We start from the raw sequence: 71,747 nt of genomic DNA, 5'->3' as shown, positions 1-71,747 counted from the left end.
GAGGTTGGCTGGTCTCCGTTGGCTTCGAGTGGTTCAAGTCGGTCCCGCAGTCCGCATCACATGTACACGGCACGTACCCGCCGGTGCCAGCAGGCTGTGGCACCCGTCACGGCTCACGCGCAGACATCGACGACAGGGCCAGCGCCGAGTTCAGACTTCAGATGCCTGGAAAACTGACGGAAGGTACGCGCTTCCACACCGTCGCCAGCCCAAAGATGGCGCAGCACAGGTGGCGGGGCCGGCACGGGGTCAAGGGGGACCTCCCCCACCCCATCCACCCCACAGCAGAAGGTGGCACGTTCACCCAACCACCGTAAGGCCGCACGCGCTACGCCAGCCTGCAGCCGCTCCCCTAGCATCATAGCATTAGTTTGCACTAGAACATACAGGGTGTAACGAAATTATCCGGACATCTATTTTTTTCGCCATATCTGCTCGCACAGTTTCTTGTTTAATGTGGAAGCTGGAAAATTGGATGAATGCATATTATCACAGACGGTGTCTCGGTCCAAACTGTATTCGAGCCGGCCAGGTAGCCCCCGGGTCACAGAGGCAGCGCCACCACGGTTCACATACCAGTGTCATGAGCGCATGTCACGAGCGCAAGTACGCGTGCACCGGCGCGGCGGCCGCCAGCTCAGCTCCATGACACTCCTCCACCCCGAATACTTGCACAGCATGGACAAGCAAATAAATACGCACCTCACAGAACAAATAACAACTGAAACAAAACGCCTACTCATAGCTCGCCACGTATCGGTCTGGGGGCCGCAGGGTGGACCGGTCTCTCAGCCGGTACCGCGGCGCGCTGGGAGAGGGTGCGGACGGCGGGGCGGTGGTCACACCCGGCGCGGGCACCGCTCCGGTCAGCCCTGGCGGCGCCGGAACAGGCGGCCGGCCAGGAGCAGGCGCTCGATCAGGAGCCGGCAGCCGGTCGGGAGTGGAGGCCAGTTGTCCGGGAACGGGAGCATGCCGTGCAGATGCAGCGGCGCTCTCCGTGACCGGATCAGGAGCAGGTATCGGTGTCACTCTGGAACGGAGAGGATCGTTAGCGACATGCGGAACAGCTGAATATCGCTCACGAACCTGGTCGGCGTGCCGCACAATCACCCTCCCGTCATTTAGCTCCACAGTGACCTTAACTCCCTCTACGAACACTACACGACCGGGCGCCCACCGACAACGCTCCAATCCCTGCAATCTATCGACAGCAGGCACATACACAGGGTCACCCGGGTTCAGACATCGTTCACGGGCATTTCGATCACGGTACGTCTTTTGAGCCTCCTGCTGTCTCCGTATACGCTCCTGCCTATCTGGTAGCACACCATCTAAATGAGTGCGTGGCACACGACCCAGAAATAATTCGGCGGGCGTACATGAGGTCGTAGTATGCGGTGTTGTGCGGTACCTAAACAGAAATCGAGAGACCTTGGTCTCAATGGACCCCGAGATCTGTTTGTACAGCCCGTTTTTGAAGCTTTGCACGCTTCTTTCGGCTAAGCCGTTTGATTTGGGTGATAGGCTGGGTGTCGTTAAGTGCCTGATCCCATTTACACTGCAAAACGTTTTGAATTGCTGTGATACAAAACACTGGGCGTAGTCTGTCACTAGCACTGTTGGCACTCCCCAGCACGCAAACGACGCTCGTAATTTTTCAATCGTGATCAGTGAGTCGGAGGAACGAGTTGGGTAGACGTCCATCCATTTGGAGTGGGTGTCGACTATCACCAGAAACATCTATCCGTTAGCCGAGCAATAGTCTACATGGACTCGCTGCCAGGTCGAGTCGGCCACTGCCAAGGATGCAGTGGAGCGTCAGGGGCCCTGCCCTTCAGTTCCTGACACTTCCCACAACACTTCACGATATCACGAATGTCGTCATCGATTTTTGGCCACCAAACATACATTTTAGCCAACATTTTGGTTCTACACTCGCCAGCATGACCTTCATGTAATAACTTTAACATGGCACCCCGTCCCTGCGGCGGGACCACCACTCGTGACCCCCACAAAACGCAGCCATCCTGCACACTCAGTTCACCTATACGGGACCTGTACGGCTGAAAATCAGGGCTGAGGGAAACACTATTGACATCCGGCCAGCCATCTCTGACATATCGATGTACCGCTGACAACACGGGATCCAGAGCGGTCTACCGCTGTATCTGGGACACATTCACTGGGGAATGGGGATGAGTCGATGAACTCAAGTAAATGGACAGTCTCAGCCGGAATTGGAACGCTCGAACAAGCCTCCTCGCACGAAGGCAGCCTGCTAAGCGCGTCACAGTGGCCTTGCTTAGATCCTTGCCGGTACTCAGTAGGCCCCAAGCATCAGAGCCCAGCGGACCATCCTAGGTGACGCCATCACGGGCAAAGGTTTCTGCTCTCCTATGAGGCCTATGAGAGGCTTATGATCTGACTGTATAGTGAAAGTTCGCCCCGCTAGGTAATAGTGAAATTTCTTAACGCCGGTCACTACAGCTAATGCCTCTTTATCAGTCTGTGAGTATCTAGTTTCGGTGTCATTCAACGTGCGCGAATAGTAGGCCACAGGTCGCTCGCCCTGTGACGTCCGCTGACTCAACACACAGCCAATGCCGACGGTCCCGCGTCACAGGCGAGAACCACCGGAAGGGCGGGATCAAAATGGGCTAGTACAGGAGGGCTAACTAGCATCTCTTTGGCTTTCCGAAAAGCAGACTTCTCTGCCTCAGCCCACTGCCAGGGCTGATCTGCCTCTAGAAGACGATAGAGCGGAGCCAAGACACTCGCCAGTTTCTCAAGGAATTTCCCATAGTAGTTGATTACTAGCCACTTACGCAGTTCCTTAGCATCCCGCGGTTCCGGGGCACGGACAATCGTGGCCGTTTTTTCGTCGGTGGTCTCCACACCACGGCTGCTTATCTTAAGCCCCAGATAGGTCACGCTGCTGACGCCGAAGCTACACTTGGCCTTGTTGACCCTAAAACCCGCTTCCTCCAGCCGTCTAAGAACCTGCCGGAGGGCCTCGTCATGCGCAGCGGCATCGACACCCGCGACTACAATGTCGTCCAAGAAGACCCGAACGCCAGAGATACCAGCCAGGACAGTTTCCAGCGTCCGCTGGAAGTTGGAACAGCGACACTGCACTCGAATAGGCGAAGGTCAACCGAAGGGGTCGAAGAAGACCCCTCGGGGTGTCTACCGTGAGATACTCGCGGGCCTTTTCATCTAGCGGAAGCTGATTATACGCGTTTTTCAAGTCGATCTTTGAAAATATGGTACATCCCGACAGTTTTGAGTACAGTTCCTCCACACGCGGCAAGGGATACTGCTCTGCCTTAGCAGCCCTGTTGACGGTCAAGCGGTAGTCCCCACACACCCGTATTGACTGACCCCCAGCCTTGGGGACAACCACCAAGGGAGCCACCCATTTGCTGTGCCGTACCTGTTCCCAGAGTCCGCCACGGATCTGGTCCTCCAGCTCGGCGTCCGCAGCTTCCCTGAAGGCCAGCGGTACGGTGCGAGGCTTGAAGAAACGAGGCTGGACGTCCGGGTCTACGTCGATGCCGACTTCCCCGCCTCGATAGCAGCCCAGCTCCTCCTTGAAGACGTCAGCGAACTCGTCCAGGATGGGCTGCACACGGGTCTCCGCAGTCACTCAACAGATGGAGGGCCAGTCGAGCCTGATGTGTCCCAGCCAGTTCCTGCCGAACAGCCAGGGCCCGCCACCTTCGACTACGATGAGAGGTAGTCGCTGAGCCTGTCCGCCGTATACTGAACGTTCACTGCAGCCTGCCCCATGACTGGCAGCTGCTCACCGCTGTAGGTCTTCAGCTTCACCGAACACGGTTCCAGCTTCGGCCCTCCACAGGGCCAGAGCTGCCGAAACCCGGCGTCAGAGCAGACCGACAGAGTCGCCCCGGTGTCCAGCTCCATCTCGACCTTCTGACCGTCGAGCGCTACCGGCACCATCAGCGGCGGTCGCCTGACACCGAGGCCGGTCCGGACGGTGAAAATGCTGTACACCTCCTCACCGGTCCCGGGACTAGAACTCCTCGGTTGCGTAGTGCCGTCCTCTCTGCTACCCTCCTGCGCGTCCGACCCTTGTAACGCGTCGCCATCAGCCGAGACATGGCGGAGGTGCTGCTGGTTCTTCCTGCAGGCAGCTCGGACGTGACCCCTGAGGCCACAGCTGTATCACACCTTATCGATGAACGGGCACGTGTCCGGCTGATGATACCTCAGGCACCTGAAACAGCTCGCCGCCGTGCTGGCCCGGGCGTCGTCCTGTCATGCTGAGAGCGCAGCCGACCACCAGCTCTGGAGTCCGCTGCGCCGCCACCGCCGTCCCTGTAGCCGGCAGGAGCGCGGGCAGCACCGGCACCCCTAGAACTGCTACGCAGCCGCAGCGGACCCCGGGCACCAGTCAGCCGATGAACGAAGGCTCTATCTGCTCGCTGCTCAGCACCGCCGCTGAGCTCAGCCGCACTCGCTGCCGCCGACTCGTGTGCCTGGGCCAGCTGCTCTGCCGACTGGAGCGTCAGCCCCGGCTCACTGAGAAGCAAGGTTGCAGCAACTCGTTCCGTATGCCACAGACCAAACGGTCACGCAGCATTTCATTAAGGACATTAGGTGCGAACGAACAGTCTTTAGCCAGCTTACGAAGCCGCGCTAGAAAATTAGCAACTGTCTCACCGTCATTCCTGAAGCACGAATGAAACCGGAATCTGGCCACTATTTCAGATTTATCCGGCTCAGATTTATCCGAATGCGGACTTTGCAAAACGCTGACCAGCTGATCGTATGTTTTCTCACTTACAGTGGCTGGAGCGATAAGATCTTCCAGCAGACCGAACGTTTTTGCGCCGATCGCACAAAGCAGCACGGCCCGCTTCTTTGCTTCTTGATCACTCCCGATATCTTGCGCCACAAAGTACTGATTTAACCGCCGCGTATAAGCACCGAAGCACTCAACGACCGCATCGAACTCGGGCGCCCTGCCCGCCATCGCCGCGTATTCGAGCCGGCCAGGTAGCCCCCGGGTCACAGAGGCAACGCCACCACGGTTCACATACGAGTGCCCCCAGCACGGATGTCACGAGCGCAAGTACGAGTGCACCGGCGCGGCGGCCGCCAGCTCAGCTCCATGAGACATATCTCTGGTATCTGCTCTCAACTCAGCAGTGACCTGACCTTGCGAAATGACTCTTGCTCTGAGTAAGAGTCGAGTCGCCAACGGTTTCATTTGATAGTTCTCGTTCAAGGAAGTGGAGAGAAGGGAGTACAGTCTCTCGTTTCGTAGTAAGGCTAAGTGTTGGTGGCATGGTGGCATGAGCCAGGAGCTGGTCTGTCAGCAGCTGGACATCAGCAGCAGCCAGCAGCACATCTGCCTGAGGCGTAACAGACTGGGACTTGGTGGCAGACTCAGTCCGGCCTCGATCGCAAAAGGCGCCCTTTGCCAAGTGGTGAGAAGAGTTGTCAAGATAGCGACAGGGAAACGCAAACAGACTCAAATTCTTACCAATTGGTAAGAATTTGAGTCTGTTTGCGTTTCCTTATTATCTGCCTTAAGGCAGATAATAAGAGGTCCCACATCATGATTCACCATTACCCGCCCTTTAGCTTGGTTTTGCTGCCCTTCAAACTGAAAAAGACAATGAAATTGACGGGAAAACAACCAGTCCACCACCTTTGGACTTAGGCCAGGGCGTGTCCACTAGTCGAAGGAAGAGATGAATGAGGTGGCCTGGTCGGATGTGAAGCCGTTCGAGCTGCGATATCCGTTGAGCCGTCAAATTGACCATGTGTGGGCTGCCAGCAGCTCGAACGGCGTCGCCCGGCGTCAAACATCCGGCCAAAATCTAGACCTGAAGCATGTTCAGCTGCTGTGTAATATTCAAGCTGTTCATGACGCCACAGAAAACCACTATCAGTGATAAGTATTACCGGCGCAACATCCTGGCTAGCGATTGGTTAGAGCCACTCAACCAGGCTGCACAGGTGGGCTCAGTTTCTGAACGTGTACTGATGCCTGATTCAAGCCGCGCAGTTTTCATGCGGGGCGGCGCACCACCATGAAGTCCCTAGAAGAATGATAAGTGATGCCGAGAGGACCTATTTTTCTTTTCAGCTTCACTGGGGGGCCAGCGGCATCACTGCGGGGGCCACGCCCCCCCCCCCCCTAGCATCTCAGAGGAAGCCCTGGGGGCCAACCATGTGTTTTGCCCCCCCCCCCCCACACCCACTTTTTACTCGAGGCCCTCTCGTCTAGGACGTGGTCACCTTCCAGAATAAACAAACTCGGTAAAAATAAGTTCCACGAATCCCCACGCACAGAGTCCAAGGGACCCTTGTTGATCCAAGGAGGCCCTCTATCCATACTCGTCAGCGGAGGCCCCTGGAACTGATGCCCTGAGAGGCGCTAGTGGATCTGAGGAGGCCCCAATATCCACACTAGTCTGGGGAGGCCCCTGACACTGGCGGTCTGAGAGGCCCGTCTGGCGTCTATCCACACTAGTCAGAGGATGTCCCTGAGACTGGTGGTCTGGGAGGCCCCTCCATCCACACTGGTCAGAATTGGCCCCTGACATTGGTGGTCTGGGATCCCCCTACCCTCACTAGTCAGAAGAGGCCCCTCTATCCTCAATAGTCAGAAGAGGCCTCTGAGACTGATGGTCAGAGAGACCCTTTTATTTATACTAGCCACAGCTGCACAGGAGCCCCCTGAGATAAATGGTCTGAGAGACTCTTCTATTTATACTAACCTAAGGCGCCCCTGGGATTGATGGTCTAACAGGCCCTTATATTTATACTGGCCGGAAGAAGGCCAATGAGACTGATGGTCTGAGAGACCCTTCTATTCACACTGGCCAGAGGAGGCAATTGAGACTGGTGGTTTGAGAGGACCTACTATTCATAAAAGGCAGAGGAGGCCCATGAACTTAAGGGTCTGAGAGCCCCTCCTATTCATACTAACCAAGAGACGACCCTGAAATTAATAATCTGCGAGGCCCTTCTATTCATACCAGCCAGAGAAAGCCCCTGGGATTGATGATCTAAGAGGCCCTTCTATCTATAGTTGCCAAAGGAGGCCCTGAGACTGACGGTGGCCAGAAATGGCCTTTGAGACTGATGGTCTGAGAGGCCCTTCTATTCAAACTAGGCATGGGAGGCCCCTGAGAATAATAGTCCGAAGTCTCAGATACTATACCTCCTCTGACTAGTGTGGACTGTGGATAATAGACGGGCCTCTCAGACCCTCAGAGGCCGGTATCCCTCAGAGGCCGGTATGGGATATTAGAGCTCAGTGAGAGCTTGTGTGGTGCCTTCAGCGGCCTTGTGGAGCCGTTAGTGTTCTCTGGCGCCGGTGTGTCCTCACTCCTCGTCACCGGTGTGGGGCATTTAGAGCTCAGAGATACTGGTGTGGGGCCCTCAGAGGTGTCGGTGTGGGTCCTTCAGATGCACCTATAGAGCCTTGAGAGTTGAGATGCACACGTGTGTGGGCCCCAGAGGCGCCGGTGTGGGCCCTCAGAGCCACCGATATAGGGCCTTGAAGGAAATTGTTCATTTTCCTGAAATTTGTATTTTACTACAGATTAATGATTTTCATGACCATAATTATCAGAAAATAAAATAAAACCTTTTTGTATGAAGGATTATTTTCCATATTTTAATCTAGGAAGAACTATATTCTATATAAAATTATGTTTATCGCGGAACCTTACAACGCGTTGACCAATCATATTGTGTAGTTCAAACCTACCCATGCTGATTGGCTGACGATGAGGTGACTGCATTCCTCTGCAAAGCGCGCATTCCTCTGAAAGGCACTCTTTTTGGAATGAGAAATGGAATATCTTCGTCTAGGGTGATTGTTGAGCCGTAAAAGCCACAAAGAGCCAATCATCTTTGTGCTAGTCTCAGCTCAAGCTACAAAGTACGAAACTGCTATTCCATTAAAAAAAAAAAACATGTGAAAAGCGAACTATTTCCTTTAAGAGACACTGGTAGGTATGACCTTCAAAGGCGCCGGTGTGTGGCGCTCATAAACACTGGTGTGGAGCCATTACAGGCGGGTGGAGCCGTTAGAGGCCGGAAGGGGCCCTTAGGTGCCTACAAGGAGCCTTCAGAAGCTGGTGTGGCACCCTTATCCCGCGACCTGGTGGGGGGGGGCTATTTTTTGCCCCCCCTCCAGACTTTTCGATATATCTCCAGAACCACTGCGCCGATCGTCACCAAACTTTCAGTACCCTCCCGGACATCAATTTTACACATTGTGACCAAAATTTTTTCCAAAGGCTATGATAGGTTGGCCGGAAATGACGTCAGAGTGACGTCATGTTCTGCCGTTTTCGACCCAAAAAAGGGTTTCGCGGGAAGAGCTGTCAGGCCTATAGCTTTGCAAATACAGAAAAATGATACAAACATAAAAGCTGTAGAATGGACAGGGCTACAAAACTGCTATCTCGGATTTTTGAAATTTTTGGATTTTGACCCCCAAAAATCAAAAAATAGATTTTTTGAATATAATAGCCAAAAAATCCAAAAAGTTTTTTGAATTTCGAAAAAACCGGAATATATGTGATAGTCCTTACCGCCTTCTATCTACATACCAAATTTGAGATCGATACCTCTTTTTTTGGCCAAGTTATAGCGAAAAAACTGTTCAAAATTGATGACGTCAAATTTTCAAACTCAATTTTTAGCAATTCTAGACCTTGTAGCGCAAAACAAAGACCACCATTAGACTCCCCGTGACGAGCTGCATCGAATCAATACCCATTTTATGCAAAAATATCAACTTTGAAATTTGACCTTTTTTGACCTGACCTTGACCTGACCTCCACCAGAAAGTGACCTAAATCGTACCTGATGGTCTTATAACCAACACCATTGAGTTGGAAATGAAAAACTGGCCATAAAACATGCATCGCATAACCTTAGTAAAGTTGGGTTCATGTGGTGACCCTTGGTGACCTTTGGTGACCTGACCTGTGACCTGACCTGGTATGACCAGTGACCTCTAACAGCAACATATCTACTAGGCAACTGACGCCCTATCGCTGATTCCCGACAAAATGCGTTTTCCTCGGTGTTATAGCGCATTCCCTAGAAGACCCGTGAACGGTGAAACATTTCATCTTTGACCTGACCTGTGACGTCATCGGTGACCCCGAGGTCAATAAAATTTGGTTTACCCCGACAAATTTGACAGGCCTTTCGAACGCCGTTTGAATTTTTCGGATCCGTCCAGTAGTTTCGGAGATACGAGGGGGGGCAAAAAATAGCCCCCCCCCACCAGGTCGCGTTATAAACAGACCCCACCAGGGCGCGGGTTATGGAGATAAGCGTGTCTACTTAGCAACCCTCGAGGTGCTCTCACGAGCTCTGTGGGGCCCTGCCGAGCCGAAATATGGCCAGATTTTTTTTTTTTTAACGGCCAGTGCCGCCGCAGGGCTCTTAGGACTTTTATTCTCAGGGACCTCCTCTGCATAGTTTGAATAGAAGGTCCTCTCAGACCATCAGTCTCGAAGGCCTCTTCTGGCCACCATCAGTCTCAGGGGCCTCCTTTGGCAAGTACAGATAGAAGGGCCTCTCAGATCATTAACCCTCGTCCGCACATGGGGGGGGGGGGTGGTTGCCACCCCAGGTAGTTTTTTCTGCTCTGCACTCAACATTTTTAGAGCTAGATGCCTGATTTTTCGTATAGCTGCTCCTCTATCCTTTCTCGATGTCCACTTAAAATGTCAAGTCTCTGTGGTTTTGGGTTTCGGAGATATGACCTTGTTCATCAGGTCATGTCATGACCCAAATGACAAATACCCAATATCTTGCGTTGGCCATGGGTCTTGTGAGCTTTTGACACATTGATTTCGGCCTTTTTTCCCAGTCTTACCTCCCCCTATCAGTGAACATGTTGTTCGACGATATACAGATGTCAAGGTTAGGGTCAAGGTCAACCTAGGTCATCTGGAAACATTGCGTTTTAGGCAAGCGGAATTTACTTTTTGTGAAGTTTCTTTGACTGTATTTTTAGTAAAAGTTTCTCATTTCATGATCTCATGTAATATGGACACATAAACAATCGGTGCACACATCAGTATACACACAGACACACACAGACATACAAACACATATCACTGACCTTGACCTAACTTGACCTGAGATGACCTCACCAGCAAAAACCTGGTCGGATAGTGTGACATAGAGGTTCTAGCTGGCTTGGCACCACAATACGGCATCGTCATCGGTATATGATGAGCAGCGCACTCGATATCCAACGGTGACCCAAAACCAGGGTTGTGCTTGACTCATGAGTCGAGTCAGAAATTTGACTCAACTCTGACTCAAATGAGTCAGATTTGAGTCGAGTCGGATAAAATGTTGAGCTACTGAGTTGAGTCAGAGTTGAGTCGGACAAAAATATTAAGGCGTTGAGTTGAGTCAGAGTTGAATCAGTAAATTAACTTTTGACATTGAGTTGAGTCAAATATTTAGGACCATGAGTCAGCTGACTCAACTTCGTAGAAACAATATATATAAAATTGTCTTCCCCCCGCTCACCAACTTTTTTATTTGAGTCAATTTTGAGTCAAGTCACTTGACTCAACAAAAAATTTGAGTCAAGTTTGAGTCGACTCATATTTTCATTGAGCCGCTTGAGTCATGAGTCGAGTCAAGGGAAAAATCAGCTCCTTGTTTGAGTCAGAGTTGAGTCAGGGCTTTCTGAAGTTGAATGATGAGTCGAGTCGGCAAATTTTTTTTAGTCGAGCACAACCCTGCCCAAAACAGTAACATTTTTTAGTTTGACCTGACCTGGAAGGTCAATGCCTGACCTGAGAAGGTAAAACTGGGCATCATTGGATTTGTCTTTTCCCAAAGAATCTTTTTAGTCTTTACCGCAAAGCTCTATCTCCAACAGGAACGAAATGGCGCGGAGGGGGGGTGGCACCCCCCCACATGTGCGTTCTAGGATGGGAAAATGGCATGTGCGGGTGAGGGTTAATCCCAGGGGCTTTCTCTGGCTAGTATGAATAGATCAGCCTCTCAGATAATTAATTTCAGGGGGTCTTCTCTTGGCTAGTATGCATAGGAAGGGCTCTGGCCTCTGATACCCTGAATTTCAGGGGCCTCCTCTACCTATTACGAATAGTAGGACCTCTCCAACCACCAGTCTCAGGTGCCTCCTCTGGCTAGTATAAATAGAAGGGCCTGTTAGACTATCAATCCCAGGGGCCTCCTCTGGTGAGTATAAACAGGAGAGCCTCTGAGACCAAAAATCTTAGGGGGCTCCTGTGGTCAGTATAAATAAAAGGGCCCCTCAGACCATCAGTCTCGGGGGCCTCCCTAGAACAATGTGGAGAGGGGCCTCCCCAGATTCACTAGGACCTCTCTGACCATCAGTCTCAGAGGTCTCTTCTGACTATTGAGGATAGAGAGAGGGACCTTCTCTGACTAGTGAGGGTAAAGGGCCTCCCAGACCGCCAGTGTCAGGGGCCTATTCTAACTAATGTAAATTGAGAGGCCTCCCAGACCACCAGTCTCAGGGACATCCTCTGACTAGTGTGGATAGACGGGCCTCTCAGACCGCCAGTGTCAGGGGCCTTCCCAGACCAGTTTGGATATTGGGGCCTCCGGCCTCCTCAGATTCACTAGCGCCTCTCAGGCCATCAGTCTCAGGGGCCTCCGCTGACGAGTATGGATAGAGGGCCTCCTTGGATCAACAAGGGTCCCTTGGAGTCCGTGCGTGGAGATACGTGAAACTTATTTTTACTAAGTTTGTTTATTCTGGAAGGTTACAACGTCATCTCAACTCGAGACGAGAGGGTCCCGAGTAAAAAGTGTATGGGGGGGGGGGCGGCAAAACATATGGTTGGCCCCCAGGGCCCCCTCTAGCATGTTAACTTGGGGGCCGTGGCCCCTGCAAGTGATGCCGCTGGCCCCCAGTGGAGCTAAAATCGCGTCACTGGGGGGGGGGGGGGGGGGGCAGGCAGTTAACACTTTTAGTGGCAGGGGAGTTGTTGTTTTCATCCATCCCTCAGGTTTTTCGAGAATATCTTCGAAACGGCTAAAGATAGGATGCTGAAATTTTGTGACTTTTCTTAGAACTAAACTAGGCACATCATTTGAAATTTTCAAGTTGATACCCTGATCAGGGGCGATTCCAGGGCATCGGAAGGTCCATTGGGAGGTCCTATTCACGAAGTGAGTCATTTGGGTGAAGATCACTATGCTGGTGCACTATAACTGTAGGTATTCATTCTGTGGGTGGATCAACATTATTTTCGGGTATTAGAGGTTCACAAGTGATCACAAGAGATGGATCATAGGCGGTTCCAGGAAAGCAGAAAGGGAAGTCGATTTCACCTCCCAACTTCGGTGCTCTGACGCCGCCTATGAATTGCCAATCTACTATTAGTCATTCTATCACATATTTTGTAACATCAAAAGACCATTGCAAATCCGTTTTGGTAATGGTATTAGGCCCGGTGGCCGCGCCGGGCCTGCGGGCTCGACCTTGACATCTCTAAACAGGACCTCGGGAAAGGGCAGGACATAGAGTCTGAGCCTTAAGGACAGGGCAGGCACTGGCCATGAGGCTAAGATAAGACACATTAGGCACGTGAGGACTGGGTAGGTTGCAGGGTCCGAGGGCAAGGCAAGGCGCGGGTCTGAGGCTGTCATTACACGGGCTGGAAAGTAGTGCAAGATCCAGGGCCTTAGAACACCTGATGAACACCACACCTGATGGCAGGGCAACACACAGGATCTTAGAGCAGGGCAAGAAACAGTACCTAAGGGCAGAGCAAGATATAAGGACACAGGTAGGGCACAAGGCCTGAATGTATGACAAGACAGGGTATAGGGCCTGAGGGCAAGACAAGGCTCAGGGCATGAGGGCAGAACAAAGCACAGGTTGTGAGGACAGGTAAGGGCATGAGGACGGGAAACGGCACGGGACCTGAGGACGGGGGACACCACAAGGCCTGATAGCAGGGCAGGGCACAGCGCCTGAGAGCAGTGGGACACGAGACCTTAGGGAAATGCAGTGTGCAAGGCTTGAGGGCAGAGTAGGACACAGGGCTGATGGCATGGGACAGCACAAGGCCTGATGACAGGGCAGAGCACAGCAGCTTAGTGCGAGGGCGGGGTCTGAGGGCAAGACAATGCACAAGGCTTAATGGCAGAATACGACAGGGTCTGAGGGCAGGGCATGCACATGGGGCCTGAGGCAGGGCAAGGCATCAGGCTTGAGGAAGGACGCTGGGCCGGGGCACGAGAGCATGGGAAGGCACAAGACCTGATGGCAGGACAGGGCACAGCACCTGAGGGCAAGGCAGGGCACGGGGTCTGATGGCAGGACAAGTGTACGAGGCTTGAGGGCAGAGAAGGGCACAGGGCCTCAAACTAGGAGAGGACAGGGCACGGGCGTAAAGATGGGAAGACAGCGCGTACAACTTCAAGGCAGAGTATATAAGGTATCGGATTTGAGGGCAGGACAGGGCGGGGCACAGGGCCTGAAGGAAGGGCAGGGCAAGGTACAAGACGTAAGGACAGGACACTGGGCAGGGCACATACCCTAGGGGTATAGTAGGGGAGGATATAACAAGGTGTACGACTTCAGGATAGAGCAAGGCACAAGGAATGGAGAGGGTATGTTTGTGCTTAGGTACATAGTAAATCAGGGCACAAAGCAATCGAAAAGCAACATCTGTTACACAGTAAAAGACCGAGGCATGTTACTTATTTTTGCTAGCACTTTTCCGCTGACACCCTGTCATTTCAGTGTGGGACGCAGTGGTTCAAATTTCGCGAGGGCTACGTCCCAAAGGCGGGGGGCTGCGTCCCCAAATGGGACGCAGTCAGTTTGTTAAAATATACCCTGAGTGTTTGAGATAAATTGAACGTCGCGCTTATTGGGAGGTCGGATAGACCCACCCATGACCCTCAGTTAAAAAAAAAAACTCGTAAAAGGTGGCCGATCGCGGCGAAACTTTTCGCATTCACGAGCTAATCAAAATTACACACATCATGACAATTATATGACCCCGAACCCCATGACCCTTGACCTATGGCGTGTTTCTAGAGACCATGGCATGGCAGAATCGCGATTCTGCGTGTTAGCGCACATTATCGACGCGTTTTCAGACTATTTGCGTCTTAACCCGCGCCGGGCCGGGGGGGGGGTGTTTGAACACCCCCCCCTGCGGTTTTTCGCAGATATCTCAAAAACGGCGGCGCGGAGCACCGCCGTTTTTGGCACACCTGTTCGTGCATCTTTTCCGCACATGTTGTGAAAATTTCAGACCCAGGTCACCTTAGGTCAGGTCACCAGGTCACGCCAAGTGACCTCACCTCAGAAAAAATAAGAATGCTCGTCATAGCTACACCGATTGATCGATTGCCTTGAAACTTTTAGCGATTGATTAGAGCAACATTATCTATAAAATGTATATCTCGGAATTTTGATATCGGTGACCTAAGGTCAGGTCAATTTTGCGACCTCTCCATTATAAGTCAATGGGAGAAAATTGAAAAGCGTCTGTTTTGCACGAACGTTATTCTAGACACTCTCAAACATCGAGATGTAGGTAAAATGGACTCACTGAACCGGAAAATGGCAACTGTGACCCCTCGTTATGCCCCCGAGGTCATCTCAGGTCACGAACAGAATCTAACAGTTTTTCGCTAATAACTTCTGATAGAGACGTGCTAGAGCGCTGAAAACGCCATAGATGTGTTCGGCTCGACGTTGCGGATCGACTGATATGCAACATGACCTTTTCCGGTCAGGTCATGACCTTGACCTGAGGTCAAATTTTCAAGTTGACCTTTCAAGGTCAAATTATAGTTCATTCGACGCGTCTCGACGAGAGAAACACGATGGTGGCAAAAGTAATGTCATGACTCTTTTGAGTTAAAAGTTATTGCCGAAAAAATGTTTTTCGTAAAAACGGCTATTTTTGGAGTTTTTGCCCCCTGGAGGCTAAACCGTTGACCTGAGGTCAAATCTGAGAACATTACTCAGAAAGGTCTGTAAAAGGGCTATCGAATGCGCTTTTCCGCGGCGCTGTAGCTCTATCGGTTCCCGAGATAGCCGTTGGAAGTTTCCAAAATGTTGAAATAGTGGACATTTGACCTTTGGTGACCTTTGGTGACCTGACCTTTGACCTGACCCAAAAAATGACCGAAGTGTTTTCGTCCTTATTTTGGACGTTCTTTCGATTGCCGCTTACCGCGTGTCGCTACGTGGCCCAGGAGCCGAGTTAGAAGGGGGGGGGGTGTTCAGACACCCCCCCCCCCGGCCCGGCGCGGAATCTCAGAGCACCGGCCCGGCGCGGGTTAAAAAAACGCGCAAACTTGTGGAATGATTGTAATACCATGCCTTATGGTAGGTGTCAGGGTCGCATTAGGGTCAGGTGGTCAAGGTTACTGAGCTTAGATGACCTTGCTTCACCTTTTCAAGTTTCAACATGTATTAGTGTCCTTTTTGCAGATGTCGAATTTAGGATCCATTTTCAAGAGAGGTTTTGGTGCCAAAAAATATGTTACGAAGCTTCCCATGTTACGAAGCTCCCTTTCAGTGGTGATTGACACCTACTTTGGCTACCTGGCATGACACCTAGGCTAGCTACTGGACACTGGTTGACCTGAGCTTACCTGACCAGACCTACCCCCAGGCCCCAAATGCTGACAGGGGATTCAGGTTCAGCGCAAAATTTTGAGCAAGATAGCATTAAAATTGGGAGGTTCGTATTTCCTTTGTATTTCATTTTTGTAACCACCTGGTCGGGCAATGTGAAAGGGTTACAAATAAATATCAAACCATGGATAAGATAGGCTACTATTTTTATTTTTCTTAGTTAAGAAAAGATAATCGTGTCAGGGCTATGACTAAAAATAAGTGGCCTAAATCCGATGAGAAAACAGGATTTGAGGGAACCCTAGGTTTGGCTCCTTGAGCCTCTGCCCCCCCCCCCCTCCAGCGAAAATCCCTTACAGGAGGCCCTGAAGCCCCCGGCCCCCCACCTCAAAAAGTAGCTGGCCCCTCCTGTTCCTACGCCTATGCAATTTTGTTAATAGCCAAACTATCAAAAATAAAACACAAACTAATGTTTGTGGAATCAATAGTTTGATTCTGACACCAGATTGCCTCCATAAAAAAATCAATTTCCTGATTGTCTTTTAGCATGCTTTGCATAAAAAACAGTCATTATTTTGGCTGTATTTTTTGTGTGTGGTTAGCTTCATCATTTTTCTTTGCCACCTGCTAGCAGCACTGCCAATCAGTGTTTCACAAGAAGCATGCCAATTGGGGAAACTATGAGGCAGAAATAAAAACATTGATCGATCAATAAATGGATCTTGTACCTATAACCATATATGGGCATAAATGCAGTCCCCGCTATGACGGGGTGCATTCAGTGTAACGGGACAATACTTGCGGTATTGAGTACACCCACTGAAGAGAAAAAGCTTCCATTACCAAAGGAATGATAGTTAACGAGTAATACTTGACGAAAGTACACACATTCACCCGAAAATGACCATGTTTTTTGCAGGTTCTGGGCGTCCACTTTGGCAGACAATCAGCTGGCCAGTGGCCATTCCATAAATGGATCGGCACTATGAAAAAAGTTAAGAAATTTATTTTTAAAGCAATAAATACAAAATAGTAACTATTGAATAATAATTAATTTTGCTATAATTAACAATATTGTAAACAAATTAATACAAATAATAACTATTTACCATCTCTTAATTACTCACTTTTTCTGGCACGTTTCTGTCGATCAGCAATTGCCGTCAAACGTCAGTTGGCCTTGAGTCACAACTTACTTCATTAGGACCGCCAGCTAATTGTGCGCTGAGTGAGTACAGGCCTTGTGTGAATTACAACTTGCTAATGTCTTATTTTTTCATTTGAAAGCTAGGATGCACAAAATCACATCCACTTTTTCGTTACATGGTCATGGCCCTGCCCACTCCAACCTTTCATTGGTTGATCAATATTTGGATTTGAGCCTCGTCCTTTACTCAACTGATGCACAACCTAGCAGAACAGCTTCCAACAAAGTATGGTTAGTTTTACAATTGTAAGGATGCCCTGCTCCTTCATTTCAAAATGAAAATTGAAAAGTGATGTAACCATTAACAACACATGAGCCAAGTATCCGCCATCTTCACACAACTATATAGCCGCCAAGATAAATCAAAAAGGGATACCGGTATGGACTCTAGTCATGTCATGGCAGGCACAAGCTAGCTACAGGCAGTTTTTGCAAGAAGGTAGGTGGAAAAACAAAACAAAACAAGGAGACAAGTGACAACAATATGGGTGGGTGGAGTTCTTCTGGCTGTTTACTTAACCGATCTATCATATATCAATATTAGGGAGAACAATATTTAGCTCACCTGTTGTAGACACACAACGACCACCATCCTTGAAACGTGCTTGAAACTGCACGTGCAACAACAACAATAACGCTCAAAGATATTCCGGCGTGCAAACAGCTGCGCCGAAATTGTAGCTCAGTCGTGCTTCCAAATCGACGTGGCACATCGCTGCCAGATCTTTTACTGGACGAGGAAGGCCTTTGAGTATGAAGCAAACTCTGGTGGATAAAATATGAACTAACAGAATCGTTTAATTGGCCGGGTTAGGGTAAATCTGGTTTAGGCTAACGTGCTCCAAAGTTAGTATAAACTCGGATCTGGGCTGTTCCTATCAAAATACACTAGTTTTAATTTATGCTATCCAAAAAGTTAGGGTAAATTAAAATAAATTGAAAATCGGGTTTAGGCTAACGAAAAGTTAGCCTAAACCCGTTTCACAAAAGCATAGAAAGATATAGGATTCCTCATGGCTCACTCGTGGAAGATCGGATATCTTTTCCTCGCGTGTTACAGAAAAACCTCGCTCCTTCGTCGCTCGGTTTTTCAGTAACCCGCTTGGAAAAGATATCCTTATCTTCCACTCGGAGCCATGAAGAATCCTCTATATCCGCACCGACAGCGCCCCCGCTCATTCGTCCTGAGCTGCGATTTAAGAATCAACATGATGTGGACATTAAAGGCGGCCGCACACTAGGCCATTCGGCGGGCGACATTCCGCAAAAACGCAATTCCGTGGCGACATTACGCTTTCGTGGACGCCGAATCAGCTGCCGAAACGACAAAATGATCAGCCGACCGCTGCCAGCTAGCTGTCCGCGGGTAGAGTGCGCATGCGCGCGAACAGCCGCGGAGTTGCGGAAAAAGCTGGACCGGCTCAGCTTTTTCCGCGGCGACGCCGCGGACACCCGAAATTGTGGAACTTGAAACTCACCAACTATTGATGGAGCAGCCGAGAAATAGACTTCACTTGATAAAAAATCGTAGCGGCACTTCTTTCCCCATATTAAATGGTTTTTATGCACTTCCTTGGTTATTCAAATAATGGGTTACTATGTGCCTCTCCACAATTGTCTTTAGGTTTCTTGCATTTGTCGACAAACACGGTTGTTTACATTAATCACGAGCTTTATTTTTTTGCAACTTCCTCCAGAAATTATGTCAAATTAATAGATATTCAAAACTTTATTGTACAGAAATATAGCATAATCGCATTAAATAAGCAAATATTGTATTTGCTTAAATGTATTTGTTTGCATTCGTTTATATTTATCATAAAATGTTTCACATAAAGTTCCTGAAAATACTAAGTAGAAAATCGCACCGCCGAATGGTCCTGTAAACTGCTGAAAACAAGCGGAAAGCCGCTGTAGGAATGTCGCCCGCGACATTCCGCTTTTGCGGAATCTCGCCCGCCGAATGGCTCAGTGTGCGGCCGCCTTAAATCCTACCGCATCTAAGAAATTCACCTTACCGGGTATTAACTGACTCTTGATTGTTACAGGAGATGAAGAATCCACAGTATGGCCGGTGATTAAAGGCCCAGAAATGACGTCATTGATGAGGTGGAGCAGTGATTTACGGGACAAGGCGAAGGTCCTACAATGACCGCCTGAGGCATCTCAAGAAACGATGTTTGTTTCAAGAAACGAAGTTTGCGGTCGTGTGTGGTGACTTGTAAGGGAGTAATGAACATCATGTAAAAAAATCAAATTTCTATCACATCTAATTCATGGTGATGATCAGAACTTTTCGATACCCCCTCGTATATTTCAGCAACCGCCGGACCGATTGGCCTGCGGTCTTTTTTGCTGGGTAGCCCCATCCCTTCTACCCCGTAATTGACTACTTTTGATACATCTCAGTGACCGTCGTGGCACGTGCCACGTGAAAAGTCAAGGGTGTGCAAGCTGTTTTGCAAAAGTAGTGATTTTGAGAGGCTCATATCTCAGCAGCCGCTTTGGCGATTGACTTGCGGTAATTTTTGTAGGGTAGCAGCATCCCTTCTACCAAAAATAGGATACTCTCGATGCATGTAGGTCACCCCCAGTGCACGTGCAAAATACAACAATAAGAGGTGTCAAATTTGTTCCCATTTTAATAACTCGGTAATTACTGGGGCGATTTCGCTGAAACTTGGCATACAGGTAGGCACCCACCAGGCAATGCATTCCCATGTGTTGCGGTTAAGGTGCTACTGCACGTGCGCACGTGCAGGGGGCGCTTCCAGATCTCGAGAACGGCTGGGCCGATTGCGCTCAAATTTGGTACACGGTTGGGGACCAGTTAGTAGGGTGCCGTGCAAGTCAGTTTGGACCCCGTTTGCACGTGCGCACGTGCAGATTGCCGCTTCCAGATCTCAGGAACGGCTGGGCCGATTGCGTTCAAATTTGGTACACCGCTAGCGACCGGTTAGAAGGGTGCTTTGCGCAAGCCCGTTGGAAGTACCCTCTCGCCCCTCCGCACGTGCAGCCTGCAGGGCTCACTATCTCGCTCGCTCGTTCTTCGCCCAAAAGGCGTTTTACTGGTGTTAGAACTATTGACAACAAACCGTCGGTTATCCCAGCGTGCCAACGTTAGCTGGCCGCCACACTCCCCAGAGACCTATCGCCTCTTGACTTTTTTATCTGTAGGGGCTCCTCAAGAGTGGTATACGCAAATAATCCTCAAACTCTGGACCAGCTGAGGAACTCGATCCGGATATGCATCCGGAAAATCCCGATTGAAACATGTGCCCGCGTAGCCCAAGAGTCCTAAAGACGCTCCACCATGTGTGCCGAGCGAAAGGGAGGGCACTTTGAGCGTTAGCACGGCTGAACCTTTAACTGGGATGTGATGCGATGTGTATTTTTGTTAAATTAGCAATGCATGAATGAAACCTAGTTTCAATATTTCTAATGATTTTAGTGTTATGTTCTGAGTTGCTGAAAATATCGGCAAATTAATTGAAAGCTTCTTCCCAGAAACGACCGTGGAAATAGTTGAAGAGCGAAATTGCAATGGTTTTGCTCATCCGTTATCACTCGGCTGTCACTTTAAGTACCTACAGTAAAATAGTTTATACCAAACAAACAAAATGCTATGGAATAAGCTTTCATATGGTACCAAATTTAGGATCATTGTATGCTCAGACACTGAGATATCTTAATTTCAAATGAGGTATATTTTTTGGGACACCCTGATGTTTTATACGTAAGTTAGTTGGTACCAACGAATACTTTATACCAGTGACCGCGGATTCCAATTTTCGAAGGGTGTGCAAACTGTTTTCATGGGGATGGGCCCCCCTCCGCTCCCGGCTGGGCCCCTCACCAGTCAGCGCCCCCCCCCCCCCCCACACACACACACGCACACGCCACACACCGAACCAGAAAAGATCAGTGAAACATGATGGGTGTCTCAGGGCTTTGCATCAACTGCAGAGAAAAAGTGAACTGGTGCAGTCAAGGTGCAGTGCTCGGATTATACTTGGATGGATAGTGAATTAACCCGCGCCCTTCTGTTTGACCCCCCCCCCTCCGGTTTTTCGCATCGACACACCTTATCATACATCATTTTCGCACATGCTGTGAAAATTTCAGCCCAAGGTCGGGTCGCCAGATCACGTCAAGTGACCTCACCTCCTAAAAAGTTCCAATGCCTGTTATAGCTATACCGAGTGACCGATCGTTTTAAAAATTTTAGCAATTGACAAATGCAACAATATGTAAAAAATCTATGCCTTGGAATTTCGATATCGATGACCTAAGGTGAGGTCAGTTTTTCAGTTTTTCGACCTCTCCATTATAGGCAAGTCAACGAGAGAAAATTGAAAATTGTCTATTTTAGACAAACGCTATTCTAAACACTTTCAAACACCAAACTGCGAGTAAAGATGTCAAGCTGAAACAGAAAATGGCACCCGTGACCCCTCGTTATGTCCCCAAGGTCATCTCAGGTCACGAAGTGTATCTAACGGTTTTTCGCTTATAACTTCTGATAGAGACATGTTGGAGCGATGAAAATGCCTTGGATGTGTTTCAGGGGCCGAGTTAGAGGGGGAATGTTCAAACACCCCCCCCCCCAGCAGGGCGTGGAAATCCAGCCCCCCCCCCAGCAGTGCGTGGATTTAACACATTTTTACGTCTTTTACGATTTGTTCAGCGAATTATAATCCGAGACATTAAAAAAAAAGATTCAGATGCGTCCGATTGTATTCATCCGGTTCTTGGGATGCTAGCGAACAAAGTCACGCAGAATCATATCGAGATCGAGACGCTTCGCCCTTTTGATGTGTACTGCCAGAGCTATCATAACCAGACAGCCTGGCCCGGCCCATCGTGCTTCGCAAGCATGTCTTCACTCTAGTGAGGACACTGAATGTGCGCAGGACTGGTTCAGCTGATTTTATCTAAGCGTTTTCAGCTGAGTCGGAGAAAATGAAAATAGATTGGAGCTTTAAAAGATTTTGAGATTGATGTTTCTTGCCCGATACAAAATTAACCCTCGCCCGTCTTGGTGTTTTGCCAGCTACGAACGCAGTTACGTATAAGGGGGGTCCCTTGGCCCCCTTGCCGTTTGACCCCTGATTGAGCTAGGGCTTCGCGGAAAGGAGCCGTTAAGGCACTCAAGAGCCAGTAAGGTGCCCCAGCGGCCAGCAAGCAGCCTGCATGGGCCCTCTGACTTCAAAGGCCGGTGAAAGATCCTAGATAGGGCCGGTGAAGGCACGTAGAGGCCTGCATGTGTACCTATACTGCATAGGGTCCGACCCAGAGATAGGCCTTGGCTAGAAGAAGTTCGACGAGGCCCTTAAAAAAGACATGGGGCCCTGCTATCACTGTGTGGGCCCTCAGGTACCGCGGTGTGCTGCCCTTGGGTATTGGCCTGGGGCCCTCGGGCATTGGCCTGGGGTCCTCAAGAGCCAGCTAGGGCCCTCAGAAACTGGTGTGAAACTCTTAGATATCTGTGTGGGCCCTCAGTTACCGACATGGGGCCCTCGAGCACCGGCCTTGGATCCTCGGGCATCGGCCTGGGGCCCATAGGAGCCGGTGAGGGCCCTTGGAAACTGGTGTGCAGCCCTGAGATAACTGTGTGGGCCCTCAGTTACCTACCTGGGGCCCTCGGGCATCCGCCTGGGCCCTCGGGCATCGGTGCGAGGCCCACAAGAGCCGGTTAGGGCCCTTAGAAACTGGCGTGGAACCAGGAAATGACCGTGTGGGCCCTTGGGCATCGGCCTGGGGACCTCGTGAGCCGGTGAGGGCACTCAGAAACTGGCGTGGGGCTCCAGGCATCGGCTTGGGGTCCTAGGACGTCTTCCTGGGCTATCGGACATCGGTCTGGCCCTAAGAAGCTGGCATGGGGCCCTAAGATAATTGTGTGGGCCCTCTGGTACCGGCGAGGGGCCTTCAGGCATCGGCATGGGCCCTTAGAGCCGGTTAGGGCCCTCAGGAACTGGTTTGGAGCCCTGAGATAGCTCTAACTATGGGGCTTTAGGTAACGGAGTAGGCCCTAAGGCATCGGCTTGAGGCCCTCAAGCACGTTCTGGGGCTCCTAGGGCCTTCTCCCATCGGCCAGGACCCTCCGCCATCGGCCCGGGGCCCACAAGAGCTGGTGATGGTCCTCAGAAACTGGCATGGGGTCCTGAGGAGATAGCTGTGTGGGCATTTAGGCGCCCGGGGTTCTCAGACAAACTGGGGCCCACGAGCATCGGCCCGGGATGGTTAAGAGTCTGTGATCGCCCTCAGCAGCCTGCATGGGCCCCCGTAACGAAATAAGGGTGTGCAAAAATAGGTGTTTGCACACCCTCAGGATTTCCAGGGTGTGCAGTTGCACACCCTGCCCCCCGGAATCCGCGGTCCCTGCTTTATACTTTGTAAGTGTATTTACTCTTCAGTTGTATTTTCTGTTAATTCGTTATGAAAAGTTCACCAAGATCATTATTTGTCTTGCATCCGACGTTTTTTTTTCTTGACGTGAATGAGTGTGAATGAGCTAGTATGTGTGAGGGAGAGGTGCCATGAACTAAGCTGAATATCTTGTTTTCTCTGTGGTTATGTCATGCTGATGAAGATTTAATAATCGAAACGCGTCCATGCACTATTTGTTCCGTGTCTTTCTAAGCTGAATAGCTTTTGCAGCGATCCCAGACTGTAATGTATAATGCCTAAATATGTGAATATATTCAATAAAATCGAGCAAGCAACAAAAAAAAATCAAGCAGTTTAGGAGATATTGCAGAAAACCGGGAGGGGGGCTCTGTAGTGCATGCGCGGGTAAATATGACAAAGTGTTCATTCTAACCTATGTCCAGCCTGCCTCTTTCCCTCTGCCGACCGCATACCGCCTGCGAAAAAAAAATCTCCCTGGTCAGAGTTATTGGTGGGGAAAGACACATTAAAAATGGCCAGAAGGCTCTCGCGATAGCCACGCAGCACATGAAAAAGGACGTTTAATCCTCGCACTAATTGACGGAAAGAGGGGGGTCGAACGGAACACCTCCCTCGGTTTTCGCGAAAAATTCGCGCAAAAAGCGGCATCCTCTTTTCACGATAAAGGCGTTTCCTCTTTGCCCAGCGTGTCCGCTTTGCGCTGATCTCCTCTACAAAACATGAATTTCCTCCAATTAGATTATAGGGCGTGGTACGAATTTAAATACATTTGGTTTAGCTCGAGCGTAGTAATATATTTCCAACATCCAGTATACAATGACGGAAAGCAATGATCGCCCCCATGTCTTTAAAACAACACGGGAAAGAAGAAATGATGCTACATATGAGCACCGGACACAGGATAGGATCAAACCCCACTCCCAACCCTCACCAATGCAGCCAGCCGAGCAGCGCCCCTCTGCTGCTGGCAGCCACGCGCCCACACGAGCGCAGCCCTCTTCAGGTAGAGACCTGCCACCGCACGCCGTTCACCGCTTGCCTTTGTTCTTTTTGCCGGCGGTGGCCGCCGGGGCGGCGGCGGCGGCGGCGGCGGCGCCCGCCTCGGCCGGCCGGTTCTGGCGGCTCTTTAGCTTCGGAATGTTTTCAGCCAGGTACAGCAGCAGCGAGTCACCTGAAAACGTCGCAACACAGCCGTCTCAGCCCAGCAATGCGACACGTACAGTCCACAGCAGAAGTAATGTGGGGTTTCAGTCATGGGTATGTTCTGCTTCTGAAGCTTAGGAACGATTAGCCAGACTACAACGAAACTTTGAATGTAGCTTATATGTATCGTCACCCTTGCAGCTGCAACTTTAGCTATTGACATCTTCTTTTCCATCACTCCGCATTAAACAATCGCCAGTCAAAGCCAATCGTTGAGATTGGTAAAACCCTACATTACTTTAGCGGTGGGCTGTACATACGATGTTTGTGGTACAAACAAATGAATGATGACTTCCACCATTAGAGGTAAAAATAAGATCATTAAATTCAAGGTAAAAGTTACGCGAGGTCGAGGAGAATCACTTGGTGACATCCCCAGCGCTCTAGTTTTGCAGCGTAGATTTTAAGCTGCTGTGCAGATTTGCATCAATACTCGGAAAGCACGTTACCCGCGCCCTGCTGGGGGGGGGGGTTGAACACCTCCCCTCCCTGTGGTTTTTCGCGAATATCTCAAAAACGGCGGCCGCCCACCTTATCATACATCAATTCTACACATGTGAAAATTTCGGACCAAGGGGTCGTTCAAGGTCAGGTCACCAGGTCACTTAAAGCGACCTGCCCTCTGGCCTGCAAAATATGACACAACTAACAGCATAAATCCCGTAGCTCAGTTGGTAGAGCGTTGGACTCCGCGTGGTGAGAGCACGCGTTCCCGGTTATAACAGTCCGGGTTCGAAGCGCGACGGGCGCTTGACATTTATGGGCCTCCTGACAGGTATGGTTGCGGTTGGTGGCAGGCCGTAGCCAGGCGAAGTCAGTGAGGGGACCGGCCGTGCGCTGCTATGTGCGCACGTTAAACTTTAGGCTCTAAATTCTGCCATAGAACCGGAATTGCGCGATCGGAGGGTAGAGGGCAGGGTCACCGCAACAAGCTTCGCTTAGCGGTGGCCCTGTCCTTGTGAATCCTTCCTATCAAAAGGTTCGGACTAAATTTATAAAAAAAAAAATTAAAAAATAATACTAAAAAATAAATCGCTGCGAAACAATATCATAGCATTTTCAAATAAACAGTGAGGTTCAGCGCAAATTGTGGCCTTAACACGCACCGTGCTGTTGGCCTGTGTTTTCCGTGTCGTGCTGGAGGGGGGGGGGAACAGGTCTCGCCCCCTCTAACTCGGCTCCTGGGCCACGTAGCGACACGCGGTAAGCATAGATCGAAAGAGTGTCAAAAATAATGACGATACACTCCGGCAGGGGCCCGGGAACGATTTTCAAGTTGAGGGGGGGGGGGGGCCGCGAGCCTAAAATACCTGACATGATGCATATGAAACAGTGGCGTAGCTAGGGGTCTAAGGGGACACGTACCCCCCCCCATCGGGTCCAAAGGGACGCTCGGGTCCCAGGGGCCCTGCGGCGCCATTTGACCGCTGAGGGCTAACGATGGCCATATTTCGACTCAGAGGGGCCCCATGGGGCTTGTTGGAGCACCTCTTGGACCCTAAATAGCCACACTAAGATCTCCATTAGGGCCCCACGCTGACTTCTGAGGGCCTCTTGCGGCTTTTAAGGGCCCCTCGGTGGTCTCCAAAGGCCCGGGACTGGTCTCTGAGAGTTCTTACCGGCCTATAAGGGGCCAGTTCTAAGGCTATTTCCCGCCTGTGATTGTCCCACACTTATTTTTCTGAGGACCCCATAACGGCAACTGTGGGGGCCCTCATCGGCGCCTTTGAGGGCTCACACCGGTCTCTCTGAGGGTTTTACACCCCCAACTCTGAGTGCCTACACCAGTGCCTATTAAAGCCCTATATCGGCGGCTCTGAGGACCCAGGCCCCAACACCTACGCACTAAAGGCCACCCACTGGTGACTTTTGAGGACCCACACCGGCGTCTGACAGTACCTTGCCGGTCTCTAAGGACACCCAACAGGACTTCTTCTGCCGGCCTAAGGGCCCCTTAACCCGTGCCTCTAAAGGCCTCTTACCGGCGGCTCTGAGGGCCCTACGCCGGTGATTCTGAGGGTGCTACTGATAAGTGATAACCGAAGGCACCACACAAGCCCTTAGTGTCGCTGAGCTTTAATCCCATACCGGCCTTCCGAGGGCGCCACGTCAGTGCACTCATTGCCCTACACCCCTCCCTCACACCCGTAGCGGGTAAACTGTGTTATACCTATAGCAACGATTTTACCACCGTTTTACGTTATGTATTTCTCAGAGTGACTTAAAATAGTCCAGGATAAGATCTGGCCTGCCAAACTTATGGCCAAGGTCAGGCCCAAACAAAAGCGGGATGACAAAAGCAGATGTTGTCAAATCGATACTGTATCAGCAGAAACCATTCAGATGGGAAGGAAAATGTCGTGTGTTGATGTTTAGATGTATAAAGGAAACAACTAACAAGAAGGAAAGAAGTCCGGAAAAGGGGGAAAGATCCTTTCTGGCTGCTTCAATGTTGAGGGGCGCCGCCCCCTCGGCTCTCAAGCTGGGGGGGGGGCAAGCGCCCCCGCTGCCCCCCCCCCTGATCCCGGGTCTACGCACTTCGGTCATGTTTTAGGTCAGGTCACCAGCGGTCATCTAAGGTCAAATTTAGTCCATCAATTTCAATCATTTTGGAAACTGCCAACGGCTAACTCGGGAACCAATAGAGCTACAGCGCCGCGGAAAAGCGCATTCGATAGCTCTTTTACATACCTTTCTGACTGTTATTCTCATATTTGACCTCAGGTCAACGGTTTAGCCTCCAGAGGGCAAAAAAATGTAAAAATAGCCGTTTTCACGAAAAATCTTTTTCGGCAATAACATTTGACTCAAGAGAGCCACAACATTATTTTTGGCAGCATCGTGTTCCACTCATCGAGACGCGTCGATTGAACTATTTGTTGACATTGAAAGGTCATTTTGAAAATTTGACCTCAGGTCAAGGTCGTGACCTGACCGGAAAGGGTCATGTTGCACATCAGTCGATCCGTATCGTCGAGCTGAACACATTTGACGTGTTTTTTTTTTCACCGCTCTAGCACGTCTTTATGAAAAGTTATTGCCAAATAAACTACAGGTGACCGTTCATGACCTGAGATGACCTCAGGGGTACACAGAGGGGTCACAGGTGTATTTTACCGATTCAGTGTATCATGTTTACCTATGAACCGTTGTTTTAAAGTGTTTTGAACGACCTTCGTTCAAAAGAGGCGCATTTCAATTTTCTTCCATTGACTTATAATGGAGAGGGCGTAAAATTGACCTGACTTAAGGTCACAGATATAAACAAATCGAGATTAACACTTTATACGAGGGGCGTTCAAAAAGTTCCCGGCCCAACCATGAAGGAGTTGGAATTTCGGCCTGCAACGCGGTGTGTTCAATGATGTGTTATTGGGATGTCCACTTACGTAGCCATTAACCAATCTGCCCTGTGATTGATTCAGGCTGCTAATTAATCGTAACATAGTTTGCCATTCCTGGTCAGAATGGGCGACACCCAGAAGAGAACAGTGATTTGGTTCATGTGTTGCAGAAAAATGCACCAAACGTTATTCACGAAAAGCTAGTGCCAACACATGTTGAGGTTTGTCTTTCTTACAGTAGCGTCAAAAAGTGGTTATCTCTGTTCAATTTTGGTCACCAGATCATTAATGGTCACCCCTACACTGGGCAGCCATCAACAGCATTGACTCAAGAAAATATGAAAAATAAGCACTTCTTTGTGCAAAATGACAAATGTTCTGGTCTGGAACAACGCAGCAGAAGCGGAGGTGTCTATCAGGTTCCTCAAAGCCATTCTTCGATAGCGTATTAATATGTTTAAGATCTCTGCAAGATGCATCCCCCGTTTGCTGACTCCAGAGGAAAGGCAAACTCGAAAGGAGGCGTAACGCGAAAATTTTGGCTCCTATATCGAAGATCCAAAAGAGTTCATTGAACTACTTGTTACCGTGGAGGGATTGTGGGTGTCACACGTTGACCCTAAGGGCGTGACCGAGTTGCACAAGTGGAAGCACACTGAGTAAAGGCCACCAAATGTGTGCGACGTGTCTAAGTCAGACGGCAAGGTGACAGTGGTTGCATTTTGGGATGCTGGCGGGGCTCTGCTCGTCAACTTTCCAAAACAGGGGCGCACAATTAATGATGAATACTACACCTCCCTTCGATAACAGTAGCGAGCAGCATATATCAAGGAGAGACTAGGGAAGCTGACCAAAAGTGTGCGCCTGATCCAGGACCACGCACCAGCACACATGAGCAGGGTGACGATCAGAGAAGCAGTGAGCTGTGGCCTCGAGTTGTTGTCACAGCCACTTTTTTATCCGTACCTTGCACCCTCAGGTTGTCACCTCTTCCCCAACACAAGGAAATTTCTTAGCAGTGGCAACTTCGCTGACAGCAAGGAGACAAAAGCAGCCGTCTTGGACGTGCCAGATGCGTTCAAAACCCACTTGGCTGTGGAGACCCAGGGGCCTCTCGCGAAGCGCTGCGCGAAATGTTTTTGTCTTAACGCTGGTTGTTTGACTAAATGAACATTTTTGGTCCAATAAGTCGACGTCGTATCTCTACTCCTTCATGGTCGGGCCGAGAACTTTTTGAACGCCCCTCGTACATACTAATACTCATATCAATCGCTGAAAGTTTCGAAGTGATCGTTCAGTCGGTGTAGCTATAGCGAGCCTTTGAACTTTTTCTGAGGTAAGGTCACTTGACGTGACCTGGTGACCTCACCTTGAACGATCCGGGTCCGAAATTTTCACATGTGCGAAAATGATGTATGAATAGGTGTACCAAAAACGGCGCCGCGCCGCCGTTTTTGAGATATTTGCAAAAAAACTGAGGGGAGGGGCGTAAAAACATTCTGGCATTCTGGGCATTCTGCCCTATGAGGCATTCTGCCCTATGAACTACCAAAAACATACTATGTGGACATTGGATGGCGATAACGCCTTACAGCGGAAACCGCCAAACACCCGTCGAAATTCAACATTTTGGGCTTTATCAGCCACTGTGCTCTCGTTCAGCCTCACCTGAAGCCCTGAACACAACCGTTCGTGCAGAGTACACCTACAGGTATGATTCTAGCAAAACAAGAACTGGATGCCCTGAGCCGAATGATCAGGAAAAGGTACGTTTTGATAACCAATCGCGCCAAGCTCAGGCATAGAGGTACTCCACTTAAGACGCCAAAAGCAACGCAACAATGGTGCAGGCAACTTTTGTTGATTGTTGGAAGAATACTGTATGGCTTGGCAACGGTTTGGTTTCAACTCTAATAGAAAATCTTTATGGGATCATCCAGCAAGAGGTCAGAAAAGGAAGGCTTACGGTCGACAGACCCGTGAAACAGCTGAAGCGAACATGGGCCAGGATTTATCTGCTAGTGTTGGCTACTCTTGTGACCACCGTGTCGATTGCATGCGTCATCACATAGGGGAAGTTGGGGCAATGCCGGAGTTGGGGCAAAGCCGAAATTCGAGATATTTCGAAAACCGTAAGACATGGATGCCACCTGTCAGTGATGCTCTGAAGCTGAAGTGACTACAATTATCGCATGTTTGTTACGAGTCGTCATTCGGAATACTTCGACTGTAAGGGCGCCAAGAGCGTTTTCAAGGTACGTTTCCCTTGTACTACATGCGCCTTTGAAGCTGCATTTCTTACTCATTATGCTACCGTTTGTCTGGCCAATTCGGTCAAGTAATCTTTAGCATGTCTTTGCATAAGTGTGCTGCCTATTTGAAATTTATACAGGACGTTGAAAAGTTATGGGCCTGCAAATGAAAGTATGGCAGGCTGGGGTAATGCCGAAAACGTGCGATTACGAACGTGTTAAAAGCACGCTACGTGGACTTTACTGCTGTAGAATAGCAACGCGTGTTTTTAATCACACAAATTACACTTTCAACCGACACAACGGCCTGTTACCTATAAGGAATGATTTACCTGGCATTTTCTTATTATATCACACAATTATAACTTCCAGTGTGCACCGCGTCCTCAAGCTCTGAAAACGCGTGTCAGCTTTGATAAATTCTGGATAAAGTTTGAGATAAAATGGCAAAACATCAATGTCGGCATTCCCCGTAGATCATTTCTCCCATTTTCGGCTTTCCCCGCAGTCCGGGGCAACGCCGAAAAAGTCACTTCTTTGATATTTTTAGTTTGTGCGCTTAACGGTATGCGAATTCATCAAATGCGCCTGGTATGTTTGAAAGGCAAAAGACTGGCCTCTCGAATGACGCCAACAAGAATAGCTTACGTTGTCTACCTTGCGTGCTAAGGGCGTCAGAAAAAAGTCTTCGGCATTCCCCCAACTTCCCCTAGATGCTCTAGTTGACTACATGATCAGACAATAAAAAGTAGACACTGAAGAAATTTTCCCATAGGGGAGACCAGGGAGGTATGGACCATCGCAGTTTTGAAGAAGTTTTGCGTATTTTTTTCACATTTGACCGCGTGAATTGGTAGCAGCTATTCCGTTATACAACCCACGTGAATTCCAAAAGCTTCCTCAGTATCATTTGGAAATGAGCGATGTTAAAGTTTTTGCCCTCTACGAATAAAATACGGTGCATACAGAAAATTTGTGATTAATATGAACAAGGCACATTTTACTGCATTTTTGCGTTGTTCGATGGTCAATCAGCAAAACCCATTCGTCCGATCTGCACATAGGTGGCGCCAGTGAGAGGTATTCTGGAAAAACCTTCAGCATAAGGGCAAAACGGAATGCTGATCCCACTCCACAGATCGTCAGTCGGTAAAACATTCGCTATTCGCCATAACTGATTGAATTCCCGCAAAACCTTTGACGATTTGGATAAATGCTTCGTCATTCGTCTACATATATCCCTTCGTCGTTCACCAAAACACCTACAATTTCGGCATTCCTCTTCGTCAAAACTAAAAACAGATCGCCCCTTTACAGAGAAGTATAAATGTGACCGCGTTTATGCAGTGCAGTGCGAGGCATATGTGGCGAAACTCGTAGGTCATTTATCCACACAAAAATCGGTAGCTGTTCATGAGCGCCATAGGCCCATAGCCCATAGGTACAGTCCACAGCAGAAGTAATGTGTGGTTTCAGTCATGGGTATGTTCTGCTTCTGAAGCCTAGGAACGATTAGCCAGACTGCAACGAGACTTTAAATATAGCTTACATGTATCTTCACCCTTGCAGCTACAACTTTATCTATTGACGTCTTCTTTTCAATCAGTCGGCATTTAAAAATCGTCGGTCAAAGCCATCCGTTGAGATTGGTAAAACCACACATTACTTTAGCGGTGGGCTGTACATTGTACAACATGGAAGCAGCTGACATATTATCGGCTGATTGAACAGTGAACAGGCAACAGAGCGTTTGATAAGTCAACCCCGCCACAAACACCAAGGTGTTGGGCGGTGGGCCGGCCGGGCCCGGCTCGCCATCTGTCAGCCGTTCCCCCGCGAGTTCGACCGCCGCCCGAGGCGTTGTCCCGTGACAGCGCTCGGACAGTGACGCGAAGATGACGGCCGGCTTTGTAGTTTGCACCGAAACGCTTGGGAGTGTGACGCTCGACCCTCTAGATCCTACTCGATATTGTGCCGGTAGTCTCCTCGCAGCTATCGTATAGGTACTGCCTTTTTCGGAATCCATTGATTGATTGGTTAATTGGTCAGGGGCCAATAAATGCAAATTGCGCTGGAACATGTCGCAAGCAAGCCTCATCCATGAATGTGTGATAAAAGTTAACATTTAATATGGCTAGATAAGCACTACATCATTGACATTTTAATCGTTGACGAAAGTTTTAAATCAACGGTCATGTTTACGCACAGTGCCGATAAATTTTGCACATCGACGAGTAACCATTTTGTGAAATGTCGAAGCATTATCACAATCTGACAAAAGTGTTTTCCAATGACGAACGTCCTAAATGACAAAGAATTATGCAGAATGCTGAAATGGAGTCCAGCCTGTTTTGCCGACCGTCAAACAGTGATGCACATCGCCGATGGGTTATGCTGAATGACGCTTGTTCAAACTGATGCCGAAATCGTTTTGACGATTGGCCATTGAACAACGCAAAAAGGTGTATTATGTCACACAATAGCTAACATAAGAGTTTAAGGCATGCAAATTACGACTGGGTAGACAATTTGAAGCTTTCTTGCAAGATTATGGACTGAGATGCTACGCGCATTCTGGCGTCCTAATCGGGAGGTTCTGGCCACCCACCCCTGGTGATCCTAAATCAATAAAATTATGCTTTCATTCAATATCCTCTTCAATAAGTTTTCTTTTTGTCGCGCGTGGTCGAAAATTTAAGTACCAATGGCATTCAAACAGAAAAAAATATTTGTCTTATGTTATGGAGCCTGATTGAGTTGATCCAGATAAACATGTGGCCAAGTGACCTCCATGAAGTGGGTTGTTGGCCGCTTATGCGGTACCTGGGCTCTAAGAGAGCTCAAGGTAGATCCCAGCTACGTGTATTGTGCTCAATGTCGAGAATCTATATTATGAATTATAAGATGTCCGTGCGTGCCTGCGACTGTCATGCCTTATGTGTCTTAATGCGCCTGAAAGGCGCCGCGTATCGGCGTGAAATTTTGTGGGCACAATCTGTGGGTTGATGTGACCTTTGTTTAAAAATTTGGGAGTCATCGGACCAGGGAGGCGCCGTCAGCACGCGCTCGCGTGCGCCATAGGGTTAACACAGGAAACGGTCAAACCGAACATCGGACGAAATCGGGCCGACACTGCTTGCTCCCCGCGCTAATAACTCTGCAACATGGGGCCGCAGCGAGATGAGGTGGCCACCACTGGATAGAGGAGAGATGGAACTAGCGTATTGACATGGTTGCATAGTATAGCACGCGCCACGTGCAAGACAGCACCCCCGGTTGTGAAAAATGACCGATTTCGTGCATTATGACGTGAAAATCGATGCCGCTGGAAAACGGCTTGACGGAATGAAATCGGTTTGGTGCAATTTTGCAGGCAAATGTACGTGTAATCAGAGGATAGCAGATAAAAAGTGATGATCCGTAACATTTCCTTAATAATGAAAAATTAATTTGAAAATTTGATTCGCGCGGAGCGCGATGTCCTTTACAACATCAAAACGTATTGAAAACGCTGATAAATCGCTATGGAACCTACATATTCGGAAAGAACATTCTTTTCTGACCAATATCCACCCAAAATATTATCGAAAAGTCAATAAACTTTTGTGAAAATGACTCAAATATACGACCGTGTTTTGTTAGCGTTACCGGTATTTTTCGACAAAATCCGATCGATGGCTTATGGCCGGCAAGTCATTCAACTTTTGACAACAGCTATCAAAGCATGGGCTGCAATGCACCGCCCGCAAAGGGGAATTCCAAACACTGAAAATAAGCGCTTGCCACTGTAAACAGCACATTATTGTACTAGGAATAACTCGGCTGCTACTGGGCCGATTGAGCTAAAACTTGGACTGTGGGTGGAGGGGGCACTCACCTGGCGATGTATGGTCATGTGTGACAGGTAGGGTGGATCGATTGCACGTGCGCACGTGAGGGGTCCGCTTTAACATCTCAAGAACGGCTGGCCCGATTTCGCTCAAATTTTGTACACTGATAGGGACACTTTAGAAAGGTGGCTGGCACAAGTCATCTGGAGTCTCAATTCGCGCGTGCGCACGTGCAGCGGACGGCTTTTATATCTCAAGAACGGCTGGGCCGATTGCGCTCAAATTTGGTACGTTACTTTAATCGAGTATGAGAAGGGTAACTATGTGCTATTAATAAAGTAGGGTATGAGTAGGTTAGGGTAGGGGGGTGGGTTTGAGTTCGATAAAGGCAAACCATGAGAAGGCTCTTACAAACCGCAACCAGCGCCAGCATACCATGCCGTTCAAACAAATATCCACCTCCCACAAAATAAGACAAATAAAAATCAAAAGTTCGGCCACACCCAAACTAATGCCCCCTCAAACGCTTCTATCAAAACGCACAGTTATAGCGCAAAACATGCCATCTAGTCTATATTATGATTTATAAGTCGTCCGTACGTGCGTCCATCCGTCAGGACTTATGTGTCTTATTGCGCCTGAAAGGCGCCGCGTATCGACGTGAAATTTTGTGGGCACAATCTGTGAGTTGAGGCGACCTTTGTATTAAAATTTGGGGCTGATTGGTCCAGGGGTGCGCCGTCAGCACGCGCTCGCGTGTGCCATAGGGTTAACACGGGAAACGATCGGGCGAAAACCGGCCTGCGGCGCCCACTTCCCGGGCCCAAAACTCGGCGACAGATTGCCGTAGCGAGGTGGGGTTGCCACTGATGGGTAGAGGAGAGATGGGACTAGCGTATTGATATGGTTTCATAGTACAGGACGCGCCACGTGCAAGACAGCACCCCCGGTTGTCAAAAAATGACCGATTTCGTGCATTGTGACGGGGAAATCGATGCCGCTGGAAAACGGCTTGACGGAATGAAATCGGTGTTGTATCATTTTGCAGACAAATGTACGTGTAATAATAGGAAAGCAAATAAAAAGTGACGATCCGTACCATTTCTTAAAAAATGAAAAATTAATTTGAAAATTTGATTTGCACGGAGCGCGATGTCCTTTACAACATTAAAACGTATTGAAAACGATGATCAATCGTTATGAAACCTACATATTCGGAAAGAGCATTCTTTTCTGACCAATATCCACCGTAATATAATCGAAATCTCGTAATATCGTAATATAATATAATCGAAAAGTCAATAAACTTTTGTGAAAATGACTCAAGCATGCGACCGTGTTTTGATAACGTTACGCGTATTTTCCGACGAAATCGGATCGGTGGCTTCGGCAGGCAGGCCCAGGCAAGCCCATTGAACCTTTGACAACAAACGGTAGCGGAAGGAACCTCTCGCCAGGGGAATTCGCCAGTAAATAAAATAAATTTATTCTTGCAATAACTCAGCCACTACTGGGCCGATTGTGCTGAATTTTGGGACTGTCAACGGGCACATATCGAACGACACATTACCATATGTAGGGTGCTAAATGCTAATGCACGTGCACACCTGGAAAGGAGCAGTTTCCTATCTCAAGAACGGCTGGGCTAATTTCTCTGAAACTTGGTACACACTACAGAACTCGTAAAATCAACTAAATACCATACAGTTATCGCGCAAACATGGCCATCTAGTAGTATTATGATTTTAGAATATGAAACATGACACCAGCCCATACCTCTCGGTGTATGAAAATGTGCATGAATTATTAAAAGTTATCTCGAGACAAAATAGTTGATCGAAAGTGAGCCTAATACCAGGCACACTTTACAGGCGAAAGGCAATTTCACGTACAGTCACCAGCACTTGCTACTAATCACCTCGTTTTTGTTTAAGTAGTTTGAAGACCGATCAACTGTCAGTCGCGCAAGATACGTCAAACGATCCGCTTGGTCCTCCGTTTTTCGAATATCTAACTTGTTTTTGTATATTCGAAGCATTTTGGGATGGGGAGCCAAAAAACCTCTTTTCTGCCCTTAAGTGTGCCCCAAGAAGTCGTAGAACCTAGCCCCGCCTCTGATCCACAGACCACTAGTGCCATCTCTTGTCAGCCGAACAAGCCGCAGAAGTAAATAATGTCACGTGACCTTTGCACACGCTACAATTACTACGCAGCTGTAGTGGGGGAAGCGGGGCGGAGGCGTGGAGAGGGACGCGATCGGTCGGCTGGGGTCAGGTCGCCGAGGTCAGAGGTCATCCGCCGGAGGGTGTTTGAGCGGTTGGGCCGTATGGGCTGGGGCCTGCGGAGTGGGGAGCGCCTGGACCTGTCTTGAAACAAGTCCTACAACGCTGTGACAGTCGAGAATATTGTGAGGAAAGAGAGAGAGAGAGAGAGAGAGAGAGAGAGGGAGATGGAGAGAGAAGAGAGAGAAAGAGAGAGAGGAGAGAGAGGGAGAGAGAGAAAGAGAGAGAAAGAGAGAGGAAGAGAGAGAAATAGAGAGAGAGAGAGAGAGAAAGAGAGAGGAAGAGCGAGAGAAAGAGAGAGGGAGAGCGAAGAGAGAGAGAGGGAGAGCGAAGAGAGAGAGAGAGAGAGAGAGAGAGAGCGAGAGAGAGAGAGAGAGAGAGCGAGAGCGAGAGCGAGAGCGAGAGCGAGAGAGCGAGAGCGAGAGCGAGAGCGAGAGCGAGAGCGAGAGCGAGAGCGAGAGAGAGAGAGAGAGAGAGAGAGAGAGAGAGAGAGAGAGAGAGAGAGAGAGAGAGGGCTAAGAAAGACTGGAGGGAAGGGATAAGGACGGGAGGAGAGAAAAGAGAGAGAGAAAGAAAAAACTGAAAAGGAAAACCAGAGAGGGTAAAATGAGAAAGAGGGCAATGGGTAAATCAGTGAGAGGGAGCGAGAGAGGAAATATTTAGTTGTGCCAGCTTGTTTCACATGTAAAATGCAAATTTGCTTTCCATCATTACAGCTTCGGATTGGAAATTAAATCTTAGCATCCTTGTGATTAACCCACGTTGACGGAATGCAGTAGCGGCGGAACACCTTCAATTAACACGCGCAGTGGAAGGGGGGGGTGGATTTCGCCCACCCCTCCTGTTTTTCGCCAATAACTCGCGCCGCAAACATGATATTAATGTGAAATTTTGGCTACCTGTCCAGAATTGAACTGCGGATCGTCTCGTGCAAGAAATAAAAAATCGGGTCACAACTTTTCTAGTAATAGCGGTGTAAAGTCAAACATCTTGCCGCCGCGGCGGCGCGGCGGCGCGGCGGCCGGCGCTAGCCGTTACGCGCCGCCTGAATTGTAGACTGTGCCGGGGCGGGACGGTTCGGTCTTTACATCGCGCTCCTTACCGCTGATTATATTCGATTCGCGTCAATTTTTGTGAGAAGACTAAGAAATGTACAGGCAATCTTATGGTCAAAGAATTTTGAAAATCGGCCGGTAACAACTTGAGTTATGAGTGTGTAAACACAAAATTGTGATTGCCGCGTTTCCCGCGTCCGCCGATCCCGCTTCAGCCGGCGACATCTTACGCTTAGCAGGCTTCTAACTGCCATATTTATCGTCGGATTAACAAGAAATTCACCATACATACTCACAAATGTTTGTTTTTTCGTATAGTGAAAGAAAAAAGAAAATCGGCCGGTAACTTTTTGAGTTATCGGCGTATAAACGCAAAAAAAAATCGCTAATATGGCAGATTTGACCACTTTTGACCTCATTTGACCTTGAAGATATTGACCTAGGGTCATGAAATTCACACACAACAGAGTTCCCCTAGGCCTTCACCTACCCTCCAAATTTCGTCTTTTTAGCTCTAGTGGGAGCTGAGATCTTAGGGGGGGCGACATCCGCCCCCCCCCTTCCACTGGGCGTAGTACTCGCAACCCTTCCACTGCGCGTGTTAAGGGGGGAGGCACTGCCGACTTTTGGTCCTATTATTTCCATGCAACGCTCATTGGGCTAATGTTGAAATGCCAAAATCAAAGGGGGCACGGTGCCCCGGTGCCCCCCCCCCCCTCCCCGTTCCGCCGCCTATGACGGGATGGGGACGCTTTTATGGTCGTCGTTGGGAGCTCGGCACTAATGGGGTCTGGGGATGATGTTGAAGGTTTCGCAAATGTTTCATAAAAGATGCTATTTTTTTGCACAACCTATTAAACATTTTTTTACGTTTGCTATGAGAATGTTAGGACCAGTTCCTTCAAGATCAGGTCCACGACTCCACACTCACCCACAGCTTACAACATAACAATTAACCCGCGCCGCCGTGTTGGTGGCATGAACTTTCCATCGAGTGCTGGGGGGGGGGCGTTTTACGCCCCTCCGTCTTCCATCGAGTGCTGGGGGGGGGCGTTTTACGCCCCTCCGTCTAACTCGGCTTCTGGGCCACGTAGCGACACGCGGCAAGCGACAATCGAAATAGCGTCAAAAATAAGGAGGAAAACACTCGGTCATTTTAAGGTCAGGGCAAAGGTCAGGTCACCAGGGTTCATCAAAGGTCAAATTTTGTTGATTTCAACGATTTCGAACACCCGACGGCTAACTCGGGAACCAATAGAGCTACAGCGCCGAGGAAAAGCCTATTCGATAGCTCTTTTAACGTTTTTTCTCCAACATGTCCTCAAATTTGACCTCAGATCAACGGTTTAGCCCCCAGAGGGCACCGCTCTGATTGACCTCAAATTTGACCTCAGATCAACGGTGTTTTCACCGCTCTAGCGCGTCTCTGTCAAAAGTAAAAAAAAACTGCTGAAGACCTTTGTGGTGGTGTGCATCCCCAGTCTGCACCTGGGGTTTGCATCTCTACGACCGTGTGTGCCCTCGGGGCACGGTCCGGCGGCGGCTCCCGGCCGGACCGTGCGGGGCCGCGTCAGTCTCTACTGGGTCCGCGCCACGCTCACTCGCTGTGAACAATACACCTGCACCGGTTCAGAGGCGTCTTCACATGGCGCAGCCGGCAGGGTCGTGAACGTGCGATTACCAGTGCAAGTGTGACAGGGCGACGTGCATAATTATTGCGCATTTTCGACCCAGCAATGGGGGACTCTGACGCCGACAGCGTAGCGGATGCGTCTCGGGAGCCGGATGCGTCTCGGGAGCCGGCCGCTTCCGTCGCGGTTCGGGCTGCCGCGCCGCGGCAGCGGGCCGGCCGCGGTCGTGCGTCCCGCAGCGCGCCGGCCCCGTGGGCGGGCCAAGTACGAGCACCGGACAGCCTGGACCTCTCCACGGACCGGGGTGAGTCTTTCCTGGTGTGGAGAGAAAGCTGGGAGGACTACGTGCTCCTGACCGGCTTGATAGACGCTGAACCTGACATTCAGCTGGCTGCCCTGAAAAATGTCATGACCCCGGAGAGTCGCCGCGTCCTGAGGAACCTGGAGCTGACCGAGGTCCAGCGTGCCGATCCCGAGGTTGTACTGGACGCGCTGGAGCGTTTCGCAGTGGGCCAAGTAAACGAGGTTATCGAAAGGAAGAGGTTTAACGAAAGGTTTCAGGCTGAAGGGGAGGTCTTTGATGATTTTCTAACCTCCCTGCGTGAATTGTCTCGTGCTTGCAAATTTTGTGACGCGTGTAATGATTCGCTAATCAGGGATAGAATTGTGATGGGTCTGAGATCAGCGGAGACCGTCAAACGTCTCTGCGCCGTCCAAAACCTCTCGCTGTCGCATGCCATCGCTGTTTGCAGGGCTGACGAGGCGGCCGCCAGAGACGCCGTGGAGCTGCGGGCAGGCGGACTCGCCCGGGCCGCAGCCCACCGAGTGGACGCCGCCGAGCGCTACCGAGCGCCGCCGAGCGCTGGACCGAGGCGGCGCGACGGCGGCTGGTGCGCTGCGTGCGGCCGGCGACGTCACCGGATGGGAGACGCGTGTCCGGCCCGGGGTCAGCGCTGTCGCAGCTGCCGCCAGCTGGACCACTTCGCGGCAGTTTGCCCCGACGCATCCGGCGACTACGATGACCGCCGACCGACCACGTCGTACGAGCGCCGCCGGCTGGCCCCGTCTCGGCCGCGGAGCTCGCCACCTGGGCGGAGCTACAGGCCCGACCCGTACCGCTCGTCGTCGAGATCGCCGTCCCCGTCGCTGGACACGCGGCGATCGCAACGGCGCCAGCCGTGGCGCGGCAACCGGGTCCGCTTCCAGTCGTCGGAGGGCGGCAGTGACCGGAGCCCGGACGGTGCGGCGCGGCGACCGGCCGCGTCGGCCATCATCGCGGTCGCTTCGGTACAGAGCGCCCCCCGCGTGCGCCTGGATGTCACGGCGCAGCGCCGCGCCTCGGTACTCGCGCTGCCTGACACCGGGGCTGACATCTGCGTCGGAGGACTCGACTTCCTGAAGGAGATGGACGAGTACCCGGAGAACCTGCTCCCCCCGGAGCAGCATCCTCGGACAGCCAACGGCTCGCTGAATCTCGGCCGCGTCTCGGTGCAGGAGTCGGTGCACATCCTGGAGGGCGTCAGCGGCCTGCTGCTCTCCTGGAAGGCCGTGAAGGGACTTCACATCATTCCAGCCGGTTATCCGCAGCAGATAACCGCCGATCTACCGGAACCCGCCTCTGGCTCTCGCACCAGGGACGCACCAGACCGCCCTCGGCCGGGGCCAGCGCGGCATCGGCACCGGTCTCGCGCCGCGCTGCCCGACGGTGGTACGTCATCGGACTGCGTGGCGGCGGTGTCGCGCGACGGCGCGACACCTGTCGAGCGGCCTGACAGCAGCCTCCCGACCGGTGCACCTGCATCTGAAGACGGGTCAGCAGAGCCGCCTGTGGACCAGGGAGGCTCCTTCCCGGACATCACGTCCGAGTTCCCCACCGTGTTCGACGGCCACATCAGAGTCATGCCGGGGGAGCAGTTCAAGATTCACCTCAGGGAGGAAGCCGTGCCGTTCCGCGTGTCGAGCCCACGACGAGTGCCCCTCTCACTCCGCACGCCGCTGAAGGACGAGTTGCAAAAGCTGGTGTCCGAGGGCATCATCGTGCCCGTCACGGAGCCGACTGAGTGGTGTGCACCGATCGTCGTTGAACCGAAGAAGGAGGGAGGAATCAGGCTATGCGTGGACCTGTCTCGCCTGAACAAGTTCGTCCGCACCGAGCAGTACCAGGCACCCACCCCGCTGGAGGAAGTTGCCTCTATAGCGAGCTCGGAGGCGAAGTGGTTCACCGTCTTCGACGCGGCAAAGGGCTACCACCAGTGCCCTCTTCATCAGGACAGCGTGCTGAAGACGACGTTCATCACGCCGTTCGGCCGGTACGCGTTTTTACGCGCGCCGTACGGGGTCAGCTCGATATCTGACCACTACAACAGGCGCATGGACGAGGCGTTCTCCGGCCTCACCGGCTACAAGAAGATCGTGGATGACGTCGTGGTCTACAGTCGGACCAGGGAGGACCACATCCGTGACGTCCGTCGCTTCATGGAGCGCTGCGAGGAGAGAGGTATCTCCCTGAACCGGCGGAAGCTGCAGCTGGCCCAACAGAAGGTGAAGTTCGCCGGCTTCATCATATCAGCGGACGGCTACGAGCCCGACCCTCAGCTGACGTCGGCCATCTCGTCGTTCCCGACACCGAAGAACACCTCTGAGCTCCGAAGTTTCTTCGGCCTCGCCAACCAGGTCGCCCCATTCGTCGACGAGCTCTCGGAGCTCCTCCTGCCTCTCAGGCCGCTGCTCAGCACCCGAAACGAGTTCATCTGGGACGAGCAGCAAGAACAGGCGTTCATATCAGCCAAGAAGGCGCTGACATCAGTTCCGAACCTGGCCTACTTCGACCCCAGACGACCAACCTCGCTCTCGACCGACGCCAGCCGCCTCAAGGGATTCGGCTTCCTCCTACGGCAGCAGCAGGAGGACGGCAGCTGGCGGGTTATCCAGGCGGGATCGCGATTCCTGTCTTCAGCGGAGTCCCGATACGCCACCATCGAGTTGGAAGCCACTGCCGTGGTATGGGCCATGAAGAAATGTCACATCTTTCTCTCCGGACTGACGAGCTTCACGATATTCGTCGACCACAAGCCGCTCGTCCCCATCATCAACGGCAAGACTCTCGACGAGATCGAGAACCCGAGACTACAGAGACTGAAGTTGAAGATGGCATACTACGGACCATTCGTAGCCAGCTGGGTGCCAGGATCCCAGCACAAGGCGGCAGACGCTCTCTCCAGGAGCCCCACCCAACCAGCAGCTGCTGATGACGAATGTGGGGAAGACGACGACGCACCTGCCCTCCAGAGCGTCTTGGTAGCTGAGCTTCGAGCGTGCGACACCGACATCATGCTGGACCGGGTGGAGTGTGCGACGTCAGAGGACCCCGAGCTCCAGATGCTCAGAGACATCATCTCCACCGGCTTTCCGGCATCCAGAGCGGAGCTTGCGGAACCCCTCCGGAAGTACTGGCCGGTGCACGACCGACTGTCGGTGGAGGGCGGCATCATCTTATGCGGCATGCGCATCCTGGTGCCGCTATCCCTCCGTAGATCGACCTTAGCGTCTCTCCATGCGAGTCACCTCGGGAAGGAGAAGACCAAGGAGCGAGCTCGGCGGGTGGTCTACTGGCCGGGAATGGACGCCGCCATCGACGACGTCACCAGAGGATGCAGTAGGTGTCAGCAAGAGCTGCCATCCCAGCCGAGGGAGACCATGCTGCATCATGAGCCTGCCGCCAGGCCGTTCCAGGTCCTGGACATGGACTTCGCAGACCACGCAGGAGGCAAGTACCTCGTCGTCGTTGACGGCTACTCTGGGTGGAAGTTCATCGAATGTACGGGCACCCGGTCTGACACCAAAAACGTAATCAAAGTAATGCTTAAGATTTTCAGTGAGGTCGGTGTGCCAGAACTTGTCAGAACCGACGGGGCCCTCTGCTTCACGTCTCTTCAGTTCAGCACGTTCTTGAGCAACTGGGGCGTTCTGCATCGCACATCATCCCCACACTACCCCCGATCTAACGGCCTGGCCGAGTCTGCTGTTAAATCTGCAAAAAAACTGCTCAGGCGATGCTGGGACGACGGCAGAGGACGGCTCAACGAAGAGGAGTGGACGCGGGGCCTGCTTCAGCAGCGGAACACGCCGGGCGTCAGCGGGAAGTCGCCCGCCGAGATCGTCTACGGCCGGCCACTGAGGGACGACCTGCCCACGCACCCGTCGCACTTCAAACCATCGGCGCGCTCGCAGCGGGCGAGTGGAGGCGGAGCCCAGCAGCGGAGGGGGACACCACCGCACCAGACTGTGGACTGCGACGAACGCCGCGAGTCACGCCGCTGCGCCGCCAAACGGTGGTACGACCAGCATGCCCACGACCTGCCCGAGTTCCCCGTCGGGACTCGCGTCCGTGTGCAGGACGTCAGGACAAAACGATGGGACAGGTGCGGCGTGGTGACGTCGGTCGGCCCCCACCGACGCTACAGTGTACGCTTCGACGATGGAGGGGAGGTGGATCGGAACAGATGCCACCTGCGCAGGCGGCACGCTCTGTGCCCGGTGCCCGGAGTGGAGCCTCCCGGGAGAGCCGGCCCGCGTGTCGTCACACAACCGGACACTGGTCGGATGAGTCGTGACCATGCATCTGCGAGCGAATCGCGCGCCTCCACACGGCCGGATCGCGCGCTGCGCACTGAGCCGCCGACTGTCCGCCGATCCACCCGTGTGCGGAAGCCGGTGCGTCGGCTCATAGAGGAGATGTGATGGTGTACTACGTTTCTTGTTATTTTCTCTATTGTGTTATGTTTCCGTTCTTTTCGTTATACCTCGAGCGCGCTGGGGGCTTAAGGGGGGAGATGTGGTGGTGTGCATCCCCAGTCTGCACCTGGGGTTTGCATCTCTACGACCGTGTGTGCCCTCGGGGCACGGTCCGGCGGCGGCTCCCGGCCGGACCGTGCGGGGCCGCGTCAGTCTCTACTGGGTCCGCGCCACGCTCACTCGCTGTGAACAATACACCTGCACCGGTTCAGAGGCGTCTTCACAACCTTTATGTCCTAAAATGACCTAAGGGGCACACACAGGGGTCACAGGTGCACTTTTCCGATTCAGTGTGTCATGTTTACCTATGGACCGATGTTTGAGAGGGTGTAGAACGAAATTCGTCCAAAAGAGGCGCATTTCAATTTTCTCCCATTGACTTATACCTAATGGAGCAGTCGCAAAACTGACCTGACCTTAGGTCACAGACATAAAAAATCCGAGGTATCCATTTTATACATACTGTTACCCTAAGCAAGCACTGAAAGTTTTAAAGTGATCGCTCAGTCGGTGTAGCTACAACGAGCTTTCGAATTTTTTTCTGAGGTAAGGTCACTTGACGTTACCTGGTGAGTGGTGACCTGACCTAGAATGACGCTACGCGTCGCGTCGCCGTTTTTTTAGATATTCGCGAAAAACCTGAGGGGGAAGGGCGTAAAAACGCCCCCCCCCCCCCCCAGCACGGCGCGGGTGGTCGACATAGCGACTCGGACTGAACAAATGCATTTAACGTTTCAACGGTTGAATAAGGTGAGAGGATTGAGGTAGGCTTGTATCGGATTTTCTTCTGCTTGTCGGTAGTTTAGGTTGAGCGCGAGCTGTCCATAATCATTCAAGAGGGAAAATTCAGCTGCACATCGTTCGGGTCAAAGTAATACCAAACATTCTCAAATTTTGTAGTAAAGAGCCAGTAGTCTACGAATATATTCAAAAAACAATTAGAAAAAGAACAAGCGGACTGGTTTCGTCTATCAAAGACTTCTTCAGCGTTTTTTTTTTTTTAACGTATTAGAAGAAAACTAGCACAGTGACAATCGTTTGAAATAAAATTGGATTCAGTAAGAACTAAGAACTTCATTGTCCGAAAACCGCTGACAGTTGATAGCTCAATGACACTTAGAGACGTGCATAAGGAGGCGTGAAAACACTCCTCATCTCGTTCTATTACGAGAGGACCATGTCAAGGCGTGAGAAAGGTGTTCTCAATATAAATGACACTGTATGAGTGAATAAATATTCCGCGCCCTCTTGGGCTATTGGCGGACCCTACCACCTGATCGGGTAATGCAGCCGTTTAGCCCTCCACCTGAGATCTCGGAAAGTTACCGACCGATTTTAAACATTCAAAGAGTGTTCGATAGCCCCACCAGGTAACTACCTTGTTACCAGGTTTTGTTGACCTAGGTGCAAGCCATGACGTCACAAGTCAGGTCAAAGGTCGCATTTTTCACCGATTTAGTCTAAGGAATGCGTTACAGTCAGTTAACACATCAAATAAAAGGCATGTTATCGAAAAACATCGATGGAGCGTTGGTTGTCTAATACATATGTTGCCTAAAGAGGTCATTGATGCCAGGTCAGTTCACAGAGGTCAGGTCACTAAGGGTCACAATATGAACCCAACTATGCTAGGGTCGTGTGATACATGTTTTATGGCCAATTTTACATTTAAAATTCAATGGTGTGAGCTAGACGGCCATTGGGGCCAGTTTAGATTACATTCTGGTGGAGGTCAGGTCAAAGTCAGGTCAAAGAAGGTCAAATTTCAAAGTTGATATTTTGCATAAAAGGGGTATCTATTCGATGCAGCTCATCACAGGAAATCCAATGGTGGCCTTTGACTTGCTTTGTGTGTTCTGTGACGGCTAAAGATTGAATTTGAAAATTTTACGTAATAAATTTTGAGTAGTTTTTTTTGCCATAACTTTGCTAGAGATGGAGCTATCGAGTTTAAGTTTGGCATATCTAGAGCAGATAGTTTTATAACATATATTTCAGTTTTAATTTTGAAAGTTGTTGGTATTTTCGGGGTGTTATACTTCTATAGTTTTGTTTTGATGGTCAAAATCAATTTTTGTTTGAAAATAAGAGTTAGCAGTTTGGTAGCGCTGTTTATTTTACATCTTTTTGATCTTGAATATTTTTCGTTATCTTCAAAACTGTAAGCGTGACAGCTCTTCCCGCTAAACCTTTTATTGGGTCGAAAATGACAGAACATGGCATCTCTCTGACGTCATTTGTGACTAACCTTTTATAAGAGCTCTGGAAAAATTTGGTCACAAGGTGTAAAAATGATGCCCGGAGGGGTCTTGAAAGTTTGTTGGCGACATTTGCTATACTTTAGGAGATATCGACTGAAAAGGGAAGAGGGGGCCGTTTCGCGCCGCCCTCCCCTCAACGGGGCTTTCAGTTGCTGCTCTCACAGAACTCTTGGTTATATTACAACGTAGTGGAATTGCAAGTGGCAATATAAGCTTCCTGCCAGCGCCGGACCAGATTTTAAACATGCAGGCTGAATTTTAACATTTAATTTTTGAATTTTCAAACCGTTGAGCTTTTTAGAAGTTGTATGGACTGTTCAGCTCCTTTTTTGGTGCATCACAGCGGGCTTGTATGTCACTTGTCAACTAAAATCGAATTAAAAACTTTTTATTTGGTCTGGCTATCTCGCCAACTTCTTAACTGGATCGTCATAGACTTCTTAACTATGACACGAGAAGAGGCTGCTGACATCGTTTGTCGCGGTTGGATAATACCAATCCACGTCCCAGTGGCTGCTCGATCGCACTTTCCCTGGCCCACCTCTCCCACCAGGCGAGACTTTGCCCGGCACAGCCGTCGCCTCAGTGCCTCGGGCGGTGACCCGTTCAAAGGGACTCACAATTCGTATGGTGCCGTGGCTCTCAAACCAATACAGAACAGTGAAACGCAAAGGCTCACTTTCCATATAAGGCGAACGGCTGATTCTGGCGCCGGGGCATCATTCATGCTAAGGCGCCCAATCACAGCGCCGCATTTCAGTTAGTGTCGGGCGCAAAAGCTACTATGCTCCGCCCCTCCATCACGTGACCCTGCCCTCACGTGGCCTCAGTCACGTGGTGTTTCCACTTCTTGGCGCATGGCGGCGCTAGTCTCGCAAGGGCGGTGGTAGCTTGCTCCCCCGCCGTCCGGGGGTGATGGGTAGCAACTGCTGGTGACTGTACCTACGTACGCACAGTGAAAACCAGGTCTGGCCACTGCCCACAGGAAGAATATTGCAATTTCATAAAACCGGCCCATACCTCCCGGGTATCCCCTATGCTAAGCACTGATCAACAAAATTCGGTCAATTTTGGGAAACCTTGTACACGCACACGCAAGTACGCACGCACACACGCGCACAAAAAGGTAGGTGGTGAGCCCCGTCCCCAGCCAGTGCAAGATGGAAACTTACGTGACGGGAACTCTGGTTTGACGGGCTTGCCGTTGTCCTGTTTGAGCTGGACGCGGATGCGACCCCGGAAGAGCAGCTCCTTGCTGTTCTCGCGCGGGTAGAGTTTGTTCTCGACGCCCACCTGCAGGCCGGCCGAGGAGAGCACATCCCGGATCTCCTCATAGTTGGGGTTCTCCACTGCCTGCCGACACCCGGCGCTCGGCTCAGCGGCACACACCACACACGTCGCCCACAGCGGCACACACCACACACGTCGCCCGGCTCAGCGGCACACACCACACACGTCGCCCACAGCGGCACACACCACACACGTCGCCCACAGCGGCACCAGGGGCGGATCCAGAAAATCTCCAAGGGAGGGGCCATTAGAAACCAGGAGGCCCCCATAATCCCACCTGTTGGAGGCCCCATCTTCCCACTTGTTGCCCCCCCCCCCCAAAAAAAACTGCGTCTATTGAGCTTATCTAGCTGTTCAGGCAACATCTCAACATGAATAGCCACTTTATTTTCAGGAGGCCCCCTTTTCAGCTTTTTAACTTTTTATTTCATTTTTGAAAAAAAAAAATCGGCCAAGGGGGGCCATGGCCCCCATGCCCCCCCCCTTGTATCCGCGCCTGAGCGGCACACACCACACACGTCGCCCACAGCGGCACACACCACACATGTCGCCCACAGCGGCACACACCACACACGTCGCCCACAGCGGCACACACCACACACGTCGCCCGCAGCGGCACACACCACACACGTCGCCCGGCTCAGCGGCACACACCACGCACGTCGCCCACAGCGGCACACACCACACACGCCGCCCACAGCGGCACACACCACACACGTCGCCCACAGCGGCACACACCACACACGCCGCCCACAGCGGCACACACCACACACGTCGCCCACAGCGGCACACACCACACACGCCGCCCACAGCGGCACACACCACACACGTCGCCCACAGCGGCACACACCACACACGTCGCCCACAGCGGCACACACCACACACGTCGCCCACAGCGGCACACACCACACACGTCGCCCACAGCGGCACACACCACACACGTCGCCCACAGCGGCACACACCACACACGTCGCCCACAGCGGCACACACCACACACGTCGCCCACAGCGGCACACACCACACACGTCGCCCACAGCGGCACACACCACACACGTCGCCCACAGCGGCACACACCACACACGTCGCCCGGCTCAGCGGCACACACCACACACGTCGCCCACAGCGGCACACACCACACACGTCGCCCACCTCCAAACACAACAGCACTACCGCAATGCAAGCCAAGCGTGCACGCTTATCCAACACTCAAACTTGCGACCCACGAAGCCGGAAGACATCAACAAAGAGGGAATGACAGAAGTGAACCTATAATACGAATATAGGAAAATAGGAAAGACAAGTTGCCAGAGAACCACAAAGTTAACATAGCATACCAAGCTCCAGTTGTGACTAAGTGGTCATAGGGTGAATCTCTAATTACAGACCACGGTGCTCACATTATTTAACTTTCCTCAATGACAACAGAAGACCAGCTGTCCGATAACTTTTCTCAAAATACCAATGAAATTGACTCTGACCCAACATGTCAATGGTTCGAGCAAAATCAGTCCCTGGCGTGGAAGTCGCCACATACAGCTTGCTTTTTGTTCATTTTTCATATCATACATACATCAATTTCGTATCGTTTGTGAAATTGATGACCCCAGGCAGACTTGTGCCAAGATCCCAAAAAGATCCGAGATACAGGATCTTCAAGATCCAAGATCCGGGATCTTGATGGATCTTGGATCCAGCACTTCAGGTTTTGCCGAGGAATCTTGGGGATCCAGGATTCTGGTCATCATTTTGTGAAGGGATCCTGGGGATCTTGGGGATCTTGGATCCTGGTTTGGGATTTTTCAAGGGATCCTGGGGATCGTGGATCCTGTTTTTTAACAGGAAACCATGATTAAATGCCTACTAAACCTATCTATTGCTAGCAAATTCAAATCTCCTGAGGATGAATATCTAGCCAGGAAAACCAATGAACAAAACATTAGCATTTACAAAGTTGTTAAACTCACTTTATACTGGAAGGAGGACATACTCTAATAACTAAGGTGCTCAAGGCTTCAAAGTATATATCAGCATAAACACACCTTAGACTTTGAGGGCCGTACTATTAACTGGATTATTTGCCAGCTGACGTCGTATGGTGGCGCTAGCAGAGCTTGTTATACATCAATGATAGATATAAAAATTGGTCGGTATCAGTTTGGCATTGGTTTCGAAAATTTCTTAAATTTACATCACAAACATGTAGGTACCTAAAACATTTCTGAGATTTACATCACTAGCATCTACAATGTACATGTCCATTTAGTGCTTCTCCAGAGCTAGAACTGAGTTAGTTGCAGTCTAGGGGAGAGTGGGGCACATTCGTGCAAAAAATGGATAAATCCATATATCTGTTCTTTGGTTAGTGCAACGGCAAAATTGTTGATTGTAGTATGGAAAGGAACTATTGCACATATTTTTCCTCTTCAAAACTTATCCTCTAAAGTTACCGCTTCTATTAGAAAAAATGACTTTTAATAACTCTTAACGTTTGCACGAAACTGCCCCAGGTATGGGGCACATTCGTGCATGGGGTGGGGCACTTCCGTGCACCCTGCAAAATTAAATGAATTACCGGGCATTGCCAGAAATTTACCAAAAGAAATGGGCAGGGGGTCATTAAAGGAAGGATGCCACCTTCCGAAATTTTTGTTCTATGAATCTATTTTACTTATTTGAATTTTTAGACGTGGTTAGCGCGTCCACAATATACAAAAAACCGAAACATTGCATTTAATACATTGGCCAAAAAAAAAAGATCGTTGTTTATATCACCACTACAACTCAAGGTCGTTTGATGTGGCAGCTAGGACGGCTGGCATATCCTGTTGTCATGGCAACATATCATTCTGCCATTTGCATTGATGGCGCAACTGAGACAAAAAGATGAACAAATAAAAAGGAAGAAGATAACATGATTTGAACTAAGTTGTAGGTAACCAAGTAGGTAACTGTTGGCCATATTTGGCCATCAAATAAGTCGAGTAAAGGTTTTTCCTTTACAATGCTTAAGAGATCTATGGAACCCTTCACCCTTCATGCAACTTACTAGAAAAACTTCCCAATTAAAATTTTAAAACTTAAGTGTATACCATAAAGAAAAAATATACCCTTTCAAAATGATAAAACATGCTTCAAAAGTATAACTTTTATACATACCTTTGCTGATTTCATGTTTTATAAAATACCCTTAACATGACGAGGAAATAGTGCTGAAGATTTTTGCCTGCCCGAATGCTGGCAGCAAAACTCGCAAATGATAACTTCACGTGCGGATTCAATGCTGACCGTCTCGAGCATAGGTAAGTGAAGCCGGTTTTTAGGTTCATGTGAGGCTAATCTTGTAAAAACTGCGTTGTGTCCAAAAGGTGGCACCCTTCCTTTAATTGATTCCTTTCCACAGGAATGCATTGCACAACGTATGTAGAAAGAATTGGCTGACCAACAAGAATGTGCCAACCGCTGGCCATCGACCCGCCTCCGTGACCTCTCCAAGGGTCACGTGAATTACTTGTCACGACGTCGCAAGCAGCCGAGACTGAGTCAGGCGAGCGTCGCTACTACAGATAAAGTCATAAATCGCAAAAACGAAAAAAATATGCAGGAATGTGCCCCTAGGCAGTGCGTGCACGAACCTGCCCCACAACACTATTTGTAATATAATTCAAAATTTCTTATTGAAAAAATGACAGTTTTTCAACAAACAAGTTTGCAGCAGTTCCGTGAATAGAGTGAGCTTCTTCGGACCCAATTTTGAAAAGTTAAACCACATTTCCGAGTCAGGATCACGAAAATGGATGATATGAGAAAAGTTTGGAAAGCCCACGAATATGACAAATTTGCGTTTTTATCAAGCATGACATCAGGTACAGTGTTGTCTCCTACAGTGAACGAAGGGCGGCAATGATAGACATATTTTCATATTTACCTTTAGCTCGTGCAGTCACTCGTGTTCCCATAAATTGCTGAAAACGAATGTGCCCCATGCACGAATGTGCCCCACTCTCCCATACTGTTGCAAATCACAGATGAATCATCCTAAAATTATGATTGTGCGTTGGATCTTGGGGATCTTGGATCCTACACTTTTGATATTGCATGGGATCTTGGGGATCTTGGATCCTGGAAATCTCATCTTGCGCGGGATCTTGTGGATCTTGGACCCTGAAACTTTGAATTTGCGTGGGATCCTGGGGATCTTGGATCTTGCAAAATGATTTTGTGTGGGATCTTGGAGATCTTGGATCCTGAAATTCTGAAATTGTGTGGGATCTTGCGGATCTTGGATCTTGATTTTTGGTCGAGGCACAAGTCTGATCCCAGGTCACATAAGATCAGGTCATCAGGTAAAATTAGCCCAACTAATTACGAGCGAGCGAGCGCAGCGAGCGAAGCGAAGTCTTTTCAATATAACGGAAAAATCTCAGTATGAGCAGCCCGGCCTGTAACGTTTTTGAGAGGCTTATATCTCAGCAACCGCTAGACCGATTGGCCTGCAGTCTTTTTTGCTGGATAGCCCCATCCCTTCTACCCCGTAATTGACTACTGTTGATACATCTCAATGACCGTCGTGGCACGTGCCACTTGAAAAGTCGAGGGTGTTCAAGCAGTTTTGCAAAAGTAGTGATTTTGAGAGGCCCATATCTCAGCAGCGGCTTGGGCGATCGTCTTGCGGTTATTTTTATAGGGTAGCTGCATCCCTTCCTCCAAAGGTCGGATACTCTTGATCTAATTGCAAATCACAGATGAATCATCCTAAAATTATGATTGTGCGTTGGATCTTGGGGATCTTGGATCCTACACTTTGATATTGCATGGGATCTTGGGGATCTTGGATCCTGGAAGTCTGATCTTGCGCAGGATCTTGTGGATCTTGGACCCTGAAACTTTGAATTTGCGTGGGATCCTGGGGATCTTGGATCTTGCAAAATGATTTTGTAAGGGATCTCGGAGATCTTGGATCCTGAAATTCTGAAATTGTGTGGGATCTTGCGGATCTTGGATCTTGATTTTTGGTCGAGGCACAAGTCTGACCCCAGGTCACATAAGGTCAGGTCATCAGGTAAAATTAGCCCAACTAATTACGAGCGAGCGAGCGCAGCGAGCGAAGCCATGGCGAAGCGAAGTCTTTTCAATATAACGGAAAAATCTCAGTATGAGCGGCCCGGCCTGTAACGTTTTTGAGAGGCTTATATCTCAGCAACCGCTGGACCGATTGGCCTGCAGTCTTTTTTGCTGGATAGCCCCATCCCTTCTACCCTGTAATTGACTACTGTTGATACATCTCAGTGACCGTCGTGGCACGTGCCACTTGAAAAGTCAAGGGTGTTCAAGCAGTTTTGCCAAAGTAGTGATTTTGAGAGGCCCATATCTCAGCAGCGGCTTGGGCGATCGTCTTGCGGTAATTTTTATAGGGTAGCTGCATCCCTTCTTCCAAAGGTCGGATACTCTTGATCTATGTGAGTGACCCCCACTGCACCTGCACGTGCAAAATGCAAAAAGAAGAGGTGCCAAATTTGTTCCCATTTCAGTAACTCGGTAATTACTGGGGCGATTTCGCTGAAACGTGGCATACAGGTAGGCAATGCACCGACAAGCCCCTGCTGTGGCAGCCCGCCCGCGGCGCGGCCGCCCGGGCCGCCCACCGCGCCGCGGCTCCCGACCGCAACGGACGAAAACTTAAAGGGACTATCCCACCTTTAACATGGGGTTTGAGTTGAGATAGCCAAGTTTGCGGCGAGGTTCAGAAACCACTATGTATCTAGGTTGCAACCCCCGCGGCCTCTTGGTGTTGAAGAAATTCGTTCCCTTCATTTGAAAATGGGCCTTGTGCAAGGCCCTATCTTCAACATGGAGCGACCGTTAGTGTGACGTCACCTCGTTTAGTCATTCTGATTTAAATGGGTTTGTTCGTTGAAAAATCGCTTAAAACTTGGTCTGAACTTTGTTGTGGTGCCTACAGAGTAAAAAGAATCAGCTTTATGACGGAAATGTGGCCTGGGGAAGGAGGTAATTTTGGGCTGTGACGTCACATATTTGAAAGTTTGTGTTTGGAATATGGGAAGCCTAAGATGTTTAATGAAAAATAAATGCCAGAACCGTGTTCCTGGTCATCCAATCTATAAAGTCGGGCACAATTTAACTGGTTTTAACAACATTTTAGAAGGTGGGATAGTCCCTTTAAGTAGCGCCGGTCAGCCCTGTGCTAGCACCTAAATTCTTTCACAGTGCGGCTCAGAAATGATTAGGGAATGCTACGGTATGGTGGACTAACGGGTACACACTGTGTAAAGTACTGCTGTAGGTGAAACGAAAGCAAATAATTTTTAGTAAAAAAAAAACTGCGATTGCAACATGATGAGAAACAGTTGGATCAACGCCAAACCAAAGAGGTACGGCTTTTTTGACCCGACATTAGAAGCAGCAGGTTTTGGGGATAATTTCCATGCATAATTTTTGTCATTTGTATGAAATGAACGCACGCTAGCGGCGTTTGAACTGGTGAGTATCTCACAGTCATTTTACGACATAGAAAATGTCACGACTTCTGACAATCATACACGAGGCCGGTTTTGACAAATACATGAAAAACATGTTTTTTCAGACACCCAAACATTTGCCTGACTGGCTATTTTACGATTTATTCGATAAGGTGAATTTGAAAGTTGGGCCTTTTCGATATTTATGGCCACTCGTGAACCCCATTTGCATCACTGTGCACCGCGATATGGAATAGCGGGCCGGCTGGAATGTGCCATTTGCCTGCGACAGCGCCCAGCTGCGCCGGGACTGTTTGACAGGCCACCCGCACCATGACCTCGTCCCTCCCTACCTCCCCACCGGGCCCAGCTCGGTACTGACCTACCCTTGAATTTGACATGGACTGAAAAGGCTGAAACAGACTCTTTCCGCGTTCAGGCAATCGTATGCGAGAGCCTATTCAAATACATTATAATTCTTCCCGCATCAATCGCATCCGGGAGGTGCGTGCGATTGATGCGAGCGTGCTTACATGCATTTTGATAGGCTCTCGCATGCGATTTCCTGACTGCGGAAAGTCTGTTTCAGGCATAAGGCTCAACGCCATCTAGTTACGTCTGGGGATCCTTACTACATAGATCCACTGTACGTGTCAACCGCCTCTGACAGCTTCGTAACATGTTACAATGGCACCAAAACTACTTCGTAAATGTTCAAATGGTTGCTAAATTCATCGAAGGTCAGTGAACTGACCTGACCTTCAGGTGACCTTGAAACCCGCCCTAATGCATGAGAGCGACATCATCATTCCCATGTCTGAACGCTTGAAACCACGAAAAGACAGCAAACGCGCGGCTAATGCGAGCCGACAAAAGCCGAATCGCGATTCCGGCCAAACATGGTCTCGAAAAGTAGGTCATAGGTCAAAGGTCATTAGAGTCAGGGTCATGAAATTTTCAGGGTATGTGTAAAATTGATTAACGCGAGGATACTTAAAGGGAAAGTATCACCATTTTGATGAAATTTGACATTGCATAGGCCCCACCTTTCTGGTCCGGGAACTGAAGACCGATCCTCGAAGCTCCACACCGTTATCCCGCTATCGCCGCTCAAAGTACGAAAGGTGTACTACACTTTGAATCGTGCTTCACTATCTTCACTGTTTAAATGTTTGCGCCGTTTTGAATTGACCGCCAGTAATAAAACTTTTACCCTGGTCATTTCATCAAATTTTATAAAGCCAAAACGTTTTTCGCACTTATTCATCACCGTTAAATTCATTAAATAGTCGTAGGCAATTTCCGCTGTTTCCTTCGGATTCTAGCGGCTAAACAAAGGAATTCCTTCAGCTTGAAGGAATTCCTTCAGCTTGTCACGTGATATCTTCTGGGCAATACCTAATGCTGCCTTTCCCTAACGACAACTCAATCAGAAGAGCGGCCGCGTAAGCGTAGCGTCAATAATGTATTATCTGCGCCAGTTCTGTAGTAATTTCGCAGGCTTCCAAAGTGGCGGCCATGCTTGTAGTGGTGGTTCGCTCATGAAAATGACTCGCTCATGAAAAAATATTTTTCACCGAGTTCGGGCCTCAAACTATGTTTTTCTGATTCAGAAAAATAAGAAATGCTAGTAAAAAAAAAATCAGCTCCATACATTGATTTTTTTTCGATGATACTGTCCCTTTAAAGTTTCGTCGCGATCGGCCGCTTTTAACGCGAGTTATTCGCGAAAAACCGAGGGGGGATCCCTTCGACCCCCTTATTCGGGCCAGGGTTGAGTTGAAAACGTGGCAAAGTTGTAGTTATTTATGAAAATTCGAGATAGCCATTTGGTTTGTCTTTTTTTGGAAATACGGTTCAATTTTTTAGTCTCTACAGGCAGAATCCGATTTTCTGCGATATTTTTCCGTGAACAACATTTTCGACCAAAAAATGGCCGAACATGATCTCAGTTTGACCTCTAACTCATGAACTGAGATGACCTAGAACCCATTTCTTTTTTAGTTATGTAAAATTGACGTCTGGAGAGTCCACGAGTCGAGATTTGCAGCCGTTTCTGAGCTACTTCCGAAAAACCACAGGGGCCCTTTGCCTCCTCCATCCACTTTCAAAGGGTCGCAGGTTAGAAGAGCTTTCGAATGCGCTTTTCTGCAGCGCTGTAGCTCTGTCGCTTTCGAGTTATGCGCTGATTGATAAACAACAAAAAAAAATGAAAAGGCAACAATTGACCTTTGATGACCTCTGGTAACCTTACATTTAAACTGACCCAAGACATGACCAAATTACTTCGTCGTAATTTTTACGCTCTTTCGAATGCTACTTACCGTGTGTCACTACGTGGCCCAGGAGCCGAATTGGAGGAGGACATGCTAAAACACCCCCCCCCCCCCCGCGCATCCCGCCCGGCGCGCTTGGCGACCAGCATCGGCCCGGCGCGGGCTAAAGAGTAAAAAGCGAAAAGCGAATCCCGCGTGGGCGCACGTGCAAGCTGCAACATCCAAATAATTTGAGCGGCCCATATAGCTGATACACAATGTTGAAAGGCATGGTAGTCGACGGTCAAAGGTAGGCAGATGACGTACCTTTTCTTTGGGTATTCTTCTGCCTTGTGCCAATGTCTTCTGATTATTTATATATGACGGGTAGATGCATATCCACCTGTGGAAAGAGAATCGTGGGCAATGTGATATTTGATAATTAGCGTCCGAAACAGCATAAAACAGCAACCGGCATCATAATCCCTTCAATCAAGCCTGTCGACGTCGCGGCTTAAATCAGGACTTGATGTTTGTCGAATTGGATGAAGTGTTCGAGGGTTTGGTGTTTGATTAATTTTCCCAATAAACAAACATAAACAAACAGTTCACAAACAATGGTGCTCGCGAACAAGTGACGTCACTGGCCGAATTTTAGTGAGCAAACAGCGAACAGTGCGCGATTGTTCATAAATTGTTCGCGATAACAGCAGGGGGTAGATAAGACCCCCTCCCCAATGGTTTTCCTCCTAATTGAGCTAGAACCTTGCGGAAAAAGCGAGCGTTTGCGTCGTTCCGAAAACAACGATGGGTATCCGATTTTAAGGTCTTGGGTAAATCGGTGAACCCTAAGGTCAGGTCAAGTGTCCCAGGATCAGGTTTTGGTTTTTGGTAAATAACTTCGCCACAACTGGTAGCAGAGGCGCGGTTGTGGCGCCAGCGTGCTCGCCGTGGCCAGGCGCGTCTAATTATATACTTTTTGTTTGGGTTGGATCACATAACCCGCGCACCGACGGGGGTCTGCGCCAACTCACCCCCGTGCCGTGCTCAATATGATGCCAATGCAACAGACTGAGACAACAACCAAGAAAAATCAGGCACAAAAATGTGAGTGAAAATGAAGCAGCAAGGGAAGTATGGGCAGGATGCAGTGGGGGGGGGGGGGGCAGGACTGTGGCCCAGCAGTACTTTCCACATGGTAATCATGCAGGATGTGCAGCGCAGCAACAGTGAGTCGTATCACCTCATGTAGACCATGCAGACCTCGTTGACGAAGACGCACCACAGCACAGCAGATACCTCGGACAATTCAAATTCAGACTAACAGCAGACATCGGTGGCCGAAAACCTTGCAATTGAAGATTTGTTGACAGGTTGCCTGTGCCACTTTGACTTGTCAGTTATGGTCTGAAGACAACATGCGAGATGCGCTCACAGCTGTTGAAAGAGACTAAATTCAGCTAAGCTTTTTGCGGTATTATTAGGTACTTTTATGGCATCCCAAGACAAACGCTTGTTTATCATCATGCAAAGATAATTTACGAAATTTTGACCCTACGTACAAAGTTAGGAGCAAAAACATCTTTTTTAAAATGCAATTTGCGAAAAATCCACAGATGATAAACATACTAAGAAGAACCATAGCTTGTGCAATGATTTGAATGGTTGCGCTAGGCATGCTTCAGCCTTTGCACACTAACGAAAAATGTTGGCTCTGGAAGAATATTTGCATTTTTCGTGAAGTTACCCCTCCGTACCCTACTTGCATTTCAGTCGGGGGAGGTTTGGTCAATCGTTGTCATTTTTAGCACATGCCATTTCTAGCAACCATGTGCCATAAATGACAACGCTATCAGCTATTTTTGGCAACGATGAAGCCGATTTCACTCCTCAGCGAGGAAATCACGATTTTGGAAATACAAGCACTGATTTTGGAAAAGAAGTGCTGCCACCTGGTGCAAGAATATAAACCAGCTTTAATATGGCCGTTGTTTGTATGGTAGTCCAACGTTGAAGTATACCCTTTTTTGCATAGGCGGCGGAACGGGGGGGGCACCGGCCTCCCCTTAAATTCTGCAAGGGGGCACCAATAGCAAGGTGCGCCCCCCCTTTGATGTATTAGTACCAGGGGCGGATTCGGGAAAACTCCAAGGGGAGGGTCATGAATCGAAGTGGTTTATTTATTTATTTATTTATTTATACATACAACATCCACAAGCATCGTGGCTTTTCAGTTGAGGTTCCCCTACCTATACCCAAAATTAAAACCTCAACAGATTTCGGCCACTTAATTTTGGTGGTGCCCTATTTTCAGTTTTTTCTTTCTTTATTTTTGGTTAGTCATGTGATGACTGGTGCCCCTGCTAGGCCGCTGGTGCCCCTGGAAAGACCTTGGTGCCTACCTACCTTGCCCCCTGACAAGCCTACGGTGGGCCCTGACATGACTTAGGTGCCCATGGGCCCTGACAGGCCCGTGGTGCCCCTGCCAGGCCTGTGGTGTCCTTGCTAGGCCTGTGGTGTCCCTGGGCCTTGGCAGGCCCTGGCGAGCCTGTGGTGCCCCTGTTAGAACGCAGGTGCCCTTGACAGGTTTGTGGTGCCGCTGACAATCCTAAAGTGCCAACGACAGGCTTGTGGTGCCCTTGACAGGCCCATGGTGCCCTTGCGAGGCCGCTGGTTCCCCTTCGAAGCCGATATTGCCCCTGGCAGGCCTCTGGTGCCCCTGGCAGGTCTGTGGTGCCCCTGGAAGACCTGTAGTGCTTTTGCTAGGCCGATGGTGCTCCTGACAGGCCTGTGGTGCTCCTGGCAGGCATGTGGTGACCCCAGGCCTTAAGTCATGACCCATGTGACCTTCCCCCTGGGATTCGCCACTGATTAGTACTGCGATGGCTTCTTGGGAATTTGATACATGTAGGATAAATGGAATTTATCAAACGACAATAAGGAAGAGACAAACACATAGGTACTTGAGGATCAGCTTAAAGTTAACCACACACATGAGGGTGAACTGCCATTTTCGTTTAGTAAAAAAACATAATAAAAATCATCGTGTCAGGGCTGTGACGAAAAATAAGTGGCCTAAATCCGATGAGAAAACAGGATTTGGGGGGATCCTAGGTTTGGCTCCTTGAGCTGGTGCCCCCCCCTTGTCTCAAATTGTTCTGCCGCCTATGCTTTTTTGTAGCCTGAAGTTGGAACTTCAACTTGCAGCATCCGAAAATGATCAATATTGATCAAAAACATAATTTTGATGAAAAAAGAATATGTTGAGTTGAAAAAGGAGGCGATTTCATCCAGATGCGGTGGTTTACTTCTTGAAATTATTTTTGTTTATGACGGCCACTATGTAGTGACGGATGATGCGCAGCCGTCAATTAGCAAAAATAATTTCAAGAAGTAAACCACAATAGGATAAAATGACCTCCTCTCTCAACTTAACATAGGTATTATTTTTTTCATCAACATGTTTTCAATCAACATCAATCATTTTCGGATGCTTCAATTTTAAGTTCCAACTTCAGGCCACAACCAAATTACCATACAAACAACGGGCATATTAAAGCTGGCTTCTTCTTCCTGCACAGGTGGCAGCACTTCTTTTCGAAAATCAGTGCTTATCTTTCCAAAATCGTGATTTTCTCGCTGAGAAGTGAAATTGGCTTCATCGTTGCCAAAAATAGCAGAATCGTTGCCATTTTTGGCACGTGTGGCAAAAATAGCACGTGTTAAAAATGACGATTGACCAAACCTCCCCAGACTGATTTGAATTGTAGATGTGTGCCTAAGTGCTTTCTGAAATTACTAAGATCTGAAGTGTCACTTCTATGCATAGGTACCTACTTTTCATCCATGAATAAAACATTCAAATATACTCACCTTTCCTTATCCGAATGCTTCTTGTCTTGTGCGAAGACCATCGTAAAGCTTTCCTACGTACCAGAGGCCTTCTGCACCTCCCCCAACCTGAATTCCAATGGGCCCTATATTGATATCGCTATATCCAACCAAGGCTATAGAGCTCTTATATCAAAACAATCACTGCACGCGTAACCTGAGCTCTGTTCGCACCCCGTTTATTTATCAGCAGGCTGCGACCATGCTGCTACTTCTTGGCTCCTCATTGGTCGAATTCAAGTGGTCTATTCGTTAGACCAATGAGAGGCCAATCCGCGCCAGCAATAACTTCCTTATATGGGGTAACTTCGCATCTATGAACTTCGCAATCTAAGCTGCGTTGCGGCATTGGCGGTTATGTGCGGCGTGTATGCCGCATGATTTGTAAGCGGCGACCACTAAATTAAAGACTCAAACGCCACGGCCTCCTCTAAGGATTTTTTCACTGGGTGGGAAAATTTTTCGCTACTCCCTTCCCCTATTTTAGGCCCATTTTTGATTTTTTTGCAATATTAGGTGAAAACAGAAGCTTCTTATCCTAGGAAAAATAAAATGGGAAATCATTGGAAGGTGGCACACTACCTTTAAATTTGGTAGCGCTACGTGCTATAGAACTCACTCTATCAACGAAAAACTCTGGCATTCGGTTGCCGCTAAACTAGTCCAATTTTCCCCTGACCTTGTACCGGGTTTGTGACGGCCCCCGGTCATTGTCATTGGCAGCTTCCTCCTCACGTGACGTCTCCAGAACTTGAAGTTTTTCCTTCACTAATGTTAAGCTATGGGGAAATTCCTTATTTTACCCATTTTTCTAGCCGCATATTATCTCCGGAACTATAAGACCCAAAATAAAACTTTGGTAGCATTTGAAAGCTAAATCGATTACCTTGTGCATCCCGGGTCAGTTTTACAGAAGAAAAGTAGAGAAGTATGCAAATTATGCCACCGAAAGAAGGTCTACCTCCCATTGACTAGGGTTACTGTGTTGCTATCATTGAAATGAATGTCTGACAATATCGTTCTGACTTGGTTACCGTTGATAATAGCTGTTGATTTCCATGAAAAGTCGCGGCATTCAAGTGCAGCGAATTAGCAAACACATATGGTTTCAGAACATATAACTTATATTGTGCAGCTGATGGTCGCTGGTGTTTCGTCGGGTCACCGGCTGTAGAAGTGCGAACAAGTGCTATACATAGATTCGATGCAGCTGATTTGCGATTGCATAGCCGATCATCAATTAATTCTATTTTGTTTGTATTTCCCATGCTTTACATACGTAAACAATCCCTTTTAAATAAAGGCATCTATGAATCTGGTTTGCTCAATTACCGTTCCAAACTGACTGAATGGATGAAAGCAGCATCAGGCAAGAGCACAGCCTTACATTTGAATATCAGTGATACGATGGAGTACACTCTGAGCCTCACTGAGCGTGTGCCCGCAGTTTCCGCACCTTCCGCTTCTGAGCGGACTCAGCACGGCGGGCGGCGTTGGGGGCGCGGAGGCGAATGAATCAAGAATGAATGTTCTAACGCGAACGAACGTTTTGATCAGGGGGGCGACACGGCTATTCGCGCAATGTATTCATTTGTGGGCCGCGCGGGGCCTCGCGATGACGCGGCTGGAGGCAACTGCTCAGCGCGCTAGGATACTTCTGGCGGGGCGGGCGCTGAACGGTGTGCAATGAATGGGTTATGGGCGGGCAGGCAGAGATGAGGTATTGAATTTGAATTGACATCAGCAATCGGGTGGGGAAGGAGAACGTTTCTAATCGAGCTTGGGATGGGGAAAGCCGAAAATGTCACGATCGGCTCAAAGCTCCGACAGGGCCGGGGGCCGTACCATGTGTCGTATATTTAGGCGGGCAGACAGAGATGAGTTATTGGATTTAAATTCACCTTACCATCGGTTTCTGGTGGGGTTTGAAGACGTTTTTAGTCAAGCTCGGGGTAGGGCAACCCACTGGCGGATCTAGGGGAAGGCATTTGGGGCAAATGTCTTCCCCCACAACCGGGGCAGCGCCCGAAATCGCTTTTCGAGAATAAAAGAAAACTTCACAGCTTTTCTGAGGAAATGTTGGTTAAAGGGACACTCCCACCTTAACATTAGTTTTGAGTTGAGATAGCCAAATTGGTGGCCATGGCCTGCAAATACCGGTTTGGGCACTCACAACATCGACAAATGCTTTAATTCGGAGATATGGAATTTCAAACTTGCAGTTTTCGGATTCTAAGGGGCTAGTGCATTGGTATGCCCCCTTAGAATTTGTGACGTCAGCGGAGATCTAACGATTTTTAAATCTTTTACTAAAACGTTTGGTAGCACGCGGTGGTATATGCTGCTTTGCGCGCAACAAATGCCGCACTTTCAAATAAAGTCGCTAGGAACAGCGGAGATCCCAAAAAGTAAACAAAAGTAAAAGTCTAATATCTTGAAAACCGGTGAATATTTTTCGATGAAATTTGGTAGATATTCGTTTTCGCTCTTTCTGAACCGAGCGACATCACTTTCGTGCCAATTCATTAACTTTTTTGAAGGTGGGAGGGTCCCTTTAATCAAACTGCACAGCAGTGCGCAAAGAATCGAAATCCGAGTTTTTTAAATTAATTCGGAGAAACCTTTTGGGGTGAGCCCTCGCAGTGTCCAAGACCGCTTCTTGGATCCGCCAGTTGTGAATAAGTCACGGTCGATACCGAGCTTCGGCGGGACCAGGCGCTGTATACGTTTTACCTACAATGAAGAGGTGGACAGACACCTAACCCCAGTCCCCACATCCTTCTGCTATACCCGTGCTTCTGTGGTTGAAGCACTGAAGCATCACGGAATCCCACAGGACCTGCAAGTCGACGAGGTGGCCGCTTTGGCCGCCGGGTACTGCAGCTCCCTGGAGTTGCCTGGGACCGATGGTAAAACAACAGCTCCAGCGGTGCCCCTATGGACGGTAGTAATTAGTGAATTCCCGCAATGTAGAGATCATATCCTCAATGATCTCTATATTACTAAACAATATGACAGACCAATTATGCTTGCCTACGTTCAGGCATTACTTCTGATGGTTATACGCCCAGTACAACATGTATTGTCTGTCAAACAACAATCGACGACGGGATCCCTTCTCATCATCTCTTAAACCATCGGTAGTCAATTCACCTTGAATTCACCCACCCCGTTTCCCGATATAAATAGACGGTAAAAATAGACGGTCAAATTCGGCCTGGGTCCCTACGACCCTTCTAGATTCGCCAGAGACGGGATCGGATCGCCATTATTGCACCCGTCTTAGTGTCTTTAGATACCTCAAGACAGCTTCGACCACGGACGTCGGACGGGGTGATCGTTCCACGAATGTACGCACCATCCAGGCCTAGGATGCATCGAGGTTTAAAAGAATGCAGTCTGTAGATCAATCAACATAACAACGGTGGTATGCAACCACATTAAAATATCTCACCCGCTCCCGCAGCGTTCCAACGCCCCTCCGTTATGCATTCGCCTTCTGTGTCCGCCGAGCCGGCTTGCCTCCAATGACGTCATCGGCCGGCCGGCGGCGTTCAAGGTCAAACGGCTGGTGTCCTTACCTGGAGTTCTATAGCCTTGGTTTTGATAAACTGCTCCGTCTCCGCCCTCCCACCATGCTTTGACAGTAGCAGCCCCGTCACTTTCGCGATCACACCTCTCTCCCTGCTAAGTCCGTCTCCGTGAAAGGCGTGGTAGGTGCAGAACGCCGTATCGAGCTGGTTAAACAGGTCTAAGCAGGACTGGGAGGGGATCGTGAGTCCGCCGGTCGCGCTGCGCAGCCGAGTCCAAAGCGTCTGAACCGGCGCGTCCTCAGATGCCATCGCCAGCACGCCGAAGCTGGGGCCGCGCTTTCTGCGATGTAGCCGGCCAGATGCGCCTACTTTCCAACTGGGGGGGCACACCATAATAGAGATCAACCTAGGGTACCCCCAAATCTAGTTTTCTCACCGGTTTTAGGCCACTTATTTTCACCCCTCGGCTTTTTCAACAAAAAAAGAAAACATTTGCAAAAAAGTGTGGTATTCCGTCTCAAAGCTGTGGGGGCACCGCCCCCACGGCCCCAGAGTTGGGGGGGGGGCAAGCTGCCCCCGCTGCCCCCCCCCCGGCTCCCGCGCCTATGCTGATTGGTCGACGGGGGAGTGACTGTACCTTCTATAGATGGCCTTGGGTGATTGAGGCCATCCAGTCTGTAGCCAGTGTCTGTCGCTAACTGGACGCACAGTCAGCAAGTGACGCCGATGATTTGTCGGGAGTCAATCGCTGAAAGTTTATCCTCTTTTTTTATCAGCTCTCAGGAGTGAGCCATGTGACCAAAACTGTGTGGCTTCAAAGTGGCCGTCAAAAAGGTCTTAGCGTTAGAAAGTTGGTAAGCAGGCTTTTCAGGATGGATTACCAGCTGTCTAAATATGAGTTTTATTTCGGGGTACATAACTCACGTTCACTTGGGCTTAAACTTAACGGAGGACGCAAAACAGTCGAAAATGTCTTAAAATGGCCAAACATGTGTTTCGTTATGCCTGAGGCTAAAAAAAAAAAACTGGAGGGCCGATGACATCAATATGGTCATCTAGACTACCTAGTCCGTGTTTGAGATAAAACACCCGTCCAAACCCCAAAATGGTCCCATATGGGCGACGGAAAAGGCCTTCGTGTCATCCCGCCTTATTCCTATGCAATAGGCCAGGGTCACGGTAATATGGGGTAATATGCGTCCAGACGCTGATCAGGTTGCGATTGATACTCCAGAAACAGTGTTGGGCATGCTGCCAAACATGCCGGTTGGCATGCCGCAGCATGTATTCATGTGTTTGCCTATGAAATGGGGAACACATTGAGGGGTCATGAACATATCAAAACGCAATGTTCTCTGTTTTACATGCAAATACAATGTGAGAACGAACTTATGGGACACCCTGTAGATCCAAATCTATAAGGGCTGAAAGGTGGTGAGAGGCTAGACCCACTGACACGCCCACTGTGCACTCTCCTCGCCTCGCCGCACTGGCTGCCACCGCGTACCGTGTCAATCTTTGGTCAGTGCTAACAGTGGCTCTCAAATTTATCCGCTCAACCGCGGCTGGAACAGGTGGCGATCTCCCCTCAGAGTCGCGATATTTTCAAGAGAGATACAGCACGCATGCGTCAAGAGCCGGCTGCAGCGACGTCACTAGGATCGGAACTGCGGCTGCGGTCGCCATCCAGTGACGTCAGGGGTTCGTGATGACGTCGTTGTCGTCGTTGGTCTCCTCATTGGTCTCGGTGGTGACGGGGCTGTTGTTGACGGACTCGGTGATCACCTGAGAGCCGTTCTCGCTCACCGACTCGGTGTTGGTGTTGACAGAGCTGACCGTCCCTCCGGTGTCGTAGTCGAGCACCTGGTCGCCGCCGCCGCCGCCGCCGCCGGACGGCGCCGACAGAGCAGCCGCCGTCGCCGTCACCCGACTGCCCAGCGACAGCAGCAGCGGCAGCAGCGGCAGCAACAGGTAGTTGATCACGGTCACCAAGTCGACGTCAAACTTAAAGTGGAATGGCGAGTTGGTGGGCGCTGGAGGCCGCCGGTGGACGGGCGTCCGAGGGTAGTCCAGGAGGGATACCGACGGTGGCGCACCTCCGTACCCATACGGGTCGTGGTGGACGCCGCGGGACGGCGGCGGACGCCACACTGCCACTCTGGGGCGCGGCACTGAGCACACGGCTGTGCCAGCCAGCAGCGCGGCCAGCACGGCCGACCGCTGCCGCTGCATGGTCCGACCCTCAGCCGCCGACGGCAGTCCGGCCCTCACTCGGTCGCTGACGGCAGTCCGGCCCTCACCCGGTCGCTGACGGCAGTCCGGCCCTCAGCCGCTGACGGCAGTCAGACCCTCAGTCGCTGACGGCAGTCCGGCCCTCACTCGGTCGCTGATGGCAGTCCGGCCCTCAGTCGCTGACGGCAGTCAGACCCTCAGTCGCTGACGGCAGTCCGGCCCTCAGTCGCTGACGGTAGTCCGACCCTCAGTCGCTGACGGCAGTCCGACCCTCAGTTGGTTGCTGACGGCAGTCCGACGCCACTCGGTCGGTGATGGCGGCCCGTGCCGCAGTTGCTGCCCAGTGGAGCGCAGCTCGGTTATAAGCTCCGCGGCAGCGTGGCCGCCATCTGTCGAGCTGCCACAGCTGCCACCCCGCAGCCGCGGCGGACCGGTGCGTCGGGGGAGTCGGACCGGTATGCGGCGGCCGCAGCCTCCGCATACCGGTGCCGAGTGGAACGCGCCGTACAGTAGGTCTCTTAAAAAAGTCCCCACCCCCACCACCAATGGGCACTAACTCCGCTGAGCCAAGCCCCCGTCTGCCTTTCGCATATCACGCCGGTCTTAGGTCAGGTAGGGTCAGCGGGGCCGCTCGGTCCGGCCCGCGGGCGGTGGACGGGCGGCCGATAACGCCTTCCACAAGCCAGCTGTAGAATCTAAACGGGACGGTCATCGCTCACCGCAACGAAACCGGTGTTGAAGAATAACAGTCGATGTTAATGGCTACAATTATTATGAGATAGTCACTGTGTTAGCCCGTGCCACACTGGAATGCCTAGGTTCTCACGCCCTGTTGGAGGGGAAAGGGGGATTGAATTCTATAGCTCAGCTTTGGGCATCTAATTGGTGTTCGAAAAAGCATCAAAAGTAATAACAAAAATAATTCGGCCAATTTTAGATCGGGTCAGAGGTCAGGTCACCAGATGTCATCGATGGTAAAATTTTGCTTGGACAGGGTGTGTTGCGCGCACTGCACAGCGGTGCATTGGGTTTCCAATTTCCATGGAAACATCAACAGACTCGGAAGCTTGCAACACTGGATTGTCGAGCTGAATTCGTGTCAACCGCAGCAACAATGCAGCATCGCAGTGCAGCGTGCTGCAGCGCGGAGCCGTGAAACACCGCCCAGGGCTATCCATGTGTCAAGGCGATCCAACCCACGTAATGGGCTCGGCCCCAGCGCGGCGGTATGGTATGGTATGGTATGGTATGGTATATTAAACTCCATCCGTGCGCGCACAGCTGTTCGGAAGTTTGCGTCATACAATAAATGCACACTGCACAGACACACAATAAGGTAAACTGAGGCGTTCTAGATTAACACTCGATGATAAATCATGCCTACAGATATCACACACCTAAGCACTGTTTCCACTCTGTTGCACCTCTCCCAACCTGACCATGAACTGCCCTCTCGAAGTGCACTGTGTTACAGTAGGTGGGAGCGTGTTCCACGCTGTCGCGGCTCGGTAAGAGAACACACGTTGAGTGGTGCTCAGCCGTACCCTTGGCAGCGCGAACTGCTCTGATCGAGCGAGACGGGTATCACGAAGCGAAGTGTCCCGTCTCCGCGTAAACATGCTGCGCATCGTGTTTGGAGCATACTGGTCATTGAGCGCGTTAAACACCTTGATACAGTCCCGCTCGAAAATCATGCCTTTGATGTTCTGCCAGCCCACAGACCGCAAGACAGGGGTGATGTGCACAGTTTTTCGCGTGCCAGTCACCACACGGGCCGCGAAATTGATTACTTTTTGTATGTGCTTCCGTTGCTCACCAGAGGCACTTGCCCAGACAGGTAAGCAGAACAGAATGTGACTGGAAACGTGAGCACGAATGATGGTGAGCAGAGCTGCAGTTGAAAAATGGCGACGGAACCGGTAAAGAGATAACTTGCTGTGCATCGGCGTACCACGCGAGTCACGTGACTCCCATCTGAGGCACTGGTCGATGACTACGCCTAGAACCTTGATGTGCTCGGACGGCTTGAACTGATGGCCAGACATCTCGAAGTAGAAAGTTGCGTTTTCTCTCACGGCCTGTCTCGTGCTTATGAGAGTAAACTCGGTTTTTGTAGGGTTCATTTTCAACGAGTTCACTGCAAGCCACTTTTGGATGGACATGATGGACTCTTCAAGGCGGTTCTTGAGAGATGCCATACTGTCCCTGTCCTTTGGAGAACAGTCAAACAACTGGGTGTCATTGGCATAGCTGATGAGCCGTCCATGGGGAAGAAAATTTTGAGCTTCGTTAACCCGCGCGGGGCTGGGGTCTCCAGCCGAACGCGCGGGGCTGGGGGGGGGGTAAATTTTACCCCCCCTGTTATCTCCCGAACTAATGGTCCGATTTGGAAAATTCAAACGCCAATCGAAAGATCTCATCACGAACAACTAAAAACATGTACTTAATTTTAAGTTTGAGGTCAAGGTCAAGGTCAGGTCAAGGGTACAATTTGCAAGTTCCTACAGTATCGGCCTTGCACCGTAGTTGCCGAAGAATGGAGTCATGGACTGAGACTGATCGCCCAAAACGTGTTCTTAGGCTACCAAGACAATATTCGTTGCATACAATATCATTCAGAGGTCAAGGTCAAGGTCAGGTCAGGTCAGGTCAGGTCAGGTCACCAAAAACAAAATATAGAAAAGGGCATGTGCGACACATGTTTTATGGGTCATTTAACTCATAGAATTCAATAGGCACACTCAATAAGTGATATGGACCACCTCTGGATGAATTTCAGGTCGAGGTCAGGTCAAGGTCAGGTCAAGTGAGGTCAAATTTTGAAGTTGGTTGTTAAGGCCTAAAAAGGTGTCTATCTGATGCAGTTTTTCACGGCGAATCGAATGGTGCTTTTTTGTTTCCGTACGAGGTCTAGAACTTCCAAAAAAGTCATTTTTTAAAAAATTTTGTGTCGTGACGTCATACAATTTTGAATAACTCCCACATTTTTGAACCGATTCTTCTAAAACTTGGTATGTAGGTGCACATAGACCACTTCTCTGACATATACTCCGGTTTTTTCGATACACTCAAAATTTTGGATTTTATAGCTATTTTCCCAAAAAAGTCAGTTTTTTGAAAAAAATTGGGCCAAAATCCAAAATTTTCAAAAAACCGAGATAGCCATTTGATAGACAAAGTAAAATTACGTATATCCTTTTTTGTTACGTCTTGATTCCTTTAAAAATGAAGATGTTAGCGGCGTTTGAACTTTTGCCGTTTTTGAGGCGAAAATGGCGAACATGACGTCACTAAAACGTCAATTTCTCAAAAATGTTCCGACGGATTTCGCTCAAATTTTCAGGGAACGTGTCAAATTGATGTAAGAAAAGGTACTGAAAGTTTGGCGGCGCTGCACGCCGCCGTTTTTGAGATATTGCAAAAATTCGCGAGGGGGGGTAAAATTTACCCCCCAGCCCCGCGCGGGTTAACTAAAAGACAGAGGAGAACAGGACCCAGGATGGATCCTTGGGGGACCCCACAGGATACGGGCAGCACTGAAGTACCGCCACGAACCATCTGCTTCCGGTCTCCGAGGTAGCTGGCAAACCAATGTGATGGAATGCCATACCAACTAGAGATGTCAATCGGATACCAACTTTTTGGTATACCGATAACAAACCGATACCAACTTGGTATTTGGTATTTCAAGGCTAATGCATTCGGTATTTTGTTGGTATTGTGAATCGTCGCTAACGTAAAAGAGGCTGTGAATTCGGTTAAAAAAAGGCATTTCCCTCAGTTCCTGAAGTTGGTTTGGTTTTGGTATTTTCCTATGCTGATTGTTGGTATTTGGTTTGGTATCAGTATCACGATTTTCTGTAACTGACATCACTAATACCAACCCATCTTACTGAGGAGGACGCCATGATCGACGCTGTCGAATGCTTTGCTGAGGTCGAGAGCTGTGATCGATATCAAGCGACCAGAATCGATGTTTTTTGACATCCACTCGACAGCGTCGATCAGGGCGTCCTCCACGCCACGGCCGCGTCGGTATGCATATTGTGCGTCGGACATGATGCTGTGATCCTGCAGGTAAGCCGTAAGCTGGTTACACACGACCCTCTCAGTGACCTTGGACAGAACGGACAAAAGAGAGATAGGACGAAAATTACCAGCCACGGTGACGTCACCGGACTTATGGAGCGGCACGACCAGCGCCGTCCTCCACATCGAGGGGAACATCCCACTCACTATCGACGCATTGATCACGTGCAGCAGCTCCGGTCCAATGACTGCAAAACACTGTCTAACAGCATACATGGGCACACCATCTAGTCCTACCGCTGCTGAGCTACTCATTTGTCGCACAGCAGCTGATAGTTCGGGCAGCGTGACAGGTTTCAGTACAAACGCAGATGAACAGACTCTAACAGGGCGCGGCATTCGCTGTTTGACGGCGGACTCAGCACCCATACCAGAGCGAAGCTCTCCAGCAACCCGAGCCCCCACTGACGAGAAATACTCATTGAATATGTCCCACTGCTCGGGCCCGAACACAGAAGAGTCCGTCCCTCCAGCTGTGTTCGATCGGACGGCGAACTGCTTCAGCCGCTTCCAGAAGCCACGGTGGTCACGGTGTGCCAGCTGGTCACAGAGAAACTCCTTCCGTGCGCGAGCCAGCTCGCTTTTGACGCGGTTACGGAGTTGACGATAGGTGGCGTGGTCGTCCTCTGTGCCGTACTGCAGCCAGTCCTCCCGCGCGACGTCACGCTCCTCCATCAGAGCGCGGAGCTCGATGTTGTCTCGGAGCCATGGGCAGCCGAGCTGCGCCGTCCTTGTCCGTGTCATCGGGCAGTGCCGGTCCATGATGGCGTCCCAGATGACCATGAACTCCTCCAGCTTGCTGTCGGCACCGACGGCGTGATGCATCGGCTCCCAGTCTGCGAGCAGCAGGTCGAGGCAGATGGCGCTCCAGTCGGCGCGGTCCCAGCGCCGAGTCTCTCGGTACTCTGGCTTGAGACGAATCTTCGGCAGGTTGATGGCGCAGGTGACCGGCTGATGGTCGCCGATGGCCTCAGGTAGGACACGGACCGATGACTGGATGTCCGCTTGGTTGGTGATGATGTGGTCGAGTGTGGTTGGCGTCGGCCGCAGGTGAGTGGGTTCCCGAACCAGCTGACGGAGGTTCAGCTCGCTCAGCATGGCACTGTATGCCGCCACCCCGCTCGAGTCCGGTCTTGACACGTCAATGTTCATGTCACCGAACAGAAACAGCGGCCTGCCGGTGGCTGACGCCTCTAGTAGCTGATCGTGAAGGCTGTTGATGAACCGTGTCAGCGGGCTGTCAGGTGGCCGGTACAGCACCCCTACTACGGCCGACCTTCCACGGTACGTCGCTATCAGCCAGAGTGAGTCGATGGCCGGGTCGGTGCCTCGGATGTTGATGTGTTCGGTTTCACTGCGTCACTGGTGAGAATCGCCACACCGCCTCCCCGAATTACAGTGCTTGACTTCCGGGGGGGGGGGGGGGCTGACCTGTCAGCTCGGTGCAGCGTGTACCCACTAAACGCTAGGTGAGAGTCCAGTACGTTGTCCGTCAGCCAAGTCTCCGTCAGAAAAAGAAGACTTGGCTTCTGGCAGTCGATAAGTGCAGTGACTTCTTCGAAGTGGGCCGTCAGCGATCGGACATTCGCATAACAGACGAGCATTCCGTCACGCGGTGTCGGAGGCGGCCGCGAGATGGCGCGCGTCTCCGCGACGGTCAGCCGTCTCGGGCAGCTGAGGACGCTACTCCGCGGCGCTGGACGATCACGGGTCACTCGGTCGGTCGTGACAACCGGTATCGGCCGCCGTGATTTTCTACCACCTCTGATGCCTCTCCGTTTCCGTGCGATGCCGAGCCGCTGTATGACCGCTGTTACCGCGCTCGGTGGCCGGAGAATGTGCGGCGAGTTTCGTAGTTGTAGTAGAGTCTGTCTCGTATAGATGGCAGGCGCGTCGCCAGCTCCCTCTGTGCTGTGGATGGGGCTGCTGTTGACGACTGTCAGCTGCCGTCGCCCCAGGGCTTGGTTCAAGGTCACTGCGGCTGGCGGCCTGACGGGTACCGTCGGGGCCGTGCCACGGAGTGGCGGCGAATGTGGCGCACCTCCCGGACCAGACGAGGGCCTCAGAATATCACAACCGG

The 71,747-nt window shown here is 50.2% G+C and overlaps 2 protein-coding genes across 2 annotated transcripts; both read right to left on the bottom strand.

Moving 5' to 3' along the window:
- Positions 1-297: 297 nt before the first annotated feature.
- Positions 298-3,960, bottom strand: LOC122387990 (sulfated surface glycoprotein 185-like). Its single transcript, XM_043378718.1, has 3 exons — positions 3,807-3,960; positions 3,489-3,645; positions 298-1,030 (listed from the first exon to the last, which is right to left on the bottom strand). Exons 1-3 carry the CDS (start codon positions 3,958-3,960, stop codon positions 736-738), a joined length of 606 nt encoding a protein of 201 aa, XP_043234653.1. The 3' UTR covers positions 298-735.
- A 20,062-nt stretch (positions 3,961-24,022) lies between these two features.
- LOC122387543 (signal recognition particle 19 kDa protein-like) lies at positions 24,023-60,152 on the bottom strand. The gene is made up of 4 exons (XM_043377838.1): positions 59,796-60,152; positions 56,250-56,325; positions 47,074-47,254; positions 24,023-24,420 (listed from the first exon to the last, which is right to left on the bottom strand). Exons 1-4 carry the CDS (start codon positions 59,834-59,836, stop codon positions 24,278-24,280), a joined length of 441 nt encoding a protein of 146 aa, XP_043233773.1. The 5' UTR covers positions 59,837-60,152; the 3' UTR covers positions 24,023-24,277.
- Between the last annotated feature and the right edge of the window lie 11,595 nt (positions 60,153-71,747).

Source organism: Amphibalanus amphitrite, unplaced genomic scaffold (genome assembly GCF_019059575.1).
Source record: "Amphibalanus amphitrite isolate SeventyFive unplaced genomic scaffold, NRLGWU_Aamphi_draft 000017F_arrow, whole genome shotgun sequence".
Classification (NCBI taxonomy): Eukaryota; Metazoa; Arthropoda; class Thecostraca; order Balanomorpha; family Balanidae; genus Amphibalanus; species Amphibalanus amphitrite.
The sequence above is the reverse complement of the archived record's forward strand: the minus strand, read 5'-3'. Positions and strand labels throughout refer to the sequence as shown.

Coding starts and splice junctions, on each gene's coding strand:
- LOC122387990 (XM_043378718.1), bottom strand. CDS start 3,960: ATGGTGCCGGTAGCGCTCGACGGTCAGAAGGTCGAGATGGAGCTGGAC. Junction 3,646..3,806: donor GAAGCTGAAGACCTACAGCG/GTGAGCAGCTGC, acceptor CCATCTGTTGAG/TGACTGCGGAGACCCGTGTG. Junction 1,031..3,488: donor ACCGTACCGCTGGCCTTCAG/GGAAGCTGCGGA, acceptor TCTCCGTTCCAG/AGTGACACCGATACCTGCTC.
- LOC122387543 (XM_043377838.1), bottom strand. CDS start 59,836: ATGGTCTTCGCACAAGACAAGAAGCATTCGGATAAGGAAAG. Junction 47,255..56,249: donor GAAGAATACCCAAAGAAAAG/GTACGTCATCTG, acceptor GGGTGTCGGCAG/GCAGTGGAGAACCCCAACTA. Junction 24,421..47,073: donor CAAACCAGAGTTCCCGTCAC/GTAAGTTTCCAT, acceptor CGACGTTTTCAG/GTGACTCGCTGCTGCTGTAC.